General features: G+C 30.2%; 7 protein-coding genes and 3 non-coding genes across 13 annotated transcripts; 2 read left to right on the top strand and 8 right to left on the bottom strand.

The window, feature by feature from the left end:
• Positions 1 to 1,062: 1,062 nt before the first annotated feature.
• Positions 1,063 to 6,237, bottom strand: LOC114194537 (protein ACCUMULATION AND REPLICATION OF CHLOROPLASTS 6, chloroplastic). The gene is made up of 6 exons (XM_028084841.1): positions 5,666 to 6,237; positions 5,076 to 5,300; positions 3,853 to 4,113; positions 2,791 to 3,748; positions 2,496 to 2,632; positions 1,063 to 1,596 (listed from the first exon to the last, which is right to left on the bottom strand). The coding sequence occupies exons 1-6, from the start codon at positions 6,185 to 6,187 to the stop codon at positions 1,306 to 1,308; spliced, it is 2,394 nt and encodes a 797-aa protein (XP_027940642.1). The 5' UTR covers positions 6,188 to 6,237; the 3' UTR covers positions 1,063 to 1,305.
• A 1,550-nt stretch (positions 6,238 to 7,787) lies between these two features.
• On the bottom strand, positions 7,788 to 11,717 carry LOC114193295 (probable 1-acylglycerol-3-phosphate O-acyltransferase). The gene is made up of 9 exons (XM_028083027.1): positions 11,360 to 11,717; positions 10,485 to 10,721; positions 10,354 to 10,400; positions 10,140 to 10,258; positions 9,900 to 10,048; positions 8,990 to 9,099; positions 8,788 to 8,887; positions 8,275 to 8,398; positions 7,788 to 8,187 (listed from the first exon to the last, which is right to left on the bottom strand). Exons 1-9 carry the CDS (start codon positions 11,563 to 11,565, stop codon positions 8,062 to 8,064), a joined length of 1,218 nt encoding a protein of 405 aa, XP_027938828.1. The 5' UTR covers positions 11,566 to 11,717; the 3' UTR covers positions 7,788 to 8,061.
• A 2,467-nt stretch (positions 11,718 to 14,184) lies between these two features.
• Positions 14,185 to 26,170, bottom strand: LOC114194708 (lysine-specific histone demethylase 1 homolog 3). 4 transcript variants are annotated; one of them, XR_003606421.1, is made up of 10 exons: positions 26,027 to 26,164; positions 23,857 to 25,901; positions 22,300 to 22,441; positions 19,771 to 22,026; positions 19,405 to 19,498; positions 18,565 to 19,055; positions 16,853 to 17,569; positions 16,371 to 16,451; positions 14,736 to 15,807; positions 14,185 to 14,576 (listed from the first exon to the last, which is right to left on the bottom strand). XR_003606421.1 is itself a non-coding variant. In XM_028085079.1 (9 exons), exons 2-9 carry the CDS (start codon positions 25,722 to 25,724, stop codon positions 15,742 to 15,744), a joined length of 5,715 nt encoding a protein of 1,904 aa, XP_027940880.1. In that variant the 5' UTR covers positions 25,725 to 25,844; positions 26,027 to 26,170; the 3' UTR covers positions 14,185 to 15,741. The 4 variants fall into 4 exon arrangements, 3 of the variants coding, with proteins under 3 accessions (XP_027940880.1, XP_027940879.1, XP_027940881.1); XM_028085079.1 differs by having other exon boundaries at positions 14,185 to 15,807; positions 23,857 to 25,844; positions 26,027 to 26,170; XM_028085078.1 differs by having other exon boundaries at positions 14,185 to 15,807.
• A 6,099-nt stretch (positions 26,171 to 32,269) lies between these two features.
• LOC114193818 (aldehyde oxidase GLOX1-like) lies at positions 32,270 to 34,326 on the top strand. Its single transcript, XM_028083762.1, has one exon. It carries the CDS (start codon positions 32,322 to 32,324, stop codon positions 34,077 to 34,079), a length of 1,758 nt encoding a protein of 585 aa, XP_027939563.1. The 5' UTR covers positions 32,270 to 32,321; the 3' UTR covers positions 34,080 to 34,326.
• Positions 34,327 to 40,896: 6,570 nt separating this feature from the next.
• On the bottom strand, positions 40,897 to 42,408 carry LOC114194728 (histone H3.3). The gene is made up of 4 exons (XM_028085106.1): positions 42,296 to 42,408; positions 41,574 to 41,650; positions 41,401 to 41,491; positions 40,897 to 41,306 (listed from the first exon to the last, which is right to left on the bottom strand). Exons 1-4 carry the CDS (start codon positions 42,365 to 42,367, stop codon positions 41,136 to 41,138), a joined length of 411 nt encoding a protein of 136 aa, XP_027940907.1. The 5' UTR covers positions 42,368 to 42,408; the 3' UTR covers positions 40,897 to 41,135.
• Positions 42,409 to 48,382: 5,974 nt separating this feature from the next.
• Positions 48,383 to 48,466, bottom strand: LOC114195729. The gene has a single exon (XR_003606562.1). It is a non-coding gene; the product is annotated as a small nucleolar RNA R38 (small nucleolar RNA).
• A 116-nt stretch (positions 48,467 to 48,582) lies between these two features.
• On the bottom strand, positions 48,583 to 48,666 carry LOC114195744. The gene has a single exon (XR_003606575.1). It is a non-coding gene; the product is annotated as a small nucleolar RNA snoR20a (small nucleolar RNA).
• A 147-nt stretch (positions 48,667 to 48,813) lies between these two features.
• Positions 48,814 to 48,893, bottom strand: LOC114195741. The gene has a single exon (XR_003606574.1). It is a non-coding gene; the product is annotated as a small nucleolar RNA snoR64a (small nucleolar RNA).
• Positions 48,894 to 58,076: 9,183 nt separating this feature from the next.
• On the top strand, positions 58,077 to 61,476 carry LOC114194105 (transcription factor RF2a-like). The gene is made up of 5 exons (XM_028084162.1): positions 58,077 to 58,329; positions 58,468 to 59,692; positions 59,777 to 59,909; positions 60,043 to 60,127; positions 60,994 to 61,476. Exons 2-5 carry the CDS (start codon positions 58,491 to 58,493, stop codon positions 61,233 to 61,235), a joined length of 1,662 nt encoding a protein of 553 aa, XP_027939963.1. The 5' UTR covers positions 58,077 to 58,329; positions 58,468 to 58,490; the 3' UTR covers positions 61,236 to 61,476.
• A 1,538-nt stretch (positions 61,477 to 63,014) lies between these two features.
• On the bottom strand, positions 63,015 to 65,796 carry LOC114192989 (cytochrome P450 71A1-like). Its single transcript, XM_028082674.1, has 2 exons — positions 64,834 to 65,796; positions 63,015 to 63,709 (listed from the first exon to the last, which is right to left on the bottom strand). The coding sequence occupies exons 1-2, from the start codon at positions 65,752 to 65,754 to the stop codon at positions 63,047 to 63,049; spliced, it is 1,584 nt and encodes a 527-aa protein (XP_027938475.1). The 5' UTR covers positions 65,755 to 65,796; the 3' UTR covers positions 63,015 to 63,046.
• Positions 65,797 to 71,446: the final 5,650 nt, after the last annotated feature.

The raw sequence follows: 71,446 nt of genomic DNA, 5'->3' as shown, positions 1-71,446 counted from the left end.
CTTAATTAAAAGCTTTAAGAAATTACCTTTTGAAAGTTTGGTCAAATATATAATAACAAAATTTTCACGATAATAATTGTAGCAGTTAAGATTTCCTAGAACTGCTACAATTGTTATTAGGAAGAAGAGAAAAAACACTCGTTCCGTTAGCATAATTAAAATTTTGCAGTATTATTATGAACACGATCTTTCTGGTTCAATAAAGAGGAAAGAACAAGGGATAAGTGTAATTTTAATCTTTTAACGTGATTTAGATCGAAATTTATCTTACATTTTGATCTTCAATTTTAAAAGTAAATTGATATAGTATTTTAATCTAATTATATTAAAAAAAAATTTACTTGTGAAACGTATTTTATACTAACATTTGAAATATTTATTTTATATCACAGTCTTGCAAATCAGACCCATCTTTATGTTTTTTTGTGAGATCGTTATATAAAGATTGTTGATGATCAGGGAATTTAATTTAGTGAATAGAAGAAGAGAAAGGCATGCATGATGTGCAAAAAGCATTTGGATAACAATGGACCCTCCTCTGATAGCATATCATGCACCATTAACATACGTCCTGCTATTTGCTTCACCTTTAAGGCTACTACTCGGAGAACGTATATGAAAAGATATTCTGCATATACCATACTTGAACATACATTATTACAAAATACATGCTTCATTCCTCCGACCATCCATGTGATATGTATTATTATATCAACGCAACCAACTACATGATCAATTCTTTTTGGTACAACCCTATGATGCCAACAACTATATCACTCATTCATTATCCTTACAATCTACCATTAAAAAGAGTTATTAACAAGATACAATCTCATAACGTAATGGCTACATATGATGACCCTACGTCCTATTTTAGAGAAAAATATTGGTTCAGTATAAGTCACTATCTTGAAAAATCAAATTGTAACTAGTGATTGAAAAGTGTAATGCTTGGTTTATTATTATCGTAGACATAATGAGTCAGGCACTGAAACGATAAATAATTCACGACAGTGAGGTACTACTACTGTAAAATTTTAATGAAATTAGATACTGAAGTGGTTAATTACAATCTCAAGCTTTGGATTTATTCATTTCCTAATAATCTAAACATGGAGAATACGACAGTTTCCTTTTCATTTCTAAACAAATGCAAGTAAAGCCAGTATTTATGGCTTGACTATGATACGTGCTTCAAATGTGCGCACCGTTTAAAAAAGAAGTGCATGGATAAAGGGTGATGGATTGAAATTGGAGTGTGATTACCTAATAGATATACATACGAGTTATAAAACAATAACATACTTACGACTCAAGGACAGAGCCTTCAACAATTTTCCATCCTGGACCTGAAAAAGACATCTCATATCTTGTTGTGTAGGTTCTGCTGTTAGAAGCATCATGTTGTGGATGGCCTACGGCATTTAGGTGAGTAGACTCTGTGAGAGTTGTTTCCACCACTGCACGCTGCCCATTCTGTGATATGGTCACACTATCGATGTTGAGGTCCTCCAACATGTACTCATAGGACCACCCACGCTCTGCAATCTCAGCTGCACGATCAGTCCATACCTTCAACATCTCACCGTCCAAAACCTACCAGGTCATAACTTTCAGCAAAACTTCGTACACAAACAAATATAATTGCCTCAAGACAGTTGCCACCAACAAAATCAACACAATCTTTTTACTGGTCCAGGAAAAAGAACATACTACAAATAATAAAGTACATTCTGAAGTTGCCTCTAAATATCCCATAACATGGGACTTTGCCAAAATGTGATGATGATGCGTTTAATCGCCTGTAAGGGCTCATGTTATAATTTATAGTATTTGACCTGATTTGGAATTTCCGATCTGAAATAAAATTTACAAAGGTTCCTTCTCTATAACATTAAAAGGATGATGGAAATGCAACAACCATCTAAATCAGTGTGAGAGTTGGATAGCAAAGGGAGCAGATTGAGAAGGGAGAATAAATAGTTTATTAGTTTTGTATAAGGTGTTCTGCTCATAAATAGCCATCAGTGATACAAGCAACCCAGCCCGTTCAAAAACAAAAAACATAAATATTATGTAATTATATTATCTACATTAACAATAATAGGTCTATGGACAACCAGGGTCATCCAAAAATCATTGAGACCAGCCTACAATTACCCTAGTTTATTAACTTTAGGGGATTTTTCAGTGGCCGGATATGGAGCCCCTATCATGTGTGATTGAAGGAGTAGTTGGTTTATTATAAAGATTGTGTAGTAATCAGTTTTTAATATCCGTAAAACAAAATATAAAAGTGCTTCCTTTTCAGAACTCCAAAAGCATGGCCTACATGATAATGCATCATACCAATTGAGAAAAAGGTAAACAAGCTAAAGATGAATAATTGCACAGGTGTGACTGCATAATTGCCAGATTTAACATAACCAAGGGGGGAAATCAATTTACATAGATCATACCCTCGCTCCAATATGCAGATAAGTTAAATATTATACCTCCTGCAATCTTTCTAGGCAATGGTCAGGTCCGAAAGCTTGGGATTTTATACTTTGCCACTTGCGAACTAGAGCTTCTGCAGCCCTTGCATCCATTTTTGGTAGTTGAACTCCTTTTTCTTCATCTCCCAATGAATCTGTGCAATAATAAGCAATCAATGCATGAAGCCATGATTTTTACCCTATGAACTTACAAAAGCTAATTTTGGATATGCAGCAAATAAATCATTCAGATCATCTATAAGAAATTATAAGGATTGATCTCCCAAATTGCAGATATCTCCGAAAACCATACCTAAGTTGACAGTATCGGATGAGATTGCTGAACCAGTCATTTTATGAAGCACGGGCGAGCCATTCCTAGCAGGTAAAAACTTTAGACCAGCCAAAGTTACAAGTCCAATTACAACACCAGCACACATGATCTGAACACTTGCATTTTTAATTTCATCGGTAATAAATTCACCTTCAGTTGCCTCAGCAGTATTTTTTATTCCAGAAACATCAACACTGACAGAAGAATCCCCATCTGATAATATCAGAGGATTCTCACTTCCAGAAAAGCTAAAATCATCTTTCTCACTGTTTTCTAGATGTTTCACAATTTGATCTTCAGAACCAACAGGAAACACCTTTTTCAAAGCATTTATTACACTAGCCTGAACCTGGGTAATGACAGCAGTAGCCTCAGCTCCGATTTTTACTATGGCTGCAGCAGCAGCTAAGGGTGAATGGCCAACACCCTCCAGCCTTTCTAGATATCTAAGCACTGTAGGGTCATCATAATAATCTCCAAGCTTGAAACTTGATTCTTTTGTATCTCTAAACCTAGGAAACACCACCTCCATCAGCCATGTTTCTAACAATTTACAGAGTCCGGGAAGATCACTGTCTTCATCCCCCTTTGCATTTTCCATAATAAATTCTATAATAGATGGGTTTCTATAAGGAGAACTATCGGTATCTAGTCCCAACCATGACCTACATTCATCGAGCTCCCCAACAAGCAGTGCACAAAGACCCCTTTCTAAAGCAAAATCAATCTCTCTCTTCTCACTGGGAGTATAAACAGAGGGAGCGTTCCTCAAAGCTGTAACCTTAGTCTGTTGAAGTTGTTGGAACAAATTATCAGCATCTTGGATAAGATGCGGCTTTTTACCCACAAAGGCTTGTGCAACAAGAGCAAGTGCCACTCCGTAAGCTTCAAAACTTTCAGCTGGAATATTACTTGGTGTGGCAACAAAAAGTTCAACCTTCAAAAGAAGATTTCAGGATAACAAAAAGATAAATGTAAATTCATCTATTAGTTGACAAAGAAAAATAGAAAGAAAAGTCTGAAAACTTTATTTAGGAAAACCTGTTCGGATGCTGTCATGTGTAAGAATGCCTCATTCATGAAGTCTTCACGGGTGTAACCCCCAGCAATGGCAGCTGCACCCCCTCCTCCAACTGCCCACAAAATGTTACGAACACCAAGAAGACCTTCTTCTCTCCGCGTTCGATGTTCATCATCAAGCGGCAAGGCTAAAAGTTCCAAAACACAATGTGGGGTTATCTCTTCTAGCGTCTCATCTATTTGAGCTTGCAAATCGGGAGCTAGGCTGGTTGCTCCTTCTTCCTACATAATCAGGGAGGTTATTGTGCAGTATATAGCAATGCAAGTACAACATAGAAATCTTCAAGATACATTATTATATGCAAATTATGTTATAGCACATTAAATACAAGAAAATTTATAAATTTAATAGTACAAAGCTTCAAAAGAAATTATATACTAAATGCTTTTCATTCACAACAGGTCTCTAAGACCATTATTGTCTATACAAAATGACAGTGGCTTGGTTTGATATGACAACAGCAATCTATGAAATCATCAACATGATAACCTTTCCACATTGGAGGTTCAAAATTGTATTGGAAGAATAAACAAGAGACACAGTAGATGAGGCTCAAGATAGTAGTGCCACCCCGAGAGTCTATTTCTGACCCACAGGTCACAACATTGCAACGTTACCATTGGACATTTGCAACAATGCTTGCTCTCATAAAATTATGACGAAAGAATGGACCAAATTTAAAATGCACATGCTCTATAGCTTGTTAGCATTCCCCCAGTATTTAATGTGTTACTCCCTCCATTCTTTATCATTGTCAGTTTGGAAGATGATTTTTGTTCTTATTTGTCTCTCCTTTTCAAAGCCAAGTATAATTAACAACTACTTTGTCTATTATACCCTTCAATAATCTAATTCTTGACAAATTTATACAATTGCAGTAAATGAGTAAAAAATGATGGAGAGAATGCTAACATAACTAAGGAGAGAGAAATAAGTTAACTAGAGCAATAATAGAGAAGTTAACTGGCATATGTGCCATTAAAAACACAATTTAAATGGTGAATATAAGTTATCATGGCCTTAGAATGTCATATCAAGAAGTTAAATTGTAACAGAATTTGTGATTCGACAGACACCAAATATACATGAAACTTTGTGATTCAAAACACTACAAAGAACCTTTTTACTATCCATGCATAAATTATTTAAAGAAGCAAACAGAACATATAGGACTGTGAATCACCTGCAAAAGCTTCAATGCCCTCTCAAGCATCTCACAAGCTGCAATGAAATCTGGTTGGGGCAAAGCCATGGCATCCCTTGAGAAGTCAACAAAAGCAAGCGCCATAGCCAACACAACATCCTGCTTGAACGTCTTCGGCAACCTCTCTCTAAGCAAACCTTGCCCAATCTCAAGCACAAGCTCCGGCTCTCCGGCTTCCTGCAACACGCACAACGCTCCAGGAACCTGCCAACCAACCCCTTCAGCTATCAGTGAACCAACTAAAAATCAAACTACATTACGTTAAAAAAAAAAATAGAAAATAGAAGAAGCCATGGTTACAGTAATGGTCCCTGCCATAGACATGTTAATTTTTCTTCGCCTTGCACAAGTTCAATTGTTCAATTTTACATTCAACATTTAAAAGAAACACTCATCAAAAACTCTATGCATCGCCAAATAAACATTTCTCTTAGCGACACAAATTCCACAATTAAAATAATGATATCAAACCCGCTAAAAAGAAGAAAAAAAATGGAGACGTCAAATTCACGAAAAATAACTACAGTAAGAGAATTAAAAGTTCAATTAAGCTAAATAGAGTCAACTACTTTGTCGAAAGGGATTTGAGTGAGAATGGCGGCGTCTTCATCGTCGACGAGGCCTTGATTGTACTCTCTTCTGGAAGCAGGATCCGCTAGGGTTTCGCACGCGGCTTGGAGGATTTGGCGGCGGCTAATTAACGCTTCGTTGCTGAATGCATACTGAGGAGGCTTCGAGAACTTCGCTTCGTAGGCTCTGCGAATGCCGTCCCCTAGAAAATGCGACTCCGCGCCGAGTATGCGGTACAGGTCGAGCGGGATGGAGACGTAGCGCTCGGGCGGGTCCAGTCGCGGAGGGACGGAGGAGGGGCTCAGAGTGGCGGTGGCGCCCGATGAGGCGTCGCCGAGGAATTGGAAATCGGCAATGAGGCGCTCCGCCCATCTACTGGTGGCGCAGGTGGCGGAGAGAGAACCTCCGCCGCGGCCGGCGACGGCGGAGGAGGAACGGGGCTTATTAGGTTTTGTAAAACGGTTAATTGTTGGGCGCGGAGCGCAGAGAGCGAGGCCAACGCGAGGTAGCAGCGTTTCCATTACACTTAAAACCCTGTTGTTTGCTACACTCTACTCTCTAGAGCATGTCGCAATGAAAAAGGTTTTGAACAATTTTATATTTTTACACAAATTGGAAATTTAATAAAATAAATGTGAATCGGATTAAGTAGAATGTGGCCAATTGACCTGTTACTTTATTTCAGTACTGCTACCATAGGTCATATATTAATAAAATATTGTTTTTGTAACATATAATTGAGTTGTTTAAGCACTTTTTTTTAATTGTTTAGTATTTGCATTAATGTAAGTGAGAAATGTGAAATCTTGAAGAAAATTAGATATATTATAATTTAAGAAAGTTGGCCTCAATAGAATTTTTAAGTGGATGGAATTGTTTATGAAAACCATTGGATAAGTTCTCACTGGTAATTAGATTTGATTATTCACTGTTTAATTCAATCATACATAAAAGATTAATTTTGTTCTTAAACAACATAAAATATTAACTTTTATTTCTAATCAAACACACGCTTCAAAAAGCAAATAATAATTGGAATGGAATGTACGATAATTAACGTGTTTCGTGAGACTGATAATATTATAGAAATTAATATTATATTTTTATATTTTTATTATGATTTTAAGAAAAATGAATTATGATATATTTAATTTATTTTTGATGTTTAGTTTAAAGTTTTATGTATTTATATTTTTGTTTTTATTTTATTTTATTTTATTGTATGTGTGTAGAAAAAAAAAAGTACGCATATTCCTTTCTATTTTTTATAATGAAATTAAAAAACTAAAAGAATAGAAGTTATGTATAAATTTTATTTAAAAAAAGCGAAGAAATTATGCTTGATATATGCAATTTCAATTTAAAAATAAAACAACACAAGTTGTTTGTCATAAAAGACTACTTAAAAAAATATTAGTCATCTTTATCGTAAAAATTGTAAATTGTCTTTGGACAAGGTCAATAAAAAAATGCTAGTCATATTTGTTTCATATGACTTTAATTAATTCAGACCATTAACCAAATTAAAATTGTGCACCTCGAATACAGTGTGCAAAAACAAATTTTGAAAGTTATTTTTTGCCAACAAAAACTCCTTTGGAGTTTTAAATTTAAAGTTCAATTCGCAATTTTTAAATACAATTTCTTTGATATAAAATCATTCAATTTTAAAACACGACTTACTTATTTAAATAACAAATTTTAAATTTGGTTATTCCGGTAATTTTTGTGAAAGATTATACCAAAATGGTATACTTTCCTATATTTGATCCTTAATAGAAAATTTTCAATCTAAGATAATACATTTCTGAATAATTTAACTGATTTAAAAACTAATTATTTCTTTTCGAATAAGACTTTCAACATAAATAATTTTCTCCAAAATAATTTAAATCAAACATGCTGCAAGAATTCTCGAAAAGTCTATCTTTTTTCATTTGGAACACTTCAAAAAAAGTAAAATGGGGCCAAAGGTCTTGCCTCTTCAATACAGCCAAGAAAAATGTGAAAGATAAGAAATAACAAATATACTCTTCACTCAAACATATTACATTATTTAAATTTCATTTTTTTTTTCTTATTCTTCAACCAAACAATTGAGATTATCAAAAAATAACAGTATACAGGTAAACAGATATCGTATTTACATTATAGTTGTAGTTGATTATAAATTTTCACTTATAACACAACAAATAAACAACCTAATAACAAGTTATAATGAACACATTTTAGTAATAAGATTTATATTACAGGTCATTATTTTTTAAAATGCCCTTTGAGATGAAAAAACCACTTAAGCATGACAGGACATGGCTTGAATTAAATTAATTAAGGAATTTAATTTTTGAAACAGTAAATAATCACAGACAGCACTGCACAGGAAAGAGATTATACTCTATGCTGAGATTATCCATTCAGGAAGGGATTCATGGTCTGGATCAGAACTTAGAAACCTGCGGCAAGCGTAAAACACAGCTGAATGAAAGCCACTTGGGTTGTCAATGAACACAAAGTGCCCGGCCTGTTACAATTGAATGAAGTTTGTTAATCTAAATAAGATTGAAAAAACTACACTATTTGGGGGAAATGGAGAGAGTGAGATAGATACCTGAGGAACCCTAAGTATTTCACAGGGAACCTTCATATTTTTGCGAGCTTCTTGAGCTCCTTCATAATTCATCCAGTCCTGAAAACCATATATGAAAGTTGTGGGAACCTTCCACTCTGATGCCCTGTGAAACCAGAAAAATGAAGTTTAAAAACTTCACACATGCCGTGAGAACATGCAGTAGTACACCATGTGTAAGAGAAGAGTAGATAATTCGATGCAATACACTGATAAAGTTTTGACACAACCACTGCTAAAGCCAATGGTCATATGGCACAGCCGTAGAAAACTACGTACTCAATCAAACCTTCATAATACAGAATTTTGGATATTCACATAGGATTTTCAAACCATAGAAAACTTCGATTTGTCTCAGTCTCGTTTCATATGATAAAGTAATTATCATCTGGAATCTGAACAACCTTCCAATTAGAGACATTGTATTTTGATGTCGAAATGCAGAAATGAAATGTTAATTCAATAATCAGTATAAGAGGAATGTGATCAACAAACCTGTCAAGAAGAGGCGACCTCGGCAGTGCTCCAAATGAAAATAGATATTTTAAGCACAGCTCGCCACTAGCTTTTGCTGCTAAAGTATGGTAAACATAATCTGCAGTAGCAAAATAACACTGAGTACTCCAAAAAAGAAGGGAAAAGAAAAGATATGTACCCTCACAACTAAACCATGTATGGTTATCTACGTCCAGCGTACCTGTCAGTAATCCTGATTCAGATTCTGTCAGCATTTCTCCAGTTGTATGTGTAACAAACCTGGCACTGGTATACTTGCGGACCATATCAGGACCCCAAGGACCTAAACCCCTGCCAAAAAATATGAGAAGAAAATATTAAACAGAGATAACACTATACAAACAAATGTTAACATGTGAAAAGAAAAACCAAAAAACAAAAACTGTAAATCACATTCTCTTCTATATTTGTATTCCTGTGATCAATTCTCAACTTTTTCTTTAATCAACCCCTTTTCTCTACAACCAACTCCCCAATATATTTAATAGGAATATTATGATTCAAGAATTCGCTTCACCAGAAGTTAGGTTCAATATGACAGACTAGACCAAGCAAAAACTGTTCTATCCAAAAGTATTTATATGTCCATGACTTGACGGATTATATTTAATGCCACCAATCATTCAATAAAGAGACAATGTGAATTGAACTCCATATATGCCTACTTCAGTAACAATGCCATTAGAAAACATAACAAAGAATCCGAAGTACAGACGTGAAAATGTGGATAAATATATGGTGCATGTTATCATCAGATATAAAATTAATTTTAATAACAACTTACTTGAAAACATTTTAAAGATTTTGGTGTCCATGCATGCATCTAGTGATCACCACATTGTTGTAATGAAATATCAGACGCAGCAATTTAACAAACATTTGAAACCCAATCATTTAGAGAGATGATATACAAGCATGCGATACACCACCAAGCCGAAAAAGAACTGAAATGATAAAGGAATGGCTTTTATTTCTAGTGTCTCTATATTTTACATTTTCTGAATGATATTTCCTTCATAGCTATAGATTAATAGAAAGGATAAAGTATAAATAGAATAGGATGAAAAAAATAGGGACCTGGTAAATTTTACCTGATGATTTTCTGAGGCGTAAAATTAGATTCCCATATTTGATTCAGGATTGATCCCTTCCAGGTAGTTAAGAACTTTGTAATTCTCTCTGATTCAAACGAAAATCCAGCAGGTCCCACCAGAATCAAGTGTTTTACATGTTCGGGGTGCTATATATAAGTTATAAGATATATATCAGTACAACAATCTTAAAAAGAAAACCAAACAAGTTTTTTTAATGCAATGCAGAAAGAAACTCACCTTAAGTGCGTATTTGGAAGCAACATAACCACCAAAAGAATGCCCTAGTAGTATAAAATTGCTCAGGTTTTTGGCTTTTCTCCATTCCTCAAAAGAATCAATGAACCACGCCTCAGTTTCTGTTGTATCAAGAAGTTTAGCATTTTGCACATTAATTTTCAAGTTAAACAACAGCATTAAACATTCCCAATTCCAAATCAACTCTGGCACTGACCTTCAGTACTTCTGCATGAAAAGTCAGGCCTGCTAGATCCACCCCAACTGCAAAAAGCGTTACTTAATGAATAATCAGGTTGCAAAAAAACACTAATTTGCAATCATGGATGAAGTGAAGCCAAAGCTCACCCAAGCTGATCGATAGCAATAACTCTGAAACGAGTGGCAAGTGCATCAAAATTACGAAAAAAGAAACCCTGTGACGCCGCATATCCATGAACCATTACCAACGTAGGAGAATCATCCTTACTGTCAAATGTGACAGTGTTAATAAACCGTGGTTCATTGCTCGATGAACGGAACCATCTAACTCTGGAATCAGGTGGACCAGAACCAATATTAATCTGTTCTTGAACATACGGAGTCCTGTCCAAAAAGAAAAGAAAAACATCACAACCTTATATATATACAACTTAATTTTACAATTTCAGGCTAAACACCCTTTGTTGTTACTGTTACTCGAGGAGTAAAAGAATCCAGCTTATCCTGCTAATGCCCCAGCAGTTATTTAAGATGAAGTTACCGCAGTTCTTCAGTTAGTTAAACTTAAAGTACCAATCTCATTCACAAAGAAATTGTTGTATGATCCGAAACCATCATGTGTATGCTTCCCACCTATCTCCTTAGAATAGGAATGTTAACAAAATATTTCTTCTAGCATATTCTTTCTTTAGCTAAAATGTATCGAACATTACAAAAATCATCAGTGAGATTAAGTAAAACCCATAAAATTTTTTGAGATTTCCAGATTGACCAGGGTGTGTTTCAAAAAATCGAATTTAACAATATGTTGTTAGTATTTCTCTATTAATCAGCATCAGGAAGAACAATATTCAGAGATTTAAAAGCACAGCAACAAGTGAACCACATCCATCGTCAGAAGAGGAAAACAGAAGGAAACAATCAGTTCATAAAAAAATTGTCAACGATTCGCGTTTAGTGCATAAAACAGGTGGCAATTGCAGAAACAGAAAAGAAGGATTTAGGTTTGGTGAAAAACGTACTTGACAAGTGAGAGAAGCCGCTTTTCGGAATTGATGATGTGGTCGGTGGAAGTGGGTATCCAACGTAAGACGGAAGGCCAAAAGCGTCGCGAGGTTGTCGTGGAAGCAGAAGCAGCAGCAGCAGCAGCAGCAGCAGAGGATTCGAGGTTGCTCTTTCCAAGGTCTTCTGCCATTCTCATAAACCAACGAGAACGAATTGCGTTCATCCAATAACAAACAAACCAACTAAGTGTTACTCTGTTTGGTATCAGAGTGGTTGAAAAGTTAGAAATGATTGTGAACAAATTGAGAAAGATTTGAAGCAGAAAAGAGAAGAAGAACTGTCAAATTACTGATACTGAAAGAACCAAATGGAGCAGAAAGAAGAAAAAGGAAGATGGAAGAAAATGCTTACGCGCGCAATGACGCATTTGGACCTCAATTTTTAGTTATTTTCCTAATAATAACAATATAAAATACTTTCTTAATTACAAGGAAGAACAACAATGTTAGTATTTTAATAATCGATTATTATGATTTTAAAAATATATAATTTTATAGCTGTTATATTTTTTTTGGCTGTTATTATATTTTCTGGGTATTTATCAAAATTTTGGGAGCTACAAATAAGAAAACAAATCCAAAATCTATGAACAGGTTTAAAATAGAAATAAATTTGAATCACATTATTTATTCTTCTTCTTTTTTTTTAATTTAGAGTCTCAACTCTTTACCAGAACATTATATAAGATATTGAAAAATAAAATTTGAATCACATGTTCGTAAAAAAGTTAATATTATCACAATTGAGATATTAAGATATTAAAATTAAATAAAAGAATCGCACAAAAGTAATAATTAAATAGTTTGTGTACCAAAATATGGTTACTTTAAAGAATAATTTTGAAAAGAAAATTGTAAACCAATTTTTCCGTTGTATAGTTGTGAATATTTAATTAATATTTATATATATAGTTGTAGTTTATGGTAAATGCTAGAAAACAAACCAAAAGAAATATTAAATATTGTCAATGTAATTAACCTACTTAAATTATTATGTTATTAATATTTTTATATGAGATGTCATTTTATTTACTTATTAAAAATAATAACAGGACGGTAATAGCTATGGCTCTAATATATTATTTCCATATAAAATTATTAAAATTCATTCTTCAAACGTTATAAAAAAATATGAGCAAATTTCTCGTTCTTTCATGTATTTACTATATCATTATGCAAACAAAAGATAAAAAAAAAAAAAAAGTTACATATTTTTTAATCAATAACAACTTCTTTTAAAAAAAATATTATTATTGTATTGTAAGATACATATATCAGTTAGAAACACATATACTTTACCATAATAATGTATATTTAATATCCTACAAAAAATATATACTTAATATTAGTTAGTTTTTTATGTATCAATTCTAAAGGAAGGTAGACTTGCACCGCACACAAAGGCTACATGTGAGTCATAGAGTCGTTCGTTAATTTGACTTTTCATTTATTTTAAATTAGTTTAGCTGCTAATGATGTGGAAGATATTTCAACATAAGGTGACTCAAAACTTTTAGTGAGTTTTAATTAAAAAAAAATTGAATAACATTTTTTTTTATAAGCTACAATAGTAATGTATATTTAAAATTTGTTGATACTAATAATGTTAACAACAAAAATGAATTATATGCGCTATTTTAATCAGGGATATCTTATTTGATGCAATGTGAAATACATTGTTTTTACTGATTGTTCAGAAAGAGGGAGCATTATTTCATTTTATTTTATCACAATACAGATATCTCATTAGATCCAATTGGAATATTTTTATTTGATTATTGACAAAAAAAAACACATTTTTAAGATAGAAATAATATTTTATTTCGATTACCCAAAAATTTAAGTTTTCTTCAAATCTTAAATTTCAATTTATATAAACATGTCTCAGGTTTTAAGCTGATGTGTATAACTCTTCTGATGGAAATACTCTAAGAGTAAATAGTTTGTAATAAATAGGACACCATTACTTAATCTTTTTTATACCATGTGTCGTGTAAATTCACTGAATAAATTTTGTTGCTTCAAATCCTAACTTTCTAAAACCAATCACCTAAGTTTTCATATAATTATTTTCTCAAATATAAATTACTTATACTCGAAACTTGTTGCTAAGAGTCAATATGCTAATTAAAACTCTAGACCAAACTATTTAATAGAAAAATATCTGTACATAACGAATTTTTATACAAAATTTTGGAGTTAATGATTGTTAGCCCAGAAAACTGGTAATTCCGTCATTCAGCATCAAACATATAGTATTACAAAACAAATGTAAATATTCAAGTAAAAGCCAATAACAGAGGGTAGCTAGCTTAAATGAAAAAAATGAAATGCAAATTATAAGTAAATGAAATACTTCAAAAGAGTGTCATAGTTTCATCGCGTAGATTTCACAGCACCACAACCTGTGTTGTACTTTGCCGATGCAAAACTATTATCTAGAGTGTGATCTTTAACATCCAATGGTTGGCAATCCAACTAAATATAAAAAATAAATTGAAACAACCTTTCGATTCATCTATAAAGGTAATTAGAGAGAAACAGCACTGTAAAGATTCAGAGATATCATCAGAAGCAGTGAAGCACAGAGATCAACACTGAGAGAACGTAATATTTTTTTACACAAGGGAACTCTGAAGATCTAGTATGCTGTGACATGAAATCTATGCATTATACAGTATTTGAGTTTTTTCTTTTTCATATTTTTTCTGACCTCTGTCGAATGAGAATTCAAAATCCAACATCAAACCTAGAAACATAAAGCCAAAATGGTTATAACAAGATGATACAACAAAAATGTGTATTATACAATACTATACCATAAAATGGTACAGTTTTAAACGATACCGAATCATACCAGAAATGCGTCCAATATAGAGTCTGAGGGTAAATTTTCCACTGGGGTATGTAACCAATTTGAAATAGCATCAATAAAAATTAGGGTCATTCCCCTAATGAATAAAAAAGGTATAACCAAGCAAACATCACAGATATTCTTGGCAACCAATGTTCACAATAGGTGCAACCAATGAGGGGAATTCACAGTGGAATTCACAGAGGAGGGGGGAGACTGCTGCAATGCAAAGAAAAAAAGGTACTCACCCCAGTGGAATTTAATTTCCCCACCAGCGACATTTTTTAATCCAATATCACATACTGGTGGCTTGAAGACAGTCTGCAGCAGAAACAAAAGCAATAGAATCATAACAAGGCCATCCACCTCAACACTTTAGAATGATACATACAGGTAAGAAAACAGAAGAAACCTGAAAATTTGTTATGAAGAAGGTAATAGTTCCTAAATACATCAAAACAGAGGGAAAATACAGAATACCTAGTTCCTCCCATTAGTGAATGAAATGATCTTTCTCAGCCTAGAAACCATAGGAAGAGCTGTAAGCATAATTAGTACAGGAGAACGACCATATAGAACAGCAGCCCAATAATTACACACAAAGTAAACAACCATATAAAATGTCTTGGGCTGTTGGCCATCCCACGGTGCAGTCCTTTGAATCATAATTATAGTTACATTGACGAGCTTGTTTTGCAAGGAGGCGATGTATCTATTAATTATTTTAAGCACACATGAGGAAGCTGACTAAACTATGAGTAAACAGGGTGTTCGCACATGTGCAACACAGACGTACAAGAGAATCAGATAGAAGAAAAATAATTGGAGTAACCAAGTATCTTACAAAAGTTGGCATAATTCTTTCCCCTATTTGGAGAATGAAGAAAAAAAGTTAGTAATTGATGTTAAACTTAAATAAGAAAAATGTTTCTAGTTGGACATAGAAAATGGATATGTATGCTTGTCATCACTAGAACAATGCTAAGCTGTACAAATTGAAGAAATTGATAAGGTCATTTAATGTCTTGCCCTTCAGAAACCCCTTTAATAAAAATGGGGTCTAGGTTTTCAATCCTCAAAGGAATAAACCTCAATGAAAGATGATGTATTACTCGACAGATGAATGCAACCTGCCGTCATCTTCAAACCTGCCAATGCCCATCACCCTCAACATCCAACTGATATTTTCAATGAGTCTGCTTAGGTGTCGAAGTCTGGTTACTGGCAATCTACCAGCTGTATTTGGAATGCCGTTCAAGATTTTGCTAAGAAGGAATTCCATAGAACCCGCTTGATGTGAATGGATCAAGTTGTGTCTTTTTAATTATACCTTCTAGATCATTTACATAGGCAGATTGAGGTGCTCATATGAGATCATGCTCATTGCATCAAAACTGTGAGAACTGAAGTAGGAAGAAGAACCAGACTTTGGCAACTGTTACAAAAGACGTACAACAAAGTACAAACAATTCCCATCCAAAGAACATTAAGATTTCACATCTGATTTCATAGTCATGTGCCTCTCAATCAGTATATCCACAAAGGAGCGAATCTGCATGTTAGGCATCAAATGAAAGTCAGTGAGAAAGAATAAAGTTAAAAGGGCATGTCAGAACTATATACATATTAAAAAGTAAAATAAGAAAATAAATAAATGATTATGGGCATATTTGATTCCTATATTTAAAATATATTCCATTTAAAAATATTTTTTACAACAGCAGTATTAGAAAATTATGTTAAAAGTAATTCTTTTTTCAGATTTAAAAAAAAAAAAAAAATCAGAACATTTTTGTTTAGGTTTACTACTATCAGTCTTCTATTACTCATATTATACCTTAAACTGTCCCATCTTTTTCCTCCACTCCCACACTCTAAACAATAGTTTTCTATAATAGCTTTTAGAAACTACAAAACAAAAATGCGATCAAACACACCGTAACGCAGCTAACCCAATCCAACCCCCACCCCACAAGAAGCTGGAGTCCAATCAGTAAATCATGCCAACATAAGTTACATGAATCATATTTTCTAGAGAAACAAGTCTTCTGCAGAAGTATAGCATTAGCCGTACCAGTAGATAAAACTATGACGCGGGAAGTAACAGAAAATTACCTTATTCTTCCTCCTAAAATCTAGAAACTCACGTACAGTCATGGCTTTTTCTGCGTCTGTGGCTTGCTCCATGACCTGAAACTTGTACCCACAAAGTTACAAAAAGGATGAAGAGCATATTTCACTGAAGATAAAATTCAAGATCAGTTAATCCCTATAACCTACTGCCAACCAGGTCACAGTAACACTTGCTTAATATAGCAAATAAACAGTGTTAGAATATAGAGAAATATTTAAAAATACATTTTTCATATTTCACCAAACCTTTGTTTATCCTCTGGAATAAATTACCTGGTTACATTCTATTACAAATTACAATCAATTACAACATTTCTTAACCTTATCATGATCTGTTCTCCTAATTCTGAATATATCAAACACTTAATATCAAATAGCATTTCACTCTCTTTTACCTCTGGCTCCCTCTATACTTAAAAAACATAATTTCAACAGAAAGAAACAAAATGCAGAATAAAAATTACCTTTGTTGCACTTTTCTTCATTATAGCCTTGTATCCATCCTTGTCTAGTTTTCTTGCCTTATAAAGGGGCATAAGCAGTGATGCAACATAGTCCACAACAGCCTGTTTAATATGATCTGCTGCTCGGGAATGACTCTTCAGGGCCTCCTTATTTACAGTAACCTGTGAAATAGAGCTCTCATTAGCGACACCATCACGCTTCCAGCTTGGTAGCTTAGAACAGGCATTTGAGTCCTCCTCGTCCTTCAAATGAATAGTTGGATTAGAAAAATAAGAATCTGCAGCAGCTGCTTGAGATTGCCATCTCTCAATGGCATGATGATCTTTAATTGCAACACCACCAGCTGTGTCAATCCAAGCTTTCGTATATATGGTGCTGTCCCCAGCAGCACTTTCTCCTGAGTGCTCCCTGAAATTCAAATGGCTGGCAATCTCATTTGAATGACTCCTCTGTGAGAGGTTATCAACTGGCATTCTGGAATTATCAAGATTGACACAAGCAGCAGAGAAATCAACAGACCAATCCCTAACTCTGCAATTCCTAGAATCAATCTCTGAAATACAGTCTTGCCTTCCAAAAACACCACCTGACCATCTTTTTCTACTATCACACTCGTCATTTTGTGAAGACTGCTCACGTCTAGCAAATTTATGGAATGAGGGTATCTTAGGAAGCTGTAACAGCGAATTGGATCTGGCTTCTGCAGAAGCATATGCCTGCAAAGACAAACCATAGATTCTTTTAACAAACATGACAACCAGTTACTGACGTAAGTTTTCCCTATTATCCTATCTTCTTAAAAATAAGGGCGCTTCAGATAAATAGAAACAAATATGTTAGCAAATTCAGAGAAGAGTATAAAATTCAACTGAAAAAATTAATAATCTGCTAAAAGAAACAACGACTCAAATAGAATGTTCAGTAAAAACCATAACCAAAGCAAATTGTCCTCTAGCCAAATCTTATAAGTATGCACACTAACAATGCAACAGCATAGTGGCATGAAAAAAATCTAAACTCAAGGACAAAGCACAAGCACAAGCATCTGAACAAGTTTTGACATCAAAAACAGGATTAAAATTATTCAAATAAACGTGAAAACATGAATTAAAATAATATCCAATAAAATTCAATTTTGCCTAGTGTGTTAATACTTAACATATGTTGAAGAATTATTATCTAAACACAGTTATTTTAGGCCTTGTAGAACCACACATATATACTATACATTTGTTATTAGAAAGTGGATTTGGGCCCAATATAATCCAACAAAGTTGCCAAAATATTTCAAGTCTGAATGACCCAGGTTTGTGAATCAAATGAGTTCACTTGAGCTGGAAATCTGATTTCTTCTATTCAATAAAGAAGCTGGGTTGAATTACAAATTTAGTACATAAAAAACAATTTTATTAAGGAATCTTGAACAAAGGCTCATAATTCACATGATTCTTTAAAATTTCTAATATCAAATACAAGTTGTAAAAGGCAGGGAACTGGCAGAAAAAGAACTAACATAAAGACACACATACCGAGCAGATTAAAACTCTAGCAAAACCTTTTTACAGCAAAATCACATTATAATTCTGCGCCTAAAAGCTCATTATATTATGAAATCTAACCAATTTAGCTTGAAACTATCAACTGATATTCAGAAGAAGCACTATAACAATACACTTATGACATTAAAATCAAATATCCAAGGGAAACAAACCTCAGCAGCAGCAAGAGCTTTAGCACGTGCAGCCTCTGCAGCAGCTATAGCAGCCTGTTCTTCTTCAGATATAGCACAGTGGTTATCCTCCTCTGTAACCACTCTGTCTATTGAACCTTTAGACCTGGAAGAACTGACTTCATGCCTTGAGTCATATGCTGGAAGCTGTCTTCCTTGTTTGCAGTGCAACTTCTTCACATGGGCATGGGAAGGTGAATTGCTTCCAGCAGAGGTAGGATTCAGCAAGCCTCCTTTATTCTCATTGGTACCATGATATGTGCCCAGAGGTGGTTTTCCCGAGGCAGAATCTTTAACAGATTTTCTCTTAGATAAATCTACTGCAGTTGTTTGTCTTGTTAACTTTAATCCCCCATTAGAAGCTTTTTCCTTGCGAAAAACTTCAAGCCATACATTGACCAACTGGCTTGCTATAGCACGAATATCGCGGCTGGTATGTACACAAACTTTTTCCTTCACTGTTTTTCCCATTCCTACACCCAAGAAATAAAAAATAAATAAACACTAATAAAGGGGAAACAGCAGATATTGTATTTCCACGTGACTTCATCCAACCAGAATCATCTAGAGGACCAAAAATATATCTTCCACTATAATTCATAGTTTCATTAGGCTGATTAGATAGGAACCGATACTAATAAGAAAAGAAACAAACTAGGTTTGACATCAATCTAAACATATATCCCATAAAGTGGTACAAATAAAATTATTTTCATCTCCCACTTGAACAACTATTTCTCCCTCGAAAGTATTACAAAGGGTACAGCACATAAGTAAATAAACAAAACCGAAGATAAACTAATGAAATAAATAAACAACTACCTGATAATCGTACAGCAAGAAGATCAGTTGAAACACGGACAAGAAGTCGCAAACAGTGCCTCAAGAGTTGGGTCCCATCCTTTCCCATTGAGTCCTGCATTTAGATATGAATTAGAAGCCCATAAACTAAGAAATTACATAACCCTAAGATCAATAGCATGTTGGGTCTAGCGGACTGGGGGGAAAAACAGCCTCATTTTCAAAATCTCTCACAAAAATGAACAGAAATAAGGTATTATTTCTTCAAAATAAGCTGAACCAAACACACTAACACGCTTTACTTTGTAATTGTGAAAATGGATATACAGTCAATCAAAAATATATTACACGGAAGTTTAAAAAATGCATAAAGTGATATCATAATACCAGTATCCATGAATTGAGAATGGCTAGCCCCTCTTTACTTCCAGCAAAAGACTTCAAGTTTCCAACAGGAAGAGTTAACAATTGTTTAGCCACGTGCAAGCGTCCAGCAGTGGTTTTCGTATTAAAGAACATTTCCCTTAACAAAGCTTCCCGGGTTAAAATTTGAGCACCATCTAAAGAGTTCTTGTACATTATGTTAGAAAGTTCTACTGCATCAAGTCTCTTTATGATATCCCTCACTTCATCCCTTTCAGTGTCTAACTGTCCCCGTGAAGCTTCCAATGCCTCCACCTCAGCAATATAATCATTTCCAGTGCTCAATATGTCAATTATGCGAACAGACTCTCGTAGTCCACTCATCATTGCACCACCAACAGTATCTGGGTGCTCTTTGCAGGTTGCTTCACCAGCAAAAAACAAGCAGTTATCAACTGGTCTCCCTAATATATCATAGTCTTCTCCTGAGGCTCCAACTGCAACATAAGAATAAGCACCATAGCTAAAAGGATCCCTACCCCAATCAGTCACAACATAGGCAACAGGATCTGGAACTGAATCCTGTCCAAAAAGTTTTCGGAGAACCTTCAATGCATGTTTAACATGATCGGAAGAGCTCAAGCTTACACCATCTATGGCTGCCTTACCAACCACTAATGCAATAAGGACAGGAGCCCCAACTGTTTTCCTGACATTCCAGAACATGAAGCAGTGACCTCTACTGTTTCTCTCCTCAGCTGTCGCTCCAAAGTAGTCCACGGCATCATCCCAAAATACACTAGGAAATTCCAAAGCCACTTTATTTAGAACTCCATAGCCAAGACGCTGAACAGAAGAACATTTCCACTGTGGCAAAGGAGGGGAGAATTGTATAGTTTCAGCCTTTAAACAGCCAAGTGGAACAGTAACAAGGACAGCATCACCAAAGAACTCATTGCCATTTGATGTAGAAACTTTGACTTTATAACTTTGACCTGGTTCCTTGATACCATACGACACATTTGTTACAACGTGGTTCAAGTGAATTCTAATTCCTTCTCCCAGAGACTCAACAACGGAACTGTAACCCCCTTTAATCATACAATGAGCTCCGCCAAAACCTCCATACACATCATCTTGATTCCAGTAGGGAAGAGAAACATCATTAAGTGAAGCAGCACAACCATACTCCAAATGAGCAAAGTGCCAATCCATAACCCTCCTCTCCTGAGGGCTCAAAATCTCCTCATCAAGCTTTTTTTCCACAGAACTGTCCCTTTTGGAATCAAATGGTCTATCTGCAGAAATTTGTTCAGTTTCTTCACTGCTTTCGGTGCGTGCCATTCGCCGAATCTTGAGGGCATATTCTAAACCATCTTCAAGAGACATTTTCATTGCTTGTTCACCTTTCTGAGCAACAACCAATACCATGTCATCTATAAGGGTATTATATTCAGCTTCAAGTGCTTCATCCATATCTGCAGGAACTTTTTGTTCTGTCACTATGTCATAAAGAGGGCAATCACTGTTCAATACCGTCAACTCAAGGCCCAACTGAGCACAAATCAACGAGGAAGGATCTGGTCTTCGCTCAGTTGCCACATCAGCCTCAACACCAGTTATAATGCTAGCTCCAAGATCGACAGGGACAGAAAGTGAGGAGTGATCAGTAAACACACGACCTCCTATCCTACTCCTAGCCTCAAGCACAGTTACAGGAAATCCTTGACGTTGCAAGTGGCGAGCAGCAGTTAACCCAGCAGGCCCAGCTCCAATCACAATTACTCTCTTTCTCGGATCTAAATCAGGCTGCAGATTGTCACCTACCTGACCATCCCAGACAGATTTAATGCAGGTAGAGTCATTGCTTTTTTCTTTAGCTATCAGAGAAGTTAATTTGCAATCAGCAAAGTTGGAAGAAGGAACGGAACTGCCAATAGTTCCATCCTGAAATCCATCATTTTCCTGGTAATCAAAAACTTTTCCTTCTTCCTGTTGTGATATGTTTGATAAATCCACCTTCACTTCATTACTGTGGCCCATACCTTCTGTAGCTTCAATTGTTAGGTCATTGCAATCCTTTCTTAGACCATTGTTAATCTCATTGGAAGCATCTGACATTTTAGTCTGGCCAACAAGAAAGGAAACTCCATCTTCAGAGTCAACCATTGAAGCTGCGAGACTTTCCTCAAAACCTTTTTCTTTTACCAGTTTATAACAGTGCCTTCCACTACTTCCAACATTCTCCTTCTGGGAGGCAATTCCAACATTTATATAACCCTGCCAAAATTGTATTATCATGTTTAAATTTCAATTACAGAAGATAAACACCAATATGCTGTAATGTTTCAGCCAAAACAAACATGTAAAGAAAAGGCTCAATTATCCTATGTTTGGCAACAAACTAACCATTTTTTTCTTTCAAAACCTCTCAAAAAGATAGCCAAATAAAAAGCTGAAGCAAACAAACTAAATATTCATCTATATATTCCTCTAGTAAGAATGCAAAGAAAACAAAAACTGAAGGCCAACCAATATAACTAACAAACTTACATACTGATCGAGAAATGCATAGACCTCCCTAATAAGAGAAGAACGAGGACTTCCATCCTCAGAATCGGTATCATTAACTCCACATTCAGCAAGTGGCAAAATACGTGTGACATCTCGGCTCCACAGACTTAAAATTTGATTTCTGCAATGAATTAAATTAAATGAGGTGAAACTCGTTACAACAGGATACCTAGTTCAAAATAAGTGTATCAAGAGATGTAGAACAGTCCCAGATTACTCCTCTCAGCATGATATTCCCATGAGAAGTTTAGAGTATTCATCTATGACAAGGTGCTTCTACAGATCAAATATTATATAATCATAAAAAATGTCTCAAGTGCTTACACTGAAGCACTATTTAATGACCCAGCATTACCAAACACCCTCATAAGTTATCCCTATTTTTGAGCAGCAATAACATAATCCAAAACAGAATAAAATCCCTACACAACAAAAATTAGTTACAAAAAAAATCCAGATAACATAATTAAATAGCATAAATAAAATAATAAAACTAAACAGTTCAATCTATATCACACACTTGGGCCAAATTCAAAAAACAATAGGGATAAATCCCATGATTCCCATCATTTGAAGACTAAATCAGTACACGACATTTCACCAAGAAACAGACTGATGATGATAGTATTATATTGTACAACTAGTAAATATCAAACAAAATTATAGAAAACTTCTGAATATAATAAATTAACAGTAGTTAAGGGTAGCAGAATGTGTATGTATCACAATAGAAGTATTCCCAACTCACAACTAGCTAATCATGTTGAAAATTTAAGAGAAAAGTAGTGATGAAAACATCTGCTTAAATCTGCCTGTGAAAGGCTGTCGCAAATAAACTTTTAAAGGAGATAGAAGAGGAGAGATGGAGGATGATATTAAGACCAACAAGCAATAAAAATATTATAAAGTGGAACACACAACTACATAATATACAAGTAAACATGAATTCCCATATAAACAAAAAAAGAGGGAGAAAAATTCCATTGAATATAGGAAGTAGGCATAGTAAACTTTTCCAGTTCCAGCAAATACAGGAGGAAGGCCCTTCTTAAGCAGACAATGTACAAACAAATATCAAATCAGAAACAATGGACAACAATGAGGGAAAAATTGAACCAACCACAGCATCTCACCAAAAGTACGAGTTTCTTTTTACATGTTCAGCTCCCAGCCCAACTAACCATACATGTGAATCATTAACCAGAAACATATCCACATAAAGCAAACTTCATTATCTAAATTTCATTCTTAAGCAACTAAAATGAACAACACGTTGAAACATGACTCGTGAAAGGTAAAAATTAAAATATATATATATATACAATTTTCATGTTTAAGTAACTAAAACAAATAACATTTGATCACCAGGCTCAAAGAATCAAAAAGTATTCTCTGTGTTTCAAGCACAAGACAACAAAAACCCAAAATATTGAAAAAATAACATCTGTGCTGCAAAAGGAAAACTGCAAATTTTCTGAACACTTGGAAAAAACAATTGCAAGCATATGAGAAAAACCTGTTTGAAACCACAATTACCTGCAATCCAAATATTCCTTGAGACCACCTTTTCGCTTCAAGATCTCTTTAAACTTTATTTTCTCGATTGGACCAGCTTTACGGGCTTTCAGCCCAGCTGATACTGCCACTACTGCAACATTTTCAGAGTCTTCACCAGTATTCAAAGAGGAATCATGCTTCATTCTTGTTTTAAGAGTGCGTTCAACATCTGTCATAACTTGACTTTCATTTAGAGCTTGATCATTAATTAAAACTTCCCAATCAGCATCCCCCTCATATGTCATGTCTCCATGCTTGCGCATTTTGGTCTTTCTCACCAACCGCGGAATGCTTGAAATCTTACCATCATTATCGACAAAATCAGTCACAGAGGCATGGTATTCTGCAGAGATCCCATTTTCATCTGGAATTGAAGATTGAAGAGAGGATCCATCTGATTGATTTGGATCTAAAACTGAGCTACATTTCAGAATAGAAGCAGTGGGGTCTTTTGGAATGTTGCAAGCTTCTACAGGTTTCTCTGGGTAATTTGATTGGGCAGCCAACTCAGCTTCGTTAGACACCATAGAAGAACCACTGACAGTTACATCATTTCTTTTAGGTGAAAAACCTTGAACAAAATCATGCACTTCAGCCTTTGTATCTAAATTACTATAACCACAGAAATTTCTATCAGAAACAAACTCAGTTTCTGATTTTCCAGCTCCATCTGCTTCCATATGGCCTCCATATAACTTTAGAACTCCATTACTTGAGGATTCCTGAAAATCTTTTCCAGAAACCATATCATTATTCTCATTCAATGCATTTTCAGTTGATTTAATCAAGGGTTCAGTGTGCGAAGATTTCAAGACATTTTCTTTCCCTGCAGAAGTAGAAATATCACGTTCTGAAGCAGTGTTGCTTGCCTGTACTAGGTCATCAGTCAATCTATTCTCAAGCTCCCGGACCTCAGTAAATTGTCTTTCCCCTTCCCCCAGTTTTGAGAGAGATGCAGTATCAACTATTTCATTGTTTAACATAGAAGATAAGTTATGTAAATCACCACTGGTAACAACACTTTCCTGCAGTGCAACCTTCTTCTCAGAATCACAAGAAATATCTTCAGATTGTACAGCACAAGAAAACTGCTTCCCATCTTCACGGTAGACATCATTTGACTGATTCGATCCACCTGGAATGTCCAAATCACATTCACCCTTAGCAATTCCCTCTTGAAAACAGTCGTTAACACACTTCTGGTCGTCCACCACGGATGTGACAACCGGTTCAGACGTTTGAGGCAAAGCATCATCAGACATGGCATTCCCCCCAACCAATTTCGAGCCAGAAGCAGATCCGGATCTACTTTCAACCACACCATCCACAGCTTCCACAAAACCTCCAGAGCTCAACCCACTATCCACCTTCTGAATCCCCTTTTTCTGCCTCGAAACCCCACGAGATTTCCTAGCAGAGCTAGACTGTGCCTTGTGAAAAATCGTAGACAACGAATCTTCCATGTGTTGATCAGAAGAATCCTGCATCTGTATGTCCTCACCACCAGGCACCAAGGCCACCCCTTTCTCATCCTTACCCTTAGCTCCCAATCCAACCAATTCTTCATCAGACACATGCAAAGCAGGACTTGCTCCTCTTCCAACCCCAGATCCCTGATCTCTTTTAGGACCCTTCAATCTCTTCCTAAAGCTAGCCAAGGTATCATTATCATCCATACCCCCCAAATCCTCCTTCTCCCTAACAGCCTCACCACTACCACTACCCTTCCTCTTGGACCTCTTCAGCTTAAAGATTGAGCCAATGGGCTCGTCGTCGTCAGAGTCAAAACCAATTTCCTTCTTGGATCGCTTCTTCCTGGTCCCAGACCTAATATCCTCTCCCTCCATTTCGCAACCCTAGTTTTTCCAAACAACAATTTCGGAACGATTCCTTTATGCCGTTGCTTTCCTCCACTTACCCATCACCAGATTAACAACCCTCGCGCTTCAATGAACATAATCGAAATCCTAATTCAAGAAAATCGAGTAATATAATACCATGGATAGATAGTGAAGAACCGGAAGCTGGAATAAACAAAAAAATAAGAAAAAACACACAGCACACTTAATGAGAAAATATTTGGATAGGGAAAGGTAAATGCATATCAATGTAAAAAAAAAACAAAGGCAAAATAGTGAGGTTCTGGCACCTGCGTTCTGCAATTGCTATTATGTTACGTTGTGTGTTGAATCGTATCGGAGAAAGAAAGAGACTATGGTGTCTCTCTGTGAACTGCACGGTAACAGAGTAACGGCTTCTCACGGCAAGGGAAAAACGTTCATGACCTTAACCGTGACCACTGAGGAAGGAGAATAATAATAATAATAATAATAATAATAATAATAATAATAATAATAATATATATTGTTATTATTAAGATTGGAACAAATATTTCTTAAATTATGTCCTCTATATTAAAAATTATACTCATTTTTATTCCAGAGACATCAGCTATTAAAAATTATTTGTAAAATTGCTGACAAATAATAAAAACTTTATTAGTTTTGTTAAGTGAAAATTAGTTTTATTCTAGAATGTTTTCATTTATGAATTATGAAAGTCATTATTAATTATTAATATACATGAAGCAAGTGAAATTCTAAATTTAATCAACACCTTCAAAATGTAAACAGGTTGAAGGGATTAGAAATCTAAAATGGTGAACATGGAAGAACAGAATTCAAGTTTTAAAATTATTAATATGGAACAATTTTAGATTCAGGAACAATTATGAAACACTGGTACTTTTCAAGAAAAATACGTGCAGAAATTTACAAAACACTAATACTAATTAACATTAATATCAACTTTTAATACGTAAAAATAAATAAAAACATTAATTTAATTATATTAACCATTAATAAAATCCAAACAAAATTTACATAATTTCGTTAGTATTTAATTTACAAAATACTAATAATCTATCCAACTCTCATAGTTATTGAGAATATTTGAATAATCTTGGAAAAATTTAGACTCAAACAAATATGAAACACCAATACTTTTCAATAAAAATAAGCGGAGAAATACCAAATTGCACAGTGATTTTATTTTAATTCAATATTTAAGATTTAAATCTAGTTATCTCAAGAACCTGAATTGAACTTTTCTTTATAAGAAATTAAAGAAATTATAGGTCGGATTATAATTCAAATTTTTATTTTAGGTTTAGAGTTTTTTTTTTCCTATCTTGTTTAATTATTGTTTGCCAATTGATACTGTTTAATCTAAGAAATTGTGATTTTGACCACAGGAAATGAAATACCGCATTTCAACAAATTCTACATGACTCAAATAGAAATTTCAACCAAAAAAATATCCTCTGTGGCTTAAAATTATAGTCATGAACTCCATAATCTAAACTTAAACCCAAAAGATTGTACTGGGCCAGAGCACAAATTAAGCAACTGGGCCGAAACCCAGTTTTCTTTCTGCAACCCCACAATATCTAAATACACTCCATAATTTTTAAATAGCCTACAACTGATTTCCGGAATCCTTGTTCGAAAAATGTGTTGGAATAAGCTTTCCCGAATTTCAAGCACATGATTTATACAAAATGATTTTTATAATATAAATTTTTGAACAAACTTTATGAACGTTTTCTGAAACATGATTTCCCGAATTTTCTTTTTATAAATACAAAAATTTACTTTTTTGTTATGATCATTTTACTCATCTTGGATGGTCAAATATAGTTATCGATGTCAAATAATTCATTTTGAAACAAATTATGATAAAAATAACTACAAATGTCAGAAAAAATTGTATTCACAGATAAAACCTTTAATGGTATATTCAACTTTAAATTAAAAAAATAGGTTTAAATACTTTTTTGGTCCTCATTTTCGTAGTGTTTGTTGCGGATGGTCCTCATTTTGACAGAATGTTTAAAATGATCATCATTTTTACCGAATGTTTAAAATGGTCCTCATTTTCGCAATTCGTGTTTTATTTGATCCTTTTCTGTAACGCCATTTAAATCATTAATGGAGCATTGTACAAGTGGCTCGGTTTGTATTAGGGTGTGTTACGTGTGATAATTAAATATTTGGGGATAAATCAGTGAGCTAGGGTTTTGGTAAGGAATGTTTGGACAGTTGGTGAGTTTTGACAATGTTGTTCCTCCATTCCCAATTGGTGTTGCTGCAATCTTCTTCTTCTTGCAATCTCATTATATAGGTATGTTACGGTCTCAATCTTCTTCCTTTACCTCTAGTTGTAATCGTTGGAGGCAACCGTGTAGTATCACTTCGTGCACTGTTGGTGATTCAACGAGAAATGGATTAACTTCGATTTGTAGCTGCGGAAAGATGTCAGCTTTGAGGATGGCAAGAACTCCAAAGAATATTGGTAAAAATTTTGGGTACAATCTGTTTTTATTTGTGTGCTAATAATAAATTGGTTTCAAAATTTTTGGTTTATTGATTTACAAAGTGGTGGTTCCAATAATGTGGGCTGCAACTTTTTCAAATGGTAGTGTTGATGAAAAGGATGTCATCATCATGACACAAATGAGGCAGATTAATGATTTGGATAAGTCATTGAAGGTTGCTGAGAGGAGGCTGCAATTAGTAATAGGGTTCACTTGTGTTGTTATTGTATTATTTGTACTGTTATTGTGTGTAATCTTTTAAAGTTCAAACTGTTGTGTACTATTATTAAATGAAGAAATGAATTAGTTTGATTATGTTGATATTAGTCCCAGCATGTTCAAAATGACATCTTAATATGAGCATTGAAGTAAGTGATATTGATATAAGCTTGGAAAAAATTAAATTGATCTAAGTCTGGAAGAAATTAAATTCATAACGTTAATTCATCCTCATCAAAATGCACTACATCAATGTTTGTCAAAAGTGAAATTGAACGAAGTTTAAGGAAAGTCAAAATGCAGTACATCAATAAAAAATTCTACATCAGAAATTCCAAAAAATAACTAAGACGTTTGTAGCTATTATCATGGCCTCCTCCTAATCTGTAATTTCATCCTAAACTGCTGAGATGGTTCTTTTGGTGTTGGTAATGGTGTTGTTTGACTCTCCACTTCACTCCTTCATTCCTTGGTGGTTGAGTTGTTTGAGTTTCAGTCGTTGGTGCATTCTCAGCAGTTTCAGCAGTTGATGCATTCTCAGCAGTTGGTGCATTCTCAACAGTTTGGGCATCTGGTGCAGTCTCAACAGGTGTTGCAGTCTGCTCATCCACCGACTTATCTGTATCTGGGAAATTGTTCTTGTTATGTCCAATCTGACGGCATATGCTAAATTTTTTTTATGACCTCTTTTTATGACCTCTTTTTTTGGGTATTCCTGGTAAGATCCTCTTATGTAGTGCATGGACATCAGGGTAGGGAGTTCTTTCTCATAAGACTTCACCATTGACTGGAAAGATGATGGATTGATATATTTCTTCGTAGATGGATCTCCCGAAGTCCTTAACATTGACATTGATGAAATTCATTGCTGTAATAGCATGGCAGCAAGGGATATTCATCATTCCTTACCAAAACTCTAACTCACTTATTTATCCCCAAATATCTAATTACTACACTTGTACAGTACACGTAACACACCCTAATACAAATTGTGCCACCTGTACAATGCTCCGTTAATGATTTAAACGGCGTTACAGATAAGGACTAAATAAAACACAAATTGTGAAAATGAGGATCATTTGAAACATTCAGTAAAAATGAGGACCATTTTAAACATTCTGTCAAAATAGGACCATCCGCAACAAACACTACGAAAATGAGGACCAAAAAGGTATTTAAGCCAAAAATATATATATAAACATTGGTTTTGAATAGATTATATTTTATTAAATGGATTTTAAAAAATATTAATTTCTTTGTAAACTATCATTTATTACTATTTAAATAAACTATTTGGACTTTGTTTAAAATTTGTAAATATTATTTATCGTGTTTTTATTTAAAATCATAGTTAAAATATGTTGTTAAATATTTATTTTTATTTTTTATTTTTTATAAATATTCATGAATATGAAAAAAGCCAACCATATCCGCATAATAAATATCTGCACAAATATAAAAACAAATACGAAATAAATATTTATGGTATAAACCGGTCGTTGTCATTCCTAAAACAACAAGTATTCCTATTCATACAACTATTCCTATTCATATGGAGGAGGTGTAGTTAGCAATAATCTATTCCTATTCATACAATTATTCCTATTCATATGGAGGAGGTGTAGTTAGCAATAATGGATGTACGGGAAGTAAAACCACTAGAAATAAACGAAACAGATTTATAGGATACAATCCAAAATTGATAGATTCATAAGAAATTTTTTTCAAAGATAATAGTATTTAATTGAAACACATGTATGAGTTAAAGTTTATCAATCAATGTATGACATCTAAAATTTAAAATTAATTTAATTCATATCATTTAAACTTTAGAAAAAAAAGAGAGAAAAAGAAAGCACTATTTTCAATTTTTATTTTCTTAAAATTATAATTTAAATTAATATATCCCTGTTAGTTCTATATGAGATGAAGTCAAATTATTTTATTCATTTGGGTTAAATATGTTTTTTGTCCTTAAAGTTTCAATGAAATTTGGAATTAGTCTATCTTTAAAAATTTTGACAAATTTAGTTATTCATCTTTAAAAATGCGTGAATTTAGTCATTTTAACCAAATTTTGTTAAGTTTATCCGACGTTTTAAGCGCATTTCATGATAATATTTGAATTATTTACACTGTTTGACACATTTTCGCTTAAATGTTAACTCAAATATTATTATAAGATGCGTTTAAAATGTCAAATAAACTTAACACAATTTGATAAGAATGACTAAATCTTCGCATTTTTAAAAATAAAGGACTAAATTGATATAAAGTTTTGAAGAGAAACTAATTCCAAAATTCACTTAAACTTGAAGAACTAAAAACATATTTAACCCTTAAAATATTTAGCAGACAAATATACAAGATTTTGAATTAAGTGAGCAAGAAGCAAATATTGTTTATTGAATTATTGAATAATTATATTTTGACACGTAATTTTTTTTTTACAAATACAAAAGTTTAATTTTTGTGATTATTTTACATTGTAAAATAATATAATGTATGTTATTTTATTTTTGCAACATGTAGGGCTAGGTTCGAACAAAAAAACTGTGCAAAAAGTGTTTGTTATGAAAGTACAAATGCAAACAAAGAAGAGAGTGGAAGAGATTGATAATAGAAGCTCCATGATCGAAAAGGTGGACCAAGATGAACTTGGTGATGGAGACTCCGAATGCCACATGCGTGCAAGTATTTATTACACTTATTCTTATTTACTTATTTATTATTATTATTATTATAACATTATTATCAAATATGATTGATTAGTCTTTAACAAATTATCGATCTGCTTTGATTAAAATAATTACAAATAATAATTTCTTCTTTCTTTCAAAAACCGTGACGTGATTAGGCTGCTTTGAAGCGTACAAGCAATTGTATATTAAATTTGAAAAATATTTGTCTTTTATGTATTTTTCTTTCATATCAACACTTGTGTCACACTACCCACATAAGATATGACCTATACTTCCTTTGGGTGTAAATACCTAAAATTATAATAAAGTAAAGTAAGATTCAATACTATGAGAAAAACCATATTTTTTTTCTTCTTTTTTTCACTTGTTAATAAAAGTAAGGAGATCAGATCAAAAAATTATTAAAAGAAAAATAAGTACGAGATACTTTCAATCTTTTTATTTCCGTGTATTTAAAGTATAATTTCAAAATTAGAAATATTTGTAAACAAAAAAATGAAATTATCATTCCTACGTATGCTCTCTCGTCTATTTTTCATCACATTTTCCTTGGTCACTTTCAATTTTATCATGAATATTACACACATTTTATATCCATTATTTTATTTTTTTAATCTCTATCCAAATATCCCTGAAAGTAAATTATGAAGTTGTGCATATAATGTAAAAGAAAAAAAAAATCTTTTCTAATTTGGTCTCTTTCTTCTTCTAGTTATACCATACAACATGACTTTTTTCAAGCAAATACCCTCCATTCCAAAAACAGAAGTTTATAATTTTTATTTTAACTTTCTACAAAATAGTAGAAAAAAAAAAGTATTTTAAAGGAAAAATGATAATTTAACAAAAAAAAATTGAAAAATGACAAACTTTATCTTTAAATAAAAATAAGTATTACTTTATTATTTTATTTTTAATAAAAATAAAAAATTAACTTATTTAATTATATTTATAAAAATTTTGTTAAATTTGTCAAAATAAAAATTTATCAAAAAATAATGTTGCATTTAAAAATCATAAAAAAACAGCTATGTCTCGAAAAAGAGGGAAAAAAAATAAAACATTAAACCGAATGTTTCTACTGTTGGAATGCTAAAACTAACATTTCATATCTCACTTCAATCATCATCATTCTTCACTCAACATTCATGATCGTGATTCTTCGTCCTTATTACCTCACCATTTCACTACTTATTCTCACTTCACCAAACTCATTCTTCACTAATCCCCATAACAAAATGAGACAAACTTTTTCAATCCCCTTCACAACTCTCCTCCTCGCCACCGTCACACTCCCGCCGCCGTCTGCCGTCGTCTCCGCCGCCTCCGGCCAGTGGCAGCTTCTCCAGAAAAGCATCGGCATTGTTGCCATGCACATGCAACTCCTCCACACCGACACTGTCCTCATCTTCGACCGCACCGACTTCGGCCTCTCCAACCTCTCCCTCCCCGGCGGCCGCTGCCGCCACGACCCTAACGAAAAGGTCGTCAAAACAGACTGCACCGCCCACTCCGTCGAATACAACGTCGCCAACAACACCTTCCGCGCGCTTTTCCTTCAAACAAACATATGGTGCTCCTCCGCCTCCGTCGCCGCCGACGGAACGCTGGTTCAAACCGGCGGCTTCAACGACGGCGAAAGGACCGTGCGAACATTCTTCCCTTGCCCCACCTGCGACTGGAAAGAAATCCCCGGCGGCCTCGCCGCGCGCCGCTGGTACGCCACCAACCAAAAACTCCCGGACGGGCGGCAGATCATCATCGGCGGCAGAAGAGAATTCAACTACGAGTTTTACCCGAAAAGCCACGCCACAGCCAAAAACATCTACTCCTTACCCTTCCTCGTTCAAACCAGAGATCCTTACGAAGAACTCAACCTCTACCCCTTCGTTTTCCTCAACGTAGATGGCACCCTCTTCATCTTCGCCAACAACAAAGCCATTCTCTTAGACTACACCAAAAACGCCGTCGTTAAAACGTTCCCCAACATTCCCGGTAACGACCCCAGGTGCTACCCTAGCACCGGTTCCGCTGTTCTCTTACCCTTACGTAGTAAAAACCCACACTTTTCTTTTGCCGAAGCTGAGGTTGTAATCTGTGGCGGAGCCCCGAGAGGGGCTTATAATCAAGCCAAAAAAAATCGTAAATTTATCAGAGCTTTGACCACCTGTGCCCGGATTAAAATAACCGACCCGAATCCAACCTGGGCCGTGGAGACAATGCCCGGAGGTAAAGGTAGAGTCATGGGCGATATGATTCTCCTTCCAAACGGCAACGTTTTGATCATTAACGGTGCAGGTTCCGGGAGCGCTGGCTGGGAATTCGGGCGCGACCCGGTTCTAGCTCCGTTACTTTATTACCCGGATAGGAAACCCGGGTCGAGGTTCGAGATTCTTAACGCCAGCAATATTCCTCGAATGTATCACTCAAGTGCGATTTTGGTTCGTGATGGAAGGGTTCTGGTTGCGGGGAGTAACCCTCACGTGGGGTACAATTTCTCGCACGTGACTTTCCCCACCGAGCTTAGTGTTGAAGCGTTTTCGCCGCCGTATTTGGAAGCGGCGTTTCAGAACGTGCGTCCGAGAATCGTTGGTCCGGTGTCGGGGACGAGGGTGGCCTATGGGCAGATAGTGAAGGTTCGGGTCGCCGTGGCGGGCAATCCTTTGGTTCGGAGTTTGGTGCGGGTGACGGTGCTGGCGCCGCCTTTCAACACGCACTCGTTTTCGATGAATCAGAGGATGCTGGTTCTGGAACCTAGAAACGTGACAAACGTTGATGGACCAACAACGTTTGAGATTGAGGTGACAACACCGGGTTCACCCGTTCTTGCACCACCCGGTTTTTATCTACTGTTTGTGGTCCACCAAGAAATTCCAAGCGAAGGAATTTGGATCCAGATACTTTAATCTTTATCTCAACAAAACCCTAATTTAAAAAAAAGAAAAAGAAATTCATACTTATAAAACCTTATACTATTCATGTCTATAGTTTCTAGGGATATAACTATAACATCCTAGTTGCATGTGGATAGAAGGATTTGGTATGGTCGCTGGAAAATGTCCGTGACTAAATATAAAGATAGTCTTTAAATTTCAGTGCAATGTAATCAATAAATATTAAAGTATTATTGTTTTAATAGACATATTATGTTCCTTCTGTGGATCGATGATAAAGTACATTTTTTTTTTAAATATTATATATACTGTGTTGAATGACGTATTTTAAAAGACAAAGATAATGCATAATCTGTGCATGTTTGACATTGAAGATCACGCCCAGTGGGTTTGAGTTTGAAGCAGAACAATTGCAGTCATGTGATGCTGTAAACAGAACGCTAAAAATGACAGCGACAAAGTGGGTAGAAGCATATATGTTGCAATAAGAAATCAAAAATACAAATTTCTTCATGTAAGTAAAAGCACGAAACATGTCTCGAATTTAGATTTTCTTTTGGATTCTTTTGTGTTGTTTTGTAGTGTATCTTTATAATATATTAATTAATATTAATTTTTTGACGTTTTAAAATATATTAAAAAATATTTAAAATATCAACACAATATATTTTGGAAAATGGTTGTTTGAGATCATTTGATAACTATTTGATAACTTGTATAAAGATAAATTAGTCTTAACAAAAATTAACTTTTATAATTTTAGAAAAAAGAGAAAGTAAATAGTTATGAGGGATAATGTCAAATGATAATAACGAAAAAAATGATGTCAAAATACCAATATTCCTGTATTTTTAATGTTCATTAGAAAACAGCACAAAAAAATTCAGTAGAAACAAAATTAGCAAAGAATGTAGATTTGGAATTTGTGGTGTGTTTATTTTCAGGTTTGAGATCTGAATCGAGTTAACAAAATCTTGAAAGTTGAACCTCTTTGTCTATAAAATGTATTTACGTTTCCATTTAATGGTAAAATGTATAAAATGGAAGTTACATTAATAGTAACACAATACATACTTTTATATATTCGTTACATTTATCTTCTTTAACTTAAATCCAAACATAGTAGTTGTTTATGAAAAAATATAATGAAATATCAGTACATATAAATTCCAAAAGAAAAAATAAATAAAAATTTTATAGTTGATTGAAATAAAAAGAAATTATAAATTTGAGGATGTATTTTTTATTTAATAACTAATTTAGAGGTGAGATTTCCTAAAATTTGATCATTTTTATTTGCATTTCTAAAACTTGTTAATTAATCATAATTTTTGTGTTTGTTTAATTATGCAAAGAAAAACTAAATTCACTTACAACAAGACTGAATTATCTGAGATATTCATATGCTAGATTAACAATTTACACGTATAAGGTGTCTTTTAAAAGAAATTATTTTTTCTCAGCAAAATTTAAAGGAAATTTTTAATCATCTTATAAGACATTCTATAATTTTTACATGATTTGTAATATATATTATATTTATTCCTATTAAACATATGAGTATTTATGCTTTATATCAAGGAAATGTAAGAGTTTTATTAAAAAAAACAACAATTAACAATGAAATTTAATTTTTATTTATTGAAAAAATCAACTATGTTAAATATTTCTATTATAATTATATTAAAAGTACGTTATATTAAAGAGTTATTCAAATTAGCTTTAACAGTAATTTAAATCTCTAAATATCCCTATTCTACTATTTCAATTATACACCCAATTAAACAATGAAAATGCTCTCAAATTCAGGTTAATGAAAATGTACTTTATTAAAATTTGGAAAGTGTTGCTGCCTAAATAAATCTATTAGATCTAAATCAATTAGATCAATCGTGTATCTGGACTTTTGTGATTAAAAGAAGCTTAATTTGATTAAATAAAAAATAAATAACAAACTGAATCAGAGAAATGTACACAATCCTCTTTGTTCTTACACTGGAAATGTTATTATTTTTTATTTACAATAACCTCGTTTAATAAATTCAAAACCTGTTTATATTTAGTGAGTTTGGTTAATCAAAATTATCTTTTATCAATTATCATATCCAACGAAGAAGGGGTGACATAAACTAATTAAAGGGTAAAATATGTTTTCGGTCACTCAAATTTCAGTAAAATTTGGAATTAGTTCTTCTTCAAAATTTTTGACCAATTTAGTCATTCATTTTTAAAAATACGTGAATTTAGTCTTTTTAACCAAATTTTGTTAAGTTGATATGACGTTTCAAGTGCATTTCATGATAGTATTTGAATTGTTTACACCGTATGACACATTTTCACTTTAATGTTAACTCAAATATTATCATCATAAAATGTGTTTAAAATGTTAAATAAATTTAACAAAATTTTGTAAGAATGACTAAACCCACACATTTCTAAAGATGAAGGATTAAATTAGTATAAAGTTTTGAAGAGAGACTAATTCCAAAAGTCACTAAAACTTGAGGGACAAAAAACATATTTAATCCCTAATTAAAAAATATTTACAATAATCCAGTCATTGTTCGATATTTTAAACATATTATCGAGCACGATTTATCATGAAATTTTGAATAAAAAAATAATTTAATCCTTTATGATAAATCTTTCTGGAAAATCTCTAAGTTTAGGTTTAATATTGAGTAAAGTTTACAATCATATAATAAACACATTATATTCAAATTTTGGGTTATAAGTAGTTTTGTACATCTCTGGAGGTGGCAATGAATTTTTGTGTGTTGTCCTTTATTATCTATTGAACATAAAAAATATATTATGTTGGTACTTTAACAATATTTTTAATATAATTTAAAATTTTAAAATTAGGGTAATCTTTAAAGACACATTAAGAAACGTTACAGAAAAAACTCAACAGAAAATCCAAATTCATAATAATCACTCCTATATCAATCAACAGTATTAAGATATCAATTTTTGTTATACATGGGAGACCTACCTGACCTACCTCTACCTATGAAAGGAGAACTCTCTCGCGAAGTATACACTTTCATTCTTTCTCTTCCCTTACATCTAAATTAAAAAACCTATTTGTATTTTTAATGACTTGAGTGTCGAAAGATCTTCCGCAGGTGAATCATCCTCTATGCATAGATAGTTAGTTTCACAAATCCTTAATATTTGAAAGATCCGAACTCTTTTTGAAAAAAACGGGTGTCAATCTGTTATGTAGGTTAAACTAGAGGTAAGATTCTCTACTGGTTTTTTTGGTGCTATTTTCTGCTGAGCATTAAAAATACATTGTGTTAGTATTTTAAATAAATTTTTAATATATTTTAAAATGTCAAAATTAGTAATAATAAATGTAATATGAAGTCATAATAGAAGAACTGTACAAAAAGAATTCTGTAGAGAATCCAAATTCGTTAAACTCATATTTTGTTGTTGATATCAGTGATATCATGGTGATAAATATTGAAAGGAGAGTTGTTGAGGTCTACCTATCCCCTAATATTAATGACATACCTAAGTTAGTTACAACTACATACAATGTTCCTTATACACTTTAGGGATGCAACAATTGATGAAGCATTTGATCGGAAGTTTCTTTATTTCCAAAAGTAAAACAAAAGTGGTATCATATATGATATGGTTTGTAAGAGTGTATGAATCCTTTATCATTTTGCTTATACCGTGAAAATTCCAAACCATTTATCTCCAAATACTATCTGTTTGAGTTTGTTTTGAAATTTTCATGATATCAATAATTAGAAAACCTTATCTCAATGCATGGAGTTTCTCAGAAATCAATTCCAAATTCCAAAAGAACAGACACTGACACCAACAAATTTCAAAGATAGATTGAGTGCATTACTCAATAAAGAGCAAACTGTGTCAGACTCATTTCTCTCTTTAAGAATAAAGATCCACAATATAATATCATAAAATTGTTACAAGGATTGTCTTTTTGTTAAATTTTAGTTCGTCTTTTTCTATTTTAGATTGGATGATGGAAAATAAGAGGGTGAAAAACAAACGTAAATGAAGAAAATTGTAGTAAAATATGGCATTATTTGTATTAGGTAAAAAATGGAAAAAAAACACAATTATCATGTTTATAAATGTATGGATTGATTTAAAAAAGAAAACATATTTTATGTAATACTACAAAAAAATTCCCATTAAATATCAATTTTAAAAATAAAAATTAGTTAGTCAATGTAGTGACAAATTTATATATCAATTTATAAAATTAAAAATTATTAGTTACTAAAGTAATTACAATTATAAATAAGAAATTATAATTGGTCACTAATTAATTAGAGACTAATTTAAAAATTAATTTATTTTTGTAGTTAAAACTTAGGTAGCTAATTTTTAGTGATTAATTTTCTTTGATAGATATAATTATCATAGCTAATTTTTAACAATCAATTTAGTAATCAATTATAACTTTTTATTTATAATAGTAACTACTTTAGTAACCAGTAACTTTTATTTTTATAAATTATTTAGATTGATCATTATAATTATTAATAATTATTAATCATTAAAATTAATTATTATTTAAAAAATTTCTTGTAATAACTTCTTATAAAATAATTATGCAATCTAAAATGAAGGTAAATTAAATATTAGTACTTCAACCACTTATTTTGAATTCAAATTCAGTTAGAATTTTATAGTACAAAAGTAAATGATTAATTGTAGTTAGCTTAGTTAATTGATTAATCTTGTCTGAACTAAAATAATTTACATAATTGATTATGATAATGACACAAGTATCAAGTTTATAAATTGATTATGATAATGACACAATTATCAAGTTTATAACCGTATGGGTTGATTTAAAAAAGAAAAACATGTTCTATCTATCTTTTTATAAAAAAATTATATAATAAAAAAATTAGGCTAAATTAAATATTAGTACTTCAGCCACTTCTTTTGAATTCAAATTCAGTTACAATTTTATAGTACAAAAAGTAAATGATTAATTGTATTTAGCTTAGTTAACTGATTAATTTTGTGTAAACTCAAATAAGTTACATAATTGATTATATAATGACACAATTATCAAGTTTATAAAAGTATGGGTTGATTTAAAAAAGAAAAACATATTCTATCTAGCTTTTTATAAAAAAATTATTAGTACTTAGACCATTTCTTTTGAATTCAAATTCAGTTACAATTTTATAGTACAAAAAGTAAATGATTAATTGTATTTAGCTTAGCTAATTAACTCAATACTTTACATAATTGATTATGATAATGACACAATTTTCAAGTTTATAAATGTATGGATTGAGTTAATTGATTAATTTTTTCTAAACTCAAATAATTTACATAATGATTATGATAACGCAATTATCAGGTTTATAAATGCATGGATCAATTAAAAAAAGAAAGAAAAAACAAATGTTAGTTAGCTTTTTTTGTAAAATAATTATACAATCTAAATTAGGTTAAATTAAATAGTAGTACTTAAACCACTTCTTTTGAATTCAAATTCAGATCATATCAAAAAAGGTAAATAATTAATTATATTTAGTTTAGTTAATTTGATTAATTTTTTCTAAACTCATAATTTAAATACTTGATTATGACAATAACATAATTGATCATGATATACTGTATGAAAACAATGTTTTCGGTTAATATTATTGATTAAAAACCATGCATATACTGTATTTCATAAACAATGTATGAAAATTATGGTTGTCCTGTGAAAAATTCAAAACCTTAATCTTTAAAAATAATAATATAATTGATTATGTATGTCTAAATAACCTCTCAATTATTCTACAAGCAACTTTCCTTAAATTTGAAGGAAGCAAATTGCTTAGTGCAAATTACTGTCCATCATCACTCTCTCCAACATTGCACCCACGGATTCAAACAAAGGCTTAAAAGTGTGAAACACAGATATAATTTAACTCTTGAAACACTAAAAGATTCTGTTTTTTATATTATGGGATATAAGAGATTATTTTTGTTTTCACAATATAGTTGAAATCGAAAAAGATAGTGCTGCTTTTGTGACAGTTGAGTTTGTCTGAATATTGATTCACGGGTGCATCATATAAAAACTGATTCACTTCACGGGTCACATTTCATTCACGGGTCTTGCTCATTTCTCTTTTTATTCTCTAAAAACCCATAGCTTTTACAACACACCCAAAACTTGTTCATCCCATTTTAAATTCACCCTATATGTTCTCGTCAGAGCAAGCAAATGGGCTAAGCTAATAATCTGTAGGCCCGTTTTCCTTTTCCCTTTCCCTTTCAAAATTAAATACAATACAACAAAATTATTACACAATTTTCCATCTTTCTTTCACGCAGTTTAAATCCACAATCTAAAATTAATTAAGTAAATGCGTTTCTTTTACATTAATTAGTTATTTATATTAAACATAAAAATAGTTCAACACATTTAGCAATATAAGGGATTTAAAAACAGTAACGACTTCATTGTTCGATAATATTTTCCATCATTGAAACAAAAAACACCTTTAATTACCGAATATGAATAATAGAATTTCACCAAAGTAATTTTTAATTTCACGAAAAAAAATGGACTATAAAAGTCCACACAAAACCATGCTGATCTATTTTATAAAATCATGCTAAACAAAAATTAGATCAAGAAGAAACCAATCTGAATTTTAGGTAGAATACAACAATAGGAGTAAATTACGATTAAATAAATGAGTATCTCGGTATATAATCTCAAATTAGTGTCTATAATAAAAACTAAATGATATCATTTGTTTATATAAAGACGAATTTCACCATATAATCAGAAAACTTTTTTGAACCCACTTAAATTGCAAAAAAATCAGTAACTAGAAAGATTTTATTCTCAATCAAACACCATACCAAATCAGTAATGTTTTCTAATAGCGAGATTCTATTACTCAAATATCAGTCTTTGGGATGTAGAAATGCTAAGAACTAGTTCATATATTCTATCTTTTGTACATCACATAAGAAATCTCGGATAAAACTAAAACCCTAAAAGCAAGAAATATATTGCGAAACAAAGAAATACAAATGCTTCATAGAATTGGTCTAAGCACGTTCTCCACGGATACGACGCGCCAGTTGAATATCTTTGGGCATGATGGTAACCCTCTTGGCGTGGATTGCACACAAATTGGTGTCCTCAAACAAACCAACCAAATACGCCTCAGCAGCTTCCTGAAGAGCAAGAACGGCGTGGCTCTGGAACCTCAAATCAGTCTGTCAAACACAAAACCAAAACACAGTCAATTTCAGGAAAACATCAAAAAGGGAGAAAGTACGAACAATTTGAGCTTTTGAAAATATAACAAACCTTGAAATCTTGGGCTATTTCACGAACAAGGCGCTGGAATGGAAGTTTACGGATAAGCAGCTCTGTGCTCTTCTGGTATTTTCGGATCTCACTGAAATCAATAAACGAACAGATTAACATTACTGAAAAAACATATACTGGGGACAAATACGATGATTAAGAACGAGAATTACCGAAGAGCGACGGTTCCAGGGCGATAACGATGAGGCTTCTTCACTCCACCGGTAGTCGGTGCAGATTTCCTTGCAGCCTACAAGAAAATCATAAATCAATCATTAAATACCCTTCAAAATCTTAAAATTAGTTAATCGGAAAAACAAATTCTCGAAAACACTTTGTCAGTTGACAAGAATACCCAATTGAATCCGAAAAACGTCATCAACAGAAACCTAACATAGGAAAAACCCTAAATTACACTTGAATTTGGAAAACTCCCATTGTTTATCAACAGCAATATGAAATTCAACTTGAAAAACTTCAAAATCTGAAACCCTAGCGTAGGAAAAACTTGAATTTGAAAAACCCTATGTTTATCAGCAGGAAAATGCAATTGAATTAAAAAAAAACTTCGGAATCAGAAACCCCAGCATAGGAAACCCGTAAATTGCACATGAATTTGAAAAAACCCTTTGTTTGTCAACAGGGAATATCAATTGGATAAGAAAAACTTCACAATCAGAAACCCTAGCATAGGAAAACCCTAAATTGCACTTGAATTTGAAAACCCCTTCGTTTGTGAACAGGAATATGCACTTGACTATGAAAAACGTCAAATTAAAAAGCCCTAGCATAAAGAAACCCTAGATTGCATTTGAATTTCAAAAACTGTCCGCTAAAGAACAAGAATATGCAATTGACTTCGAAAAATACATCACAATCAGATGAAATCGAATACCTTGGTGGCGAGCTGCTTCCTTGGTGCCTTTCCACCGGTGGACTTACGGGCGGTTTGCTTGGTACGAGCCATCGGAGAAGAGAGAAAAGGGAAAAGAGAAGATTGGTCTTTCGATTACGCAAACGAATAATGTCTGAGATACGAAAGTTAGAGAGGAGATTTATGTATTTATATAAGAATGTGTAATACGAGGGTTAGGTCGGTTTAATTAGAGATAAGCGAGCGTGGACTTTGAATATTTTTAACTATTAATGATCGCGATCCGTGTGCTCGTTTCTCATTGGTTGGATTGTGAAGAGAGGATTGCCAGCGTGGACAATTTGTGTTTCTTTCGTCAAAACTTTCGCTTCGCTAAATCTATAGGCCCCATGACGTTTTATGTTACCCTTAGATTTACCCAAAAAAACACAAACTATAATATTAAAATATGAAAAATACACTTTGAAATCTTTAAACTTAAGCTTTGTTTAGAAAATATTAGTTTATGGTTAACAAATTTCAATCTTATGAAGTTCTAAGTTAACAGAATTCTTTATAAGATCAGAACAATTTAGTAAAACTGATTACAAATTAATTTATTACTACAAAATTGCACACACAACAAAAATATAGCAACATAAATTTTATTATATATTAAAAAAATTATATATTCTAAACAAAAATATAGTATTATATAATTATAATTTGAGATTTAAAAGAAAATAATTATTTTTTCTAGATTTTTTAAAATTTTATCTACTTTTTTACAAGATTTATATATGTGTCTATGTGTCTCAACATAAAAAGTGTGTTGGAGATATTGCATCATACATAAAGATGAATACAATTCGGCCAAAAAGTTAGTTACAGTTATAACAAGTTCGTTCCACTTGCCAATCAAACTTTATAACTTGTGTGTGTATATTAACTAAATAATATTAACAAACATATTTGTGTGTGTATATTAACACAATATATAGTCAAACATCAAAAAGTTTGATTATCATTTTATACCATATATCGACAAAATATATGGTTAGTCTAGTTAAATATTATATTAGTGTTATTGTTATGATGATTTATCATGAATATTGTAAATTTCTATTATCTTTATTTTATAACTTTTTGTAAGTTTAGTTTGGCTTAAAACTCACTTTTTGATATCATATCACGATCTTATGAAACATATCACAGGGAGGTTTATTGTTTTTTGGACATATCATGTCTCATTATGAGACCACTATTTCTATTTCTACCCATTAATCTTCAGTCACACGCTTGATATGTATATGACTCAACAAAAAGGGGTATGTTGGAAATCCCACACAAATTAAAGATACCGCAAATTTGCAAATTATCTGCAAATCTCACCCTACAAACAAGATTTGTAAAATTTAGTTAGACTTAAAATTCACTTATTTTGATAGTTGAATGTAAGCAAGCAAACACAATTAACCATTTAAGTTTTATCTTGAACAAACAATAAATATTTTTTGTTTAACATGTGCAAACCTTAAGCATTTTACATTACACGTTAAATTTTAATAAATATTTATTTTTTCCTTGTAAGATTATACTCTCCAATTTTTGTCAAGAAGACGATGTAATGTCTTATTAACACCAAAATCTCTTTAAGAACATGTTAAGTCCAATATTTTTACATTTATACGGGCAGGTACACAGACTAAGAGGTCGTGAAAGTTTTCAATATTCTAATTTCATCCAACTAAAAAGAATTGTATGGTAATGTTTGTGGGTAGTAATATGATTTCATGTTGTTTGAAATGCATTGTGATTTAAATACTAATTTGGTCTCTATTTTTATATAGTTTATTCAATTTGGTTTTCATTAGAGCATTCGATAGGTTCACAATTTTCGTTAATTTTCTTCAATTTAGTCATTTTCGCTAACATCGTCCAAATAATTAATTGTAACGTTACAATGTGACATGTTACTATTATGTGACATTTGCGCAACCTAAGCAAAATTTGCACATTTCTTGTGCTTTTGGACATTCCTGCATTCTTTCCAATTTATTCTTTTTTGTGCTAAAGGCATAATCCCGAATTGTTAAAATTGAGGAACAAAACAAAAATTACAATTTGTGTATGAAAATTCTGGAGGTGAATGGGGTTTCGATTATGGAGGTGAGGAAGGTGATGAGGATGAAGGTGAGGAAGATGGTGATATGTGAAGGTGAGCGTGTGATGAAGGAACGAAGGAGATAAGTGTCACGTAATATAATGAAATACGGTGTACACTCACCATTAATTATTTAGACATTGTTAGAAAAATGACTAAATTGAACAAAATTGATGAAAACTATGACCTGGTTGAACACAGACAATAAATAATGACTAAATTGAACAACCTTGATCAAAATGAAAACTAAATTAATATTTAAGCATTGAATTATTAACGTAACAATTACTTAGCAATAATTGCTAAGTTTTAAATATTGAAAATCTCATAAAACATGACATTCATGTTTAGATGGTGTTAGAAAAATAACTAAATTGAGCAAAATTCATGAAAACTATGACCTGGTCGAACACCGAGAAACATAATAACTAAATTGAACATTGAACAACCTTAATCAAAATGAAGAGTAGATTAATATATAAACATTGAATTATTAACGTAACAATTACTTAGCGATAATTGCTGAGTTTTAAATATTGAAAACCTTATAAAACGTGAGATATATAAATTTCACTAAAGGAGACCATGAGTCATTTGTATTACAATAGTTAAAATAATTAAATTAAGTCAACATACATTAATTACACAACATACTCATACATATACTCATACAGTGACTAAAATATAAATATTTAAAATGTTAATTTTTGAGAGATAAAACTCAAATGATCATAAAATTTAAAAATGTAAAAAAATGATAACATTTATCATAATTTTTTTACTTGTTCATTTGTTATCAATTAATAGTTTTATTACTAAGTTTTTAATATAATATTAAAAAAACCTAGTTTAAAAATTCAATTTAAATATCTAATAGTAAATATTTTCGACCATCCAAATTTGAAGAACTTATAATATTTTAAATTATGCGTCTTTGCCAAAAATAAAAAATATATTTTACTTGATAAAAAATATATTTTTCTATAGTGATTAATCAAGACAAAATTAAATAAAATGACATATAAATTTCTTACGCACAATATAATTATTTATATTAAAATAAATAATAAAAATATTAGATTTTATTTAATTATTGAAAAGATTAATAATTTAAAGAAACAAAGAATAATTTATTAGATATATGTGATATTTTCATAATTATAATTAATTAAGTCCGATATTTATTTTTGTTATATAAGTGATAATAATAAAATCGATTATTTTGGTTTTTCCAATATCAGTAGTTAAGATCCGTCAATATACTCACATTATCATGTGGTTTATAAGAATAATAAATTTTCGTATCTGTTTTGAAAACAAAAATTTTCTCTATAAAAAACCATCAAAATTTATTAAGGTGTGGGCCTTTTGAATTTCCTACATCAAAAAGTGCAAAGAGAGTTTAAGAATAATGAGATTTACAAAAAAATTAAAAATATCTTATAATTATAATAAATTGTTATTATATCTATCACCATTTTAAATATATCATGATATCAAATAGTATACAATATTATGAAATTAAATCTATAAATAAAAAGTATTTAACGTAATTATAAAGTATCTATAATTATTTTATAAAATATTATAAACAATGTAATTTAATAATAACTCATAATTTACTTAAATATGATTTCATATTATAATTACTATTGTAGTAATAATTTTATATTTTATGAAATATATCTGTATATGCAAATAAAACCAGTATCTGTTTAATTTAGTTTATAATTGATAATTATATATAAAAATTAAGGAATCTCTCATATTTAAACTCATAATTTATACTCATGAAAAAAGTAAGATATATACTTCGACTTTAATTTTTTAGACTAACATTGTTTAAAATCAATTTTTGTACCCATCTAGCAAAGTTTAGAAGTTTAATTTGTTAAATATAATATGAATATTTAATTTGTTAAATATATTAATTTGTTTAGACAAGGTACGAATATTTAAACACATAATTCATAACAAGTATTAAATAAGTATTTTTAATTAATATACGTAGGTATTTAATATGAATTTTATAATCATCCATCTATTTTATTTTAATATCGTTTCAAAAAGCAGGTGACAAAAAATAAAGTTATTAACAACAAATACTAGGAATCAAAGAATTCTTTAAAACTTTATTTGATATATATTTATAATAAAAATACATATTATAAACATATATTAAATAGTGTCTATACTTATGGATATAATTATGTCTATAAATACATTAAGATATCTAATAATTAAAAATAATAAAATACAAAATCACAATGATAATATCTTAACACCTCTATTCATAAAAAAATCAAAATGAAATTAATCAGGACAATTACATTATTTTTGATATTTTGTTTTTGTGAAAGAATGCTGATTGAGTTCAGATAAAAAGATTACTGTTTAATTTTATTTGCTCTAAGTAAGATATTTATCAGGACAATTTTAATTATAATCAGGACAATTTTATTTGCTCTAACTAATTGAGTTCTTTTGTGAAGAATTCTTTTGTGTAATATAATGGGATGCAAGGTTAAAAACCGTTCATCTTCAAATTGAGTTCTACTTTTTCAGGCTTGTGTTTTTTCCAATGTCTATGTAAAAAAGTTTAATTTTATTTATTTTTTATCCTAATTTTGTCTAAAATGTTAAATTGATTTGGGTCCCAAATTTTAAAATGTTAATGTAATTTGCCTTTAAATTTCTTAAAATTAAACAATAATTTTTTTATCTGAAATTATTAATATTACTTACGTATTGATTTAAATAACATAATCATTATACCAATTTTGATAAAAAATCATTCACTAGTTTTAAGAAATTTAACAAAAAAAAACCCAATTACATCAATTTTTATAAAATCAAAACCAATTTAAAAGTTAAAAAAACTAAATGACCAAATTAAAAGTTAAACGAACTAAGTAACCAATTTGCACCGGAAAAAAAATAAACTAAAATATTAATTAAACCATATATAATTATTAGTTAATTTTCAAGATTTTTATAAAATTAAACATGTTTAAGAAATTTATTTCAAAAAAGTTTTATATATTTTTATATCAAAAATTCATTCAAATTTAATTTAAAAAACACTATTCATTTAACATGTTTTACCTTGATCACAACACCACATTAATCACATCCCACACAAGTCATGCAATTAACAAATTTCTAAAAATTTAAATCTTCCATGAATTTTATTATTTTCCTTAGTGGTTATTTCAATCACCATGTCCGCAACAAAATTATACCTTAGAACTTCTTTTAAATTAATATATTGCTAACTAAATTTGTATTATTACTTTTTTTAAAAATTTGTATACTTTTCAACCAAATCTTCTCATAAATTAAATTGCTTGTAATAATCACAATATTCAATCTTTTTAATATTTTAATGGATGGAGAAGTTATCCCTCATTTCAGTCTCATTTTACATTGATTACATTTTAACATTAAACACGTAGTTTAAAATAAATACAAAAAACTTTAACATTAAACACGTAGTTTAAAATAAATACAAAAAACTTAAAAAAAATCCAATTAAGCCATAAAATTTTGATAATTTGATTTTGTATCTCAATTAACTTGTTTATTTCATTTGTGACATCTTCAATGTTTTAAATTAGTTTTCCAAACATATTTCAAGCGTTGAAGGTAAATTGATTTATCTATGATTAAGGGTTTATGGTTTAAAAGACTTCCAATTTTGAAAAGCTAAATTCTTTTCACATGTTAAAGATACAAATATGGAAGTTATTATACAATACTATCTCAAATAATTCATATTTCAAAAATCTGCTTTTAGAAAATAATGCTTTCAAACATTTGATTAGTTTTCTTCTCGTGCTAAAGAAAATAGACATTCATATAAATAAAAATTAGAATTAGGCAAACAAAACCAATTATGAAAAAAACGACCAAGAACAAAAATTACAACCAGAAACAAAAACACCTACTACTTGTATGGAAGCAAACACTGCGTCAGATTACAAATTTTCATCACCTGCTATATCAGCCAGGGATAACTGTAAATTTAATACTTCTCATCATCCACAGCGCTGCTTAGTTCAAACAGATCAACATTGACAAGCAGTAACAAATGATAGGAATGATAAACAACAAAACAAACAATTTAAAAACAAAAAGAAAACAATATTTTAAATCGGATTCAGTAGCCTCAGACCGTCCTAGTTCAAAAATTTTCAACAAAAATGCGAAGATTCGCATTTCAGCTAGTTATAATATCTGCATCATTGACCACTGCACCAATCAATCAGATACAAACTTTGAATATTTTAAAGACTGAGAAAGCAATGATTAAAACCATTTCAAACAATGAATGAAAACACAATGATGTAATATAAACAAGAAAGCGGAACAAGAAAATTGAATACGTATGAATGCGGCATCAGATCTTCCTATTCAATGAAAAGTATTCATCGCGCTCAAATCACAGTTTGAGTACTCAACATTTCGAAAGATTCATCAATTGGCGTCATGTAGAAGAAGCATATAGATAAAACCAAAACGATTGAGAGAAAATATAAAAGAGGAAGGAGAAGAGAGGATCTGCAAACGAAAACTAGGGTTTATAGAAAACCAGGGAGAGCAGCTTCACTTTATAGGACGGGAAAGGCACGCTGATACGAAAACCTAATCGATGGCTGTGGTTGTATGCAATTTTACAAGCTCTCGAATTTGTGGGCCGGTTAATGATCCTTTGGCCCAATCTATCTGTCAACAAGAATTTGGGCCACCAAGGCCTATCTTAGATGGGGTCCTGAGTTGAGCCTCTTTTTTAACATTATGGACAAATCAAGTAATTACGTGATTGAAACAAATTTCTATTTGTAATTAACAATTTAATAGTTTATAATTATAGTAATATTGATGTTATACTTATCACACTAATATAATTTTATTTTAAATATAACGTAATTTCAAATGGCATATAATATTATCAAATTTAATGTATAATTAAAATGATTTAATATAATTTAAAACCTATGTAATTTTCTTATAAAATATTATAAATTGAATAATTTATACTCAATATGGCTTCATATTATAATCAATATTTTGAAATATATTTACAATAAAGTTAGTATTTATATAAATTTTATATAACTTAGTTTAAAATGAATATTATACATAAATATTATATAATTAATGTTAATTATAGAATTTTTACTAAATATCAAACAACAAGATGCACTACATGATGATCAGAGTAAGATATTCATATAAAAGCGTTTGTTTTTTTTTCAGTTTTATTTATTTGTATTATTCAATCAGTTGAATTTAAGATTTAACATTAGAGTCAATGAAAAACAAAAAATCATTGGGTAAGATGTTTAAAGTCCACTTCCACTATTTAATACACAATTAAAATTTCATTTTTGTATTTGTTTTGGTTTATTTTTGTAGTCTCAATTTTCCTTAAAAAAATAAATTTGTACCTATATAGGAAATGTCAAAAGTTTAGTTTGTTAGATAAAAATGTCATTTTTAAAGTTGTGAAACCGTTGGGATAACAAAAATTGAAACAACGTATAATTATACATATAGGAACTAAGTAATTTAGTTATTATTTATACGAAGTCTGATGCATCCGTACTTCAATTTGTGTTATATATTCGTATTCAACGTGTATTTATATCTGATACTTATCCATACTTATAAATGAAATATCTAATATATAAACTAATAATGTTCTTATGATGACAATAATTTTTGAACTTTCATGTTAAAAATATTAAATATATTTGATTTTAATTTCGATTTATACAAGAATAATCATATATTTCTTATGTTCTTTAAAAAATTTGTATATTTTTTAATATGTATGTATCACATATCGTATCCTATTATTTTTAAAATTAGTGTATCAGCGTGTCAGATACGTGTCATATCTCATACACATATTGTATATGTGAAGTATTGGAGAAACTTTCTATAAGAATTACTATCTTTTATATATATATATATATATATATATATATATATATATATTTATATTTATAAATACCATTTTTAAATAAAAATTATGCAATGAAATAAATCATTCTCACAAAAATCTTAATACTTTCTTTTAATGTAATTTTATTGAAAATGTTATTTTTGAGAAGGGTGTGATAAGTAGTTGTGGGGAAATCTAATTGGCCCACACTGTTCATTTTTTAATTGGTTTGATCTATTAAAAAACAAATTACTTAAGATGTATTTTTATTTTAATCCATGTAAAAAAAAAAAAAACTCATTTAGTTCAGATTCCATTAACTTCCCACCAATCTTACGAATTTCAAATCTATATTTTTATCGAATTACTTTCTAAATTCATACTTGGTTTAATAAATTAGCTATATTGATTGCAATAAACTATTGAAGTTATATGGGTAATTCTCATAAACAGTTATATCTACAAATGTTTTTTTTTAATCATTTTGAGTTATTTTTCATGACTTTTATATTAGTTAGTCAAAGACTTCAAATAAATATTCAATTTTGACTTTAGCACACATGTATTGATTTTTTTTATTAATTTGAGTAAATTTCTAATTTAAATATTTTATTTTATACATATGACCCATTACAATAATAACAAGTAACAATGTATTCAACTTGATAGAATTAGTCTAATATTTGTAGGATTTTGTTAATTTTAAAATAATATTATATGTCTCACTGTATATATTTGTTAGGCTTAAGAGAATATTTAAACCTATTCCACATTCCTATTACATCTAACATGTACACATTATCAGTGATAATAGTTTGGTAAAAAATCTTAATAAATATATAATAAACTCAATACAATAATACGCACACAACACTCATTAACTTGATTTGTATCTTGAAACTCATATTTATGAAATATGTATTTTTCTTTATGTATTTTGTCCAACATCAATTTTTCTTTTATGTGTTTTGTCCGACATCAAAGAAGCTAAAATTTGCATTGTTTCAATATTTTATTCTTCAGTTCTAAAATCTTAAAATAAGGTTGACAATCTCTTTTAGCATAATATTATTAAGTTTGAAATATGTGCACAAAAACGTACAAATTAGTCACCTTTAAAAATCATGATATTTAAATATATTAATATTTCTTTTAGTGTTGAACTTGGTCATTGTATGTATCATTTTGAACTATCATGATTCAAATATAATCAAACTTCCATTTATTCAAACAAATTCAACAAATTTAGTCATAACCTTTCATAAATGACTTACTGCTCATAAAAAATCTTTTGTTTTTGTGCAACTTCCGATTATTATTAAACTATCAAGATATCGAGACATGTAATTTTGATTAGGAGTCGAAGTTAAACTCTTTCAATTATACTTTATTTACATATCATAATGTTATAATGTCAAATGAAAGGATATGATACTATTGAACCTAAAATCTTGATTGTAAAATATTTTATTATTTTCCAAACTTTATAACCAAAAAAACACTAAAATTTTAGGTTTAATTACTCTCTTAGTCATTGTTTATGTCCAAAATTATAAAATTGGTCCTTCAATTTTTTTAAATTTTAATTTGGTTCTGATTTTTAAAAAAACAATGCAATTTAGTCATTTTTGTTAAATTTTTTGAAACAAATCAAGAATTATTTAGCAAAATTGAAGTTGTTAATAAGAATTATTTAATTTATTGATGTAATTAACATAATCATAGTATCAATTTTGATAAAACAAAAAATATTGATTCGCTTCAAAAAATTTAACAAAAAAAAGAAAATTGCATCGTTTTTTAAAAAATCGAGACTAAATTGAAACTTAAAAAAACTGAAAGACCAATTTAAATATTTTTGACAAAAACATGGAAAAAAAATAATTAAACCAAAATTCTATAAACATTTTAACTAATTTAGTTTTTCATGGTAAAAATTTGGTCAGATATTTTAAAAAAATGAGAGTCAATATTTGCCTTTTTTTTTTCAACATCTCAACAAATACTTACACGTTAGAGTTATTCCTTTCTCATGTCAATTAAACATATCACAACAATTGCATTGAACTATCTTATTTTACTTAGGTTCTCGTTGACTAAAATAATTACATTTTTTTATCAAATTTTCAGTCTTTCATAATAAGAAAAACTCATTGTAGTAAAAATAATTTATTGAATGGATTAGAAAATGAAAAACTATGATAAAATAAAAACCTTTCATTAAAAGAAAATGAATAGTTTAAATATCGAAAACATAAAAGTAAAATGTGAAGGAAAAAAAAAACAGAAATAAAAAATATTCCTATTAAAAGTACAACAATCAGAAATATAGCTTTTTTAGATAAATATGCATCATATGTGTATAATTTACATTGTGATTCACAGCATTAAAGTCTTTGCCAACCTTTAGAAAAAAAACAAAAAACACGTGTGCCATCAAACAATTGTATTTATTACCAAAAGTTACGACAAGAAAAAAATAAAATCAGAAGTAAATATATAATAAATATTCCGTATCAACCAGCAGATAAAGAAGACCCCTATTACTAATAGAAGTCAACTTGTAAAAGCGTGCACTTTTCGTAAACAGATAAAACAATTACCACCATACCAACAAATATCTCGTACAACAACGAATGAAACATTGAAGAACCTTCAATTATTCAAGTTAAATATATTTTGGTCCCTTCACCAAATTTTAGAATTAGTTAATTTCAAAATTTTAAATCAATTTAGTATTTTATTTTTTAAAATACGTGAATTTAATTCTTTTAATTAAATTTTATTAGGTTTATTTAATATTTGTATGCATTTTAGGACTGTATTTGAATTGTTCACACTGTTTGATATATTTTTGTTTTAATGTTAAGTCAAATATTATTATGAAACGCGATTGAAATGTCAAATAAACTTAATAAAATTTGATTAAAAAACTAAATTTACGTATTTCAAAAAATGAAGAAATAAATTGGTCTAAAATAAAGTTTCGATACAGACTAATTCCAAAATTCACTGCAAGTTAAGAGACAAAAACATATTTAACCCTTCATTTTAACAAAATTTGATTAAAAGAACTAATTATACGTATTTCAACAAATGAAGGATTAAATTGGTCTAAAGTAAAATTTCAATATGGACTAATTCCAAAATTCACTAAAAGTTAAGGGACAAAAACATATTTAACCCTTCATTTTATTTTGTTCTGATAGCCACTTATAATTCAACAAATTTCTCACATTTAACAATATTTCTTAAATACTAGTAATTTATCGCTAGAAAGACAATACATATAACAAACAAAAATATAAATTATATTAATTGTTTTAAATAATACCTTAAATATGTTTTTAGTCGTTATACTTAATCTAAAATTAAAAATCTTCTATGTTTCGAATTTTGATCAAAAAATTTAAAAAGTAAATAGATATAGTCATTAACCCAACTGTAAATTTTGTTCATAATGTTAAATTATTTTTGAATTTGATGTGACTTTACCTTTTGGCTTTGTAATCATTTTTGTCATTTTGGAACATGTATCAAAATTTAGAATATGCATATATTTTAATTTTGTGTGCAAGTCTAGAGACTAACAACATATTTAATTCCAAACAACATACAAAACAATATAATGTATTAAATAAACAAGATAAAAACTAATTTATGGCAAACTTTTCAATATGAAACTTCAATGTAAACAAAAGTAATACAAGAAACCTAGTTTAGTAAAAAATTAAAAATACTAGTTTGTAATAACAATATATATTCTCTTCGCTAATAAGGTGAGTGATATCATAAGAAAGTCCTAACAGACAAAATAAAAAACCAAGTACATGAGATAAATGATATAAAATCTCCTCTCCAAGCTAGTTTGTATCTGAATATTTGTAGACAACACATTTTACTTTATTATTGTTTTGACTTTAAGTCAGTTGAGACAAATCAAATTACAGCATTCAAAATATTGTTCACTTTGGAACCTAAATTTTTTGTTACGGTTTTTTTTTCTTTAAAGACTCTTTATAGTGTTGAAGAAAAAATATGTATTTAAATGCGTTTCAATCAAGGGCTAAAAAAGTTTTCATCTCTACAAACAACGTCAATGTTTCAACCTTAAGTCTGTTCAAACAATATCGTTATGATCAATTAACGCATCCAAAGTATTGTTCTCTTTTAAACCTTGAACTTTTATCATTATTTTTTGCTTAAAAGACGATTCTAAAGATTGAAAGAAAAATATGTCATTGAGTTCAATTGTAAACTTGTTGCATGTAGCATTAATTGTCTCGTGACAGAAGGCCAAGTGGACCGGATCACAATAAAATCAAATCATGACGCTTGGACTTGTGTTATACTCTTAAGTGAAAAGGAGTTAAATTTTGATTAATGATTATAACTTTTGGCCTAATTGTAAACGTTCAATCCTAACAAAGACTATATAAGAAAAATCATCATAAATATTTACTATTTTCTTTAAATCCCATAAAAATATTAATACACAAATGTTTTTTTATTGTTGTAATACAATTAACCGATAACCCATAAAAAAAGTAACTACTTTTTTTGTTCAATACATTAGCAACGTCCATGACAAAACTCAATAATTTTATTTTCCCTTTGTGCTTAGAATTTTGAAGAACAAGTAAAAGGAGATAAACACAAAACCAAAACAAAGTAGCAAAAAGGAATGGTGATAGTTACTTTGAGAAGCTCAACATCTACAATGATGATTAAGAGAGGAGGGTTCCATCAAAGACCACTTTCAGAATAGAAACTGAAAAATCGCAGATGTTTTTTCTTTGACGAATATAAGCTACAAGTGTAGCCATAACCTTAAGCTTTATTCCATGTGACACGAAAACATTTCAACAACTCTTGACATGATATGTGTAAGACACATTACCTAATTAATACAACTTTATTTTAATTTCAACACCTTGTATTGGACCATTGAAGTGGCTAACTCAACTAACTATTAAGTCTGACCTAAATTTGTATGATGAAATTCATGCAAGTGCCCAACTAATCTACCAAGAGTTGCATTCAGCTTTATTTTTCTTTATAAAAGTATAATTGAAATTGCTATATTTTTATTATTAAATTTTAACAATTTTTTCTTACAACATGATGTATCATCTTTTAAATAGTTTTAAAAGATTGAAAATGAAGAAAATGAAAAAATGAAAAACTATTTAGAAGATGACACCTAAAATTGTATGAGAATGTTGTCAAAATTTAGTAGTCAAAATACATGTACAACGATTCAAACGATTATGCTTTTTTTTTCTTTGTATGTTTTTTAAGTATACTATTTTTTTCAAAGTGTACTTTTTTTCCTTTTAAGAAATGAATATATTTTATTTTAGTCAATTCGATAAAAAAAATTCAGTGATTAATAATCGAAATTATAAATTGGCATTTTATGCTTATTTATTGTAATTTCATATTTTTAAATAGTTTGTTATGATTAATAGGGTTGATGGTGTTGAGAGATGACAGGAAATCACTTTGTTTTAATTGTTTTAATGATCTAGAGAAAAATTAAAGGATTTCTTCTTCCTCTTCTTAAAAACAAGGTTTTTTTCCCTTTTAAGTTTATAAGTGATTGTAATTTTTTTTTTCTATTTAGTGAACTTTTTATTAATTGATTAGGTATAACGATAATGAATTTTAAAAAGAGGATGTGATAATAGTTAAGTTGACCTCTGAGTTAAAGTGAGAATAAAATGAACATAGAATTCAGAATTTTCTGTTAGATTTGTTTGATATCTTTCTCTTTGAATATTAAATGTATTAATTTTTAAAAATTATTTTAATATATTTTAAAATTTTAAAATCGGTGACCATCAAACTATTTTGAATAAATAAAAAAAAAAATCTAACAAATAATCTAAATTTGTGTAACATACTTACATTACCTATAAAGGATTTAAACATCGAATCAATAGAAACAAAAATACTCACTTGAAACATGCAGAAATTATAAAGATAGATAAAGTTTAAGTTCAAATTTGAATTTGAATATTTGAATTGGCATTATTAAAGTTGTCATTTAAGTGATTTAAAATGTTTATTTTACTCTTGGTAAAAAGATAAACGTGTTAAGTAAATAAAAAAAAAAAATTAAGGAATCTCTATTTTTTTTTTCATTTTTATCTTATTTTTCTAATTGAGTAAAAAGTTAAAAAAATATAATCTAGTACCAAATTTGATTTAATAAAATTTTGAGTAATTAAATTTGCACGAAAAGAAAAAGTGAACTTCAAATTTAAGTCTTACACATAATAAAAAAATATAACTTAAATCCATGTAAATATTTATTTAAAAAACAAACAGACGGAGAAAAACTTAAATATGAGATGGTTGAAACAAATATGGGAGTAAAAGTATATTTGAAGCAAAAATTAGAAAAAGAAACCAAGTAAATGGAGTTACTGATTAAATGAATTATATAAAATAATAGTCACATACAATTCTCATATTTGACTAAAGTGGCAGAATATTTAAAATTGTTATTTTCTAGTTTTTGGTATTTTTATTTGTATATCATATATATTGGTCAATATTTTACACCACATCGATTCAATACATGTTTACTTGACCGTTAGTTTTGACCATAAAACAAAAAATACAAATTTAGTTGTTTTTAATAAACATAGTTGATTTTTTGTAACATATTTTTAATTGGGCCTATGGTTTTTGGGTTAAAAGGAGGACATAGCTGAAATAAAATAATAAACTGCGTAAAAAAAAAAAATCATAAACGTTGATCCAAACATAGAAAAAATGTGACGTGTGGAAACGCGTATGTTGTGTCTACATCAAAACAAGATGTAAAGTTGTTAAAGCATATTTGACTAATTGGGAGTTTCCTATTACGTATAGATTTCGAATCATTTAGATAACAAATAAATAATACTCTATACTTCTACACCCCATCATTACCTACTAATAAATTTAAGAATTAAATCTTATTTTAAAATCTAAATTTCAATATTGAAACTTTCATAACTTATATATCTTAGTTTTAAATTTTAAAAATCGAATATAACCATTTTAATTCAATTTAATTAAAATTTTGTTGACCTATTAAATATTTTAAACATTATGAATAATTTAAATATTGATATGAAACATTTTGTTGACCTATTAAATACTTTTTTTAACATATATTAAAATAAAAATATTTTAAATATTATAAATAATTTAAATATGATATAAAACATGTTTGTCATTTAAAAAATTACTATAGTAAGGTAAAAAAATTATATTTTTTATTTTTTAAAATTTGAAGACTAAGTTATACCAAAAGATAGAGAATAATTTTATAAAAAAACATAAAAATTACGTAACACGTAATTTAACAAAATTTAATTAAAATAATTAAATTTACATATTTATAAATATAGAGATTAAATTTGTCTAAAAATTTAAAAAAAGAATAATTCTAATTATTAAGTAGTACTGAAAAAAATTAATAAATAAAAACATATTTAACCATATAAATTAGTCTATAGTGTTCTTTTTTTTATCAAATTAGTTTTATCAATTAAAAAGTATGATAAAAAATGATAATTAAAATTTGAAGGTACTTTTTTTTCATAATTTGATGTTAAAATAATAAAACGGAATCCGGAAATGAAGGGAAAAAAAACAATATCCGCGTTCCAGCGAAGTTGACACGCGCATGCCATTTATTTCACGACCAGAGGAGAAAAAAGAGACAATCACAATTTTACCTTCTACCACACACAACACAACCACATCATCATCTTCGTCCTCCGACACTTCAGCTTCTCATGTTCTTCCTCTAGAAACCTCTTCCGCACCACCGTGGAATTTTCCTGCTTCTGTGACACAAAACACACACTCTGTTTCTGATATAATTTTACTCTTGTCCTTGTCACCGTGCTGCTTGCAACAAGATAGGGTTTGCACTTTTTAATCTGCTCTGGCTATGACCAGGTACACAAAGTGCTGTGTTAGTTAGGACTTTCTGCAATTATTAGCAAATTTTTCACTACACTAGCCTAGCTGAACTGTGTGTAAGGGTTTTGAAGCTTTATATGTGTTGATTGGTGAGTATTGTTGATTTTTGAGTAGAAGGGTTGGTGATTGTTGAGTCAATGGAAGGTGTTGATCAAAGTAATATGAAACGAAATGGTGGTGTATTTGGTTCATCATCAGGGGCAAATCTCAGGCCCCCAAATCGATTGAACACTGCTGTGCCTGTTGGTCAATTGGGTGTTGCTGAGAATCAGAAACCCTATGGAATACCACCCTCACACCCTAATACAAATATTTCACCTTCTTCACCCTATCCTCAGTTTTTTGCCTCCCAATCCCATTCCAATTCGGTTTCTCAGCGTTTGGGTTCTCCCAATTTGAGTTCTGCTTCATCCCATTCCAGGTCTCTGTCTCAGCCCTCTTTTTTCTCTCTGGATTCCTTGCCCCCATTGAGTCCTTCTCCTTACAGAGAGCCCTCCCTTTCTGACCCAATTTCAATGGATGTGTCTGCTGAGGAAAGCTTGGTTAACCCACATGCCCCTTTGCCTAATCGTGGTCCTTCACTTCAGCTTGGCCATTCTCTTCCACCTAGGAAAGGACACAGGCGATCCAGCAGTGATTCCCCTTTGGGAATTTCTGATTTTATTCAGTCTGCTCCTCAGTTGGTTCCCTCCAGGACTTGGAGTGATCGTGATGTTTCTAGGGGAGGGAACTCAGGATACGAGAAACCGATTCAGTTAGTGTTAAAGGAACCGATTAAGAGCATGGACCGTGGTGTTGATGGTTTTGCTGGGGAACCTGTGGTTGGGAGGAAAGAGGATGATTCTCTGGATGATTTGTTTAGTGCATACATGAATTTAGACAACATTGATGCTCTGAATTTTTCTGGTATGGAAGATAAAGATTTGGATAGCAGAACCAGTGGTTCCAAGACTGTTGAAAGCAGTGATAACGAAGTTGAGAGTCATGCAAATGGGAAAACAACTGGTGCTCAAGGGGCTAGTTCAAGCTGTTCAGAGGACAGAAGGGAAGGAGTGAAGAGGACTTCTAATGGAGACATTGCACCGGGTTCCCGACACCGGAGAAGTTACTCTTTGGACAGCTCCATTGGAAATTTTCATATTGGAGATGAATCACCTAAGCTTCCTCCTCTGCAAAACCGGGGTGGTCAACACTCGCCTAGCAATTCAATGGAGGGGAAGACTTCTGAAACAAGCATGGAGTTTGGAAATGGTGAATTCAGCTCGGAGGAGCTAAAGAAAATAAAGGAGAATGATAAGCTTGCTGAAATTGCCATGGCTGATCCTAAGCGTGCAAAAAGGTAATAATAGTCTTCTCTTTTGCTGTTTTTATGTTCTTTTCTCTTTCGGTGGAAAACAGCTAAGGCTCTAAAATATTTGTGTAGGATTTTGGCCAATCGGCTATCTGCTGCTCGCTCAAAGGAGCGGAAGATGCGATACATTTCTGAATTGGAGCTGAAAGTACAAACACTTCAGACAGAGACAACCACATTGTCCACTCAATTTACCAAATTACAGGTGCGTGCCTTCTGAGTTCTGCCGATATATTTCGTCAAATTGTCATCTATATTTTACTGTGATGAATAAAATGTTCCCTTTTATCATTCCTTTATTCTTTTTCTCCCCTTTCTTTTGTTGTGCTTGTCTGCAGATGGACAATTCAGAGCTTAAAAGTGAGAACAATGAGTACAAATTGAGGATTCAAGCCTTGGAACAGCAATCCCAACTGAAAGATGGTATGTATATACATTTTTCTTCTACTTAATGTATTAGCTCAAATCTGCTTTAGCTTATTCGAACCTGTAACGTGTGAACATTGTTGTTTCTCTACGCAAATCACTTTTATATATGATCAGTTCAATGATGTCTGTTTTTCATTTAGCAAACGGATTTTATGTGCTAACAAGGTATATTTCATGACAATTTTGTAATGAATACAGATAAACTATTCAAACTTGTTCTGGTTCTCAATATGTAAATGACTGATGCTAAGTAACTAAAACTCGAGTGATTTACTATCCAATTATATTCAGGGTAGCTGCACAACTCACCTTTGAAATCTACCTGTCTAGCTGGAATTTACTTTCATTTTTACAAATGCTTGTAAAGTACATTTTGCACCATTTTTCTGATGTTCTGTTTTGTTTGTCATACCCTCTTTAAAACTGTATATTTAAAGATATTAGGGCCATTTTGCCCACATATTGTGTCACTAAAACACCCTTAGTGCCAAATAGAAAAAAATAAAAAAGACAGAAAACGAGACTTGGAATGAAAGGCTTTTCGGATAGTCAAGGTTCAAATGTTCTTAAAACACCCTTATATTTTGATGTTTTGATGCTTCATACAAATGGTCAGAACCTGCAGTGACCATGATTCTTACTACAACTTTTTTTGGCTTCATGCCTATTGCCTCTATCTGCTGTGACTTCTTTCATGATTGTTGCAATCATAGTGTAAAATCTCTAAGACCAAGTCACTAGCATTATATATTTAGCATCTTAAACTTGTAATTCAGAAATATGTATCCTCATATCATCATCTCTCCCTTCAAATACTTTAGCTGTGCAACAAAATTTCATCTGCATGCTTATTTTGGCAGCTCTGAATGAGACCTTGGATGCCGAAGTGCGGCGGTTGAGACGCACGGTTGCAGAACTCGGTGGCGAGTCCCTCCTCTCGAGCCGCATGGCTCAACAGCTTGCTATCAGCCAACAAATGTTCCCGTTACAGCACCAGCAGCACCCTAACCAGCTTAGACATGCTCAACTGCACAATAGCCATTCCCAGGAACAGACACAGACTCAGTCACAGCGACAGAATGGCAAAGCAACAGCCTACTGATCACGTTGGTTGCCCTTCAAAACTCTACAACCATATATATACTCAAGGTTTGTGATTTGTGAATCACAGCACACTGCATCACCAAGTTCAAGTAAAAAAAAAAGACTCCACTCAGAATCAAAAATAAAGTTTAGATATGTTGATTTTACTGCCCAAGTTTAGTTACTATCTGTAAATTTTATGATGATTTCGGATTGATTTCATTAGGATTTATGATTTATTTTATTAAGATTTGTTTTTATTTACTTAAAAAAAATTCTTTCTTCTATTATGGCGAAGATTCTATCATTAATCGCGGTTCATTTTCTATTTTTTTCTTACATATTTAAATTTAACAGAAAATGATTGAGTATGAATGAAATATGAGCGTTCAAATCATTTTGATATTTACCCATTTTACATAACTCTCTATTTACATGTACTCAATCTTCAAACACTAGAAGGTGAATATATTAATGTAATTCCCTTACGCTATTTTTTGGAATGTTGTAGTATTAGTAGTGACTATTATAATTAACTTTTGTCATTTTCATGTTTGCACCATGTTTGTAATACATTGTATCTGGGTGAAGTAAATGACATTCCAACAAATGAGAATAAGACTCGCACTGAGTTAACTCCGTTTAAAATGTTGATATGATTGGATAAAAAGTACTTATAGTGACATGTTGCTTAGTGAATTAGCAAGTGAATGGGTTGAGAATAGATGAGGATTTCAGATAAGGTTTGAAATAGTATTTTTTCATTGTTAGACTTATGTTTAGCTTTGGTGCTTTGTGTGTATTAGAAAATGAGTTTGCAAGAGTTTGTTATTTCCTTATGAACAATAAATATTTAGGTAATTTAAGTTATTAGCTGATTTATCTTTTTTTTTTTTGGAAAATAAAATTGGGTAGAGTTGTGTATACGTCTATTTGTTGTAAGTTGTTTGATGAGTATTGCCTTTTTGTTTGTCATGGATAATATATTCAAAATTGTTCACTTTCAATTGAATTGAATGGATGCTTTAATACTTTGTTGTAAGTTTTAGTAGTTTAATTATTTTTATTTATTTTTTCAATTATATTAATTATTATATTTTATATGCTTTTAGAATCAATCCCAATAGAAACTGAAGAGAACTATGATATCGAGAGAGAAACTTTAATATTGAATGAAAAAAAACACATAAAAGAAACACTTTAGTACGAAGATATTTTTATAAAGTAAGATAGGAATGAAAATTTTGAACTCACATTTATGCAAATTAAGCTCGTATAGTTTACAGAATTTTGTCATATTTAAATTTAATTCCTTAAATTAAAACTTTTTTAAAATCCTATTTCAAATAACGGAAACACCGTAAGTTGCAAAATTGATGTCAGATTAGTTTTTATTGACTTAAATAAATATTTAAAAACTATATTAATACCAATTAGATTAAGATAAATTTTAAAGAATATTATCGATAAATAACATTAAAATAGTCGGATGATACCTATTTTCGTTCAGATGTGTCAGTTTGGTACATGCTTTTAAAAATGTGTCAATCTAGTCCAAATCTTTGAAAATATGTCTTAATCAATTCTCTTTCAGACAAAGATTACTAAAGTCATTAGCTTAATTCATGAATTTTACTAATAAATTTTAATATAAATATCAATACTTAATTTTGTACGTCATTCTAAACATCAATACTGTGTTAATAATTTTGTGCTGAAAATAATCTAAAAATTGAGACATTTTTTCAAAAGTTGAGATTCAACTAACATATTTTTAAAAATGAATATCAGACTAATATATCTAAATAATAATAAATATCATCCGACTAATTAAACCTCTAATATTAATGTAAAGTAAAACAAATTTAACATTAACACACTACCTTGTCCTCTTTTGGCAACCACGTAAAGGTCACTTTTCTTGTGCATTGTTATTCCTGGTTTCACTTCCGTGTCTAACATTTCCTCTCTGTCACTCCCTGGGCCCACTTCCCAGTCAAAAGTGTGGACCAGATTGGCAAGAGCAAGCTCAACGTTGACCATTCCCATGTGCTTCGCCGGACACATTCTCCGGCCACTCCCAAACGGCAGCGCCTCAAACTCCTTCCCCTTCAACTCCATCTCACTCCCCACAAACCTCTCGGGACAAAACTCTTCAGCCTTTTCCCAGTTCTCAGGGTCCCTAGCTATACCCCACGCGTTAACGTACACCACAGTTTTCGCTTCAATTTCGTACCCTTCTACGCTGCAACGCTCTATCGCTTCCCTCGGTAACAGAAGCGGCGACGGTGGAAACAGTCTCAACGTCTCCTTCACCACCGCTTTCAGATATGGAAGCCTTTCAATGTCGTCTTCGTTTATGAAATCTTTCTCTCCGAACAAGCTTCTCACTTCTCCTTGCACCTTTCTCATTACTTCACCGTTCTTCAACAGTGCCGTCATCGCCCAAACTATCGTCGCCGACGGAGGGTCTGTTCCCGCTATGAAGATGTTCTGCATGCACCAGTTTTATGTGTTTCTCATTCAACATAATAATATTAATAAAATAACACCTTTACTTTAAAAAATATATATATATTAAAATGAATTAATTAAAAAAGTCTAAATATTAGTTTTTTATCAGGTATTGGAAGAGGGTAGGAAAATAAAAAGATGTCCATACAATTTTTTTACTTATAGAAATAAGGGTTTTTTTTTCACTTGTAGATGAATTTATCTTCATTATTACAAAAATGGGAAAATTTTTAAAAAAATTATAAAAATAGATAAATGGTGCCGCTTTCACACGTTTTTTAAAAAAGAATTCATGTACTCCCCACATTTTTCCTTTTAGTCGGTGGTTAATTGGTCAAATTAAGAAATTGTATAGGTGCCATACATTTTTAAATATGAAATTGCGGAGGGATTAACTATTTCTTTTGTAATTGATTAAAGGAGTGCATAAATTCAAAAGAAAAAAAAGTGTGAAATGAGGAAATTTTCTTTATTAGAAAAGGTGTGGGGTGTGACAGTTTCTCCTATTTCTAGTTACACTCCCATTTTTCCTTCCAAAAATCATCTACAATTTATTTGTGTTAAGTGAATGACACGTGTGTACTATCAATTAAACTATACATGTCCTAACCTTATAAAAGATCCTCAAACCAAACATAAGACTTCCAGACAATCATCCTCTACCAGATACATAACGAGACAATCATCCTCTACTAAATACATAACGAGACAATCATCCTCTACTAAATACATATCGAAATGGATCCATCAAATCCGGATAAACTCAACAAATATTCTTACTATCATATCGAAAGGCTTCATAGAAGCCGATGTCCATATCGATAAGATATTGTATACCATATATGCGCCAAAAGTCTTGTTCAAAGACACACTGGATTGCACTATGGTGAGGTGATCTATCGGAAGGAACGTGACAAAAACAATGATGAATATCATTGTCTAATACGACGAATCTATACTATTTTATTTTATTATATTTTTTTGAAAAATGTAAAACTATTTTATTCTTGTACCAAGTTGTCAATAATGTAAAACAACTTTTTTTCAAAAGTATTTCCAGAATAATGTAGGCAATGGAAGAGAAAGTTGAACGAGGAAGTTACCATGAGCACGGCTTTTATGTGGTCAAGAGTGAGATGAAACGAGAGCGAATCATCACGAAGAAGCTGAAGAAAGATATCGATGATATCTTGCACTTCTTTCTCGTCATCACCATTTTCAGCCATGGCTGAATCCATGTGCTCGAAGATGACTCGTTCGTAGAACGCATCCAACTCCTTGAACGTTTTCTCAAGCCGCCGCATTTTACCCGTCAACCCATCAACCCAACCCAGCAACGGAAAATAATCCGAAAAGAAAAACTCAGTCAGCAACGCCTGCGCCTCGTTCAGCAGAACCTGCAACCGGCTCCTCCGCTTTCCCTTCCCGACAACTTCCTCCTCGTACTGGCCGACGTACTTTTTCCCGAACGCGATTATGCATATCAGAGAGCTCGTGAAAGACATGAGCACTTCGGTCAGGTTCACGACGGTGCCCGAGGCTTCGCGCTCCGAGAGCTTCCGAAGCATTTGCGCAACCTCGTCTTCTCGAACGGAGCGAAAGGACTGGACGCGGTTGGCGCTGAAGAGGTGGACGATGCAGAGTTTCTTCAATTCCCGCCAGCATGGGCCGTAGGGCGCGAAGCCCAAGTCGAGCCCGTTGTAAGAGAGCTTTCTGAGGCCCACGAAGGCGGGCCTGGTTGCGAAGTTGAGGTCGTGGGTTTTGAGGATTTCTTTGGCGACTCGGGCGGAGGAAACGACGACGGTTTGTACGGCAGCGAGACGCAGCGACATGAAAGGGCCGTAGCGTTGGGCGAGTTGCCATAGGGAGCGATGTGGGGCTGAGTGATGGAGTTGGTGAAGGTTACCAACGAGAGGAAGCGATGGAGGACCTGGTGGTGCTGCAACTTTCCTTTTTTGGGAGAGAATAAAGAAGAAGATGAAGATAAAGATAGAAGATAGAGAGAGAAAAACTAACAGAGCCATATTGAAACTTGAAACTACTTCTCCTACTAACTATACTACATTTGAAGTTGGTAATTACTTAAAATATGGAAAATGATTTTTTCAATATTAAAATTTTAAAACTTTCGTTTATAATTTTAGATGTATTTTTTAAATAATTTTACATATTTTTATTTTTTATTCTAATATTTTACAATCATTTATAAAATAACATCTTATATTATAAATTAAAATTATCAAAATTAAAATATTATTATCCTAAAACTTTATTACGTTTTTTGTCAAAGTATAATTTTTTATTTAAGAAATCTTACCCAAATATTTGGTAACTACTTAAAAATCGTTGTCGAATGTTTTTTAAGTTTAGAAGATATTTTCCAATTACTATTTAATAACATTTTCGGAAATGAAATAATTTAAGAGAAGTGCATAGTTTACATTTTTTTTAAATATAAAAACAAATTAATTGGACTTAAACACTAATATACATCTTTTACTTTTTTTTTCTAATTCTTGCTGAACAATAAAAATACACAGTAGATTTTAAAGACAGGAAAAAACAACACATAAAAAATTAATATAAAATACAAATTCCTTTACTGACATCAGTTGAGTTGATTCATAAATTCCAATTTTTTTACACTTTTAAAATAGGATAAAAAAATTAAAAATATTTTTACATAATTATTTTTATTATAAAAAAATGATCATTTTAATGTTATTATATTTAAGAAAATATATTTCTAATTTGTTATAGTTTTACACATTTAGTAGATGTAATATATTTTTTTTCTGTATAAATTATAGAATGTCATTACTTTTTCTAAACCCATAAATGTTGAATCTGTTGCCTAAAATTTGATTCAGGTGTCATTTTACTTTTTGATAGTATATTTATTACATTATTAAATGCATGTAATAAATATACTATCAACGCCATCTCTTCTTCTAACTTTTGTCTAAGATTTTAATCGAGTTTAATAAAATAAATTATATGATTTTAAAACATTTATTTCTTTTGTCACACTCTACAAAGAAAATTCTAATAATAATTATGATTAAAACTAAATAATCACTATAATAATTAATTTAAATATTAATTTATAAATTAAAATAATTTATAATTAAAATAATTTTTATTATAAATAAAAAATTATAATTTGATAGTTATTTATTATGAATTGATCTTTAAGTTTGTCATTAATATTAATTCCTAAAGTTTTAACTGAAAAAAATTAATAATTAAAAGAAATTATCGTTGAATTTTTTTATGTAACTATAAAAATTAATTATTACTTAAAAATTTTAAAGTGTCTCACCGAAAGAGAAGAGGGATTAGTTATTACTTTCTTAATGCTGATAAGGTAATTACAAATTTATTATATTATTTTATAGGTTAATTTATTTAACTAATAAGTTGTTTTAAAGTGGTCTATTTAACAATTTTTTATAATCTATTTTATTTTATATTATCCTTTATATTTTGATAATTTTTTTTATTAATCATAATTGTTGTGGACAAAAAACCTTAGACAACTATAATAAAAGGAAAGCTTCTCTCAAAAAGTGTCATGGACACGGTTTAATACGTAATTAATGAATAAAAAATTATAATTAGTTGTGGTATTAAATAAATTATGACTTTAATAATTTTTAATATAATTTTATTTTTTTAGAGAAAAAAATTGTTCAAAATTCTTTTTAATCATACAAAAAGATTAAGGAAAAAAATTAAAAATAAAATAAATATATTTTAATATTGTTAAAAATTAAAATACAATTAAATATAAAAAATATAAATTAAAAAAAAACAAAATATAGTTTGTTTCTTTATAAAAAATAATTAACATATTATTATCTTTATTAAAAAAATAAACAATATTTTATTTTTGATTAATTAATTTTTTAATTTTTAATTATATTTAATATTTAGTAACATTAAAATATAATTATTTATTGTTTAATTTTTACTTGTGCGTCAAATAAATTATTATTTGTAAAATACTTATGGACATTTTTGTCTTTTACATGAAGTAAAACTACAATAACAATTAAGGTAATGATTCTTTCAATATTACAATTAATTATGAACTTTTATAAAATTTAATGTTTATTAATTATACCTTAAATGGTATCCTTAGTTTAGGGTACTCGTGAACATTCTTCAAAAAGAAAAAAGAGAATATTAATTGGTACCCTTAAAATATTATTTAATATGTAATTAATAAACATTGAATTTTGTAAGAATTTATACTTATTAAATGAATTCTAACTTTATTAATTATTAATACAATTTTAATAAATTTTACTTTATTTATGCTGTTTGTTTGTGAAAAAATTAAAGACAATAACAATAATAAAATTGGATTATTTTTAAAAATTCAAGACTATGATAAAAAAAAAAATAAAAGACCAACATAACACTTCTCCCAAAAAAAATTTATAAAATAAAATATCTTCTAAATTATATGAATATGTTAATAAAACAAAAAATTCCTAAGAGTTTGGGCCGATAACTTTGTTGTAACTTTAAAACTCTCAAATAATTTTAAAATATGTATCAGGTCCATAAGCAGTTTATTTTCATAATCTAACATTCGAGTCAGATCAGAGACAATCAAAACCGTACAAGTACCATAACTATGGTTGGTGTTGTTATCCAATTAAATTTGGAATTTGCTTTAGTAATATGTATTTTATAATGTTGTTGTTGTATTACAACAAAATTATTTTGTCATTTTATCAATGTTTAGTAATTTATGAATATAATGTAGTATATCTGTTAAATCTCTTGCAACTTTGTCTATAAATTGAAGTGTTCTTTTTCCTTGAAACATTATAGTTTGTGAAGATTTAGAAAATGATTGATAAAAAAATAAAGATGAAAACTAAGGGTGTTTCATTGATGATAATGATGATGATTATGATGAATGTTTCATTTGCGCAAACTGAGTCAACAAAAGTTGGGTATCGTGAAATCGTTTGCAATTGGAAATGTTTTACAGAATGTTCACCTTTAATGATAATTCTTCCTTTTTTTAGGTTATGTGTTAAAAGTTGCTGCAAAAAATGCTGCAAAAGTGATTCCATTGATATCAATATTACTGGTATTTATTTATTCCTTTACAAAATCACTTTCTTTATCATTTTATAGATATTCTCTGAAATTTTAATAAATATTCTTTTTAATTAATTTTATTTGGCAGATGCTCGAGATCTTAAGGCTTCTTCGGAGATTTCTTGTGCGCCAGAATGTCATAACAAGAAATGATATCCATTCTTACTGTAATGGAAATTTTTTAATCAATAAATAACAGTTTGTGAACCCTTTTATTATTATTTTTTCATTTTATTATTATTGGTTAAATATGTTTTTGTCCCTCAACTTTCAGTTAAAATTGAAATTATTTTTTTTTTCGAAACTTGGATCAAACTCAGACCTCTAATTTTAAAAATGTGTGAATTTAATCATTTTAATCAAATTTTGTTAAATTTATTTGACATTTCAAACGTATTTCTTAGCTAACATTTAACTAACGTTAAGGTGAAATTATGTCAAATAGTATAAACATCTCAAATGTTATCATAAAATGCGTTTGAAACGTCAAATAAACTTAACAAAATTGAGTTAAAAAAGACTAAATTTACGTACTTCTAAAGTTGAGGGACTAAATTGGATAAAAAATTTGAAGAGAGATTAATTCTAATTTTTACTAAAAATTAAGAGACAAAAACATATTTAATCCTTTTATTATTATTTTTATATTGTTGTTGCAACTCAATATACCACATATAAAGGAAAATAAATAATCCCTGATATTGTTATGAATGGGAACATAAATAAATTTGAAGTATCTCAATTCTATTTAACGTTACTATCTGAAAAATATAATTTTTCATTATTTTTGTTGTCTATTTGTCGATAAATATAATTGAAGGCAATTACGTAAATGAACTTATTTATTATATTAAAACCGAAATATTGGTATTTATTCTATTATTTTTAGTAAATGTAAAAAATAGTCAATTAACAAATAATATTTAAAATGACATGCATTTAATAAACTATTTATTATATGCGTTTAGTGACCTATTCAACGTATGATATTTACGCATGTACCCTTTTGGTTCTTTTATACGTTTTCAAGGATATTTTTTTTAAAATAAAAAATATAAAAAATAAATTTATTATAATAAAATAGTCGTATGATTCCACATTTTATCATTTTATTGTTTCCGTATAACATAAATACATCTAAATTATTTTAAAAATATTAAGAGCTATGAATATAATTAAAAAAAAAATTAAATATAGCATTCAATAAATAAAGGAAACAAATTTGTGTTTCGTGATATCGGCGCGAGCATTCTAAAGGCGGTAGCTCAGCTTCCAAATCGATGCAGAAGAAAAATAAAAAATAAAAACTGAATTTTTTTATAATCTCTAAATAAATAATTAAAATATTTTTATATTAAATTGATCTCCAAATTTGTTATTAATATTAATTATTAGGATTTTAGTTATTAAAAAAATAGTTTTTAAATAATAAATTAATTTTTAACATATATTTGATCACTATTTATTATTTAAGAGTTTTTCTTTTTTTAAATGCAGTATAATAAATACGTATAGTAAAATCTTTATTACATTTATTAGATACGTGTAAATAAAATAAAATTCTAATACCGATTAAAGAAAATTAATAAATATTGAATTTCACAAATATTAATAGTTATTTGTGATATTAAATTAAATGTGAGTAATTTTATTTTATTTAAATGATAGAAATGCACTTACGTGTTATACACCTATTTAATATTTTATTTGATTCTTAACAAAGTTAAAAAATAATTAAATAATTATAAATGTTGCTAAAAGTTAAAATATAATTAAATATAAACTTTTTTAAATTAATCAATAATGTTAAACATCTAAAAAGTAAAAAAAATAATAATTAAAATATCAATTAAAAATTTTATTGGATTTTTTTTAATTTTTGGATGATCTTTTGTAACATTCTTCTTAGCTTAACAAAATATTTTGTATTATAAAAACAAACAAAATTTAAATATTTGAAATTATTAATTATAAATAGAAAAAGTTAACAATATATCAGAGAGGTATTTTTCTCTTACTTTTAATAAAAAATTTAAAAATTTGTTTTGTTTCATAGAGTTATTGTTTAAAAATTTTAAAAAATATTTTTATTTTTATATGTGAAAATGTTTGAAAAATATAGTTTTTTAATTTTTTCAAAAAACAAAAATGTCTTTAAAATTTCTAGTTATTTAGTTTATATTTTAACTATTTTTTTTATAAATTTTTTAAATCTTTAACACTAAAATAGTTGTTTTTTTATTAATTTAAACTTTTTTATGTTTAATTATATTTTAATTTTGAACGATATTAAATTATGATTATTTTATTATTTTTAACTTTAATTGATGTTTATCAAATAAAACATTAAATACAATTGTATAATATTTATGAACAATTTTATCTTTTAAATAAAATAAAATTTGATTAATGATTATTAGGTCATAATTTATTTAATATAATAATTAATTATAAATTTTTATAAAGTTTGATGTATATTAATTATTCTGTATCTTTTAATTTATTGGTTAGCATCACCCTTTCAAATTTATTATATTAATAAGTTGTTTTAAAGTCGTTTATTTTAACATTTTTTTTTTAGTTTATTTTATCTTT

Source organism: Vigna unguiculata, chromosome 8 (assembly GCF_004118075.2).
Source record: "Vigna unguiculata cultivar IT97K-499-35 chromosome 8, ASM411807v1, whole genome shotgun sequence".
Classification (NCBI taxonomy): Eukaryota; Viridiplantae; Streptophyta; class Magnoliopsida; order Fabales; family Fabaceae; genus Vigna; species Vigna unguiculata.
Note: the sequence above shows the minus strand (reverse complement) of the source record. Positions and strands in the feature narration are given on the sequence as shown.

Bases quoted from the DNA above. Each gene is read 5' to 3' on its own strand.
- LOC114194728 (XM_028085106.1), bottom strand. From the start codon at position 42,367: ATGGCTCGTACCAAGCAAACCGCCCGTAAGTCCACCGGTGGAAAGGCA. The intron at 41,651-42,295 runs GTATTCGATTTC...ATTTTCTTGTAG, and splicing joins GGAAGCAGCTCGCCACCAAG to GCTGCAAGGAAATCTGCACC. The intron at 41,492-41,573 runs GTAATTCTCGTT...TATTGATTTCAG, and splicing joins CCTGGAACCGTCGCTCTTCG to TGAGATCCGAAAATACCAGA.
- LOC114193818 (XM_028083762.1), top strand. From the start codon at position 32,322: ATGATCGTGATTCTTCGTCCTTATTACCTCACCATTTCACTACTTATT.
- LOC114194537 (XM_028084841.1), bottom strand. From the start codon at position 6,187: ATGGAAACGCTGCTACCTCGCGTTGGCCTCGCTCTCTGCGCTCCGCGC. The intron at 3,749-3,852 runs GTTTTCCTAAAT...CTTCTTTTGAAG, and splicing joins ACATGACAGCATCCGAACAG to GTTGAACTTTTTGTTGCCAC. The intron at 2,633-2,790 runs GTATGGTTTTCG...ATTATTGCACAG, and splicing joins ATCCGATACTGTCAACTTAG to ATTCATTGGGAGATGAAGAA.
- LOC114194708 (XM_028085079.1), bottom strand. From the start codon at position 25,724: ATGGAGGGAGAGGATATTAGGTCTGGGACCAGGAAGAAGCGATCCAAG. The intron at 22,027-22,299 runs GTAAGTTTGTTA...CAATTTTGGCAG, and splicing joins ATGCATTTCTCGATCAGTAT to GGTTATATAAATGTTGGAAT. The intron at 16,452-16,852 runs GTAATTTTTATT...TGTGGGTACAAG, and splicing joins TGAAGAAAAGTGCAACAAAG to TTTCAGGTCATGGAGCAAGC.
- LOC114194105 (XM_028084162.1), top strand. From the start codon at position 58,491: ATGGAAGGTGTTGATCAAAGTAATATGAAACGAAATGGTGGTGTATTT. The intron at 59,693-59,776 runs GTAATAATAGTC...ATATTTGTGTAG, and splicing joins GATCCTAAGCGTGCAAAAAG to GATTTTGGCCAATCGGCTAT. The intron at 60,128-60,993 runs GTATGTATATAC...TTATTTTGGCAG, and splicing joins GCAATCCCAACTGAAAGATG to CTCTGAATGAGACCTTGGAT.
- LOC114192989 (XM_028082674.1), bottom strand. From the start codon at position 65,754: ATGGCTCTGTTAGTTTTTCTCTCTCTATCTTCTATCTTTATCTTCATC. The intron at 63,710-64,833 runs GTAACTTCCTCG...TGGTGCATGCAG, and splicing joins ACATAAAAGCCGTGCTCATG to AACATCTTCATAGCGGGAAC.
- LOC114193295 (XM_028083027.1), bottom strand. From the start codon at position 11,565: ATGAACGCAATTCGTTCTCGTTGGTTTATGAGAATGGCAGAAGACCTT. The intron at 10,049-10,139 runs GTGAGTTTCTTT...ACTTATATATAG, and splicing joins CTTCCAAATACGCACTTAAG to CACCCCGAACATGTAAAACA. The intron at 8,188-8,274 runs GTATCTATCTCA...CAATTGTAACAG, and splicing joins AAATACTTAGGGTTCCTCAG to GCCGGGCACTTTGTGTTCAT.